At 42.8% G+C, this 72,089-nt stretch overlaps 1 protein-coding gene across 7 annotated transcripts; it reads right to left on the bottom strand.

Annotated features, from left to right (window-relative positions):
• Nucleotides 1-31,005: 31,005 nt before the first annotated feature.
• KLF3 (KLF transcription factor 3) lies at nt 31,006-68,037 on the bottom strand. Of its 7 annotated transcripts, none has more exons than XM_061192166.1 (7): nt 67,796-68,037; nt 67,042-67,368; nt 51,523-51,618; nt 43,073-43,562; nt 42,237-42,387; nt 37,155-37,315; nt 31,006-35,000 (listed from the first exon to the last, which is right to left on the bottom strand). In XM_061192166.1, the coding sequence occupies exons 3-7, from the start codon at nt 51,577-51,579 to the stop codon at nt 34,819-34,821; spliced, it is 1,041 nt and encodes a 346-aa protein (XP_061048149.1). In that variant the 5' UTR covers nt 51,580-51,618; nt 67,042-67,368; nt 67,796-68,037; the 3' UTR covers nt 31,006-34,818. The 7 variants fall into 7 exon arrangements, with proteins under 7 accessions (XP_061048149.1, XP_061048151.1, XP_061048147.1 ...); XM_061192168.1 differs by having other exon boundaries at nt 67,042-67,349; XM_061192164.1 differs by lacking the exon at nt 67,796-68,037 and adding an exon at nt 67,570-67,665.
• Between the last annotated feature and the right edge of the window lie 4,052 nt (nt 68,038-72,089).

Here is a 72,089-nt window from a genome sequence, read left to right as displayed (position 1 = left end):
TTTGCTTTTGCTTGTCTGTAAAGTTTTAATTTCTCCGTCGAATCTGAATGAGATCCTTGCTGGGTAGAGTAATCTTGGTTGTAGGTTTTTCCCTTTCATCACTTTAAATATGTCCTGCCACTCCCTTCTGACTTGCAGAGTTTCTGCTGAAAGATCAGCTGTTAACCTTATGGGGATTCCTTTGTATGTTATTTGTTGTTTTTCCCTTGTTGCTTTTAATATTTTTTCTTTGTATTTAATTTTTGATAGTTTGATTAATATGTGTCTTGGCATGTTTCTCCTTGGATTTACCCTGTATGAGACTCTCTGTACTTCCTGGACTTGATTAACTATTTCCTTTCCCATATTAGGGAAGTTTTCAACTGTAATCTCTTCAAATATTTTCTCAGTCCCTTTCTTTTTCTCTTCTTCTTCTGGGACCCCTGTAATTCAAATGTTGGTGCATTTAATCTTGTCCCAGAGGTCTCTGAGACTGTCCTCAATTCTTTTCATTCTTTTTTCTTTATTCTGCTTTGCAGTAGTTATTTCCACTATTTTATCTTCCAGGTCACTTATCCATTCTTCTGCCTCAGTTATTCTGCTATTGATTCATTCTGGAGTATTTTTAATTTCATGTGTTGTGTTGTTCATCATTGTTTGTTTGCTCTTTAGTTCTTCTAGGTCCTTGTTAAACGTTTCTTGTATTTTCTCCATTGCATTTCCAAGATTTTGGATCATCTTGACTATCGTTACTCTGAATTCTTTTTCAGGTAGATGGCTTATTTCCTCTTCATTTGTTTGGTCTGGTGGGTTTTTACTTTGCTCCTTCATCTGCTGCGTATTTCTCTGTCTTCTCATTTTGCTTAACTTACTGTATTTGGGGTCTCCATTTCACAGGCTGCAGCTTCATAGTTCCTGTTGTCTTTGGTGTCTGCCTGCCCCCAGTGGGTGAGGTTGGTTCAGTGGGTTGTGTAGGCTTTCTGGTGGAGGGGACTGGTGCCTGTGTTCTGGTGGATGAGGCTGGATCTTGTCTTTCTGGTGGGCAGGACCACGTCCGGTGGTGTGTTTTGGGGTGTCTGTGAACTTATTATGATTTTAGGCAGCCTCTCTGCTAATGGGTGGGGTTGTGTTCCTGTCTTGCTAGTTGATTGGCATGGGGTGTCCAGCACTGTAGCTTGCTGGTCGTTGAGTGGATCTGGGTCTTAGCGTTGAGACGGAGGTCTCTGGGAGAGCTCTCGTTGATTGATATTACGTGGGGCCTGGAGGTCTCTGGTGGTCCCATGTCCTGAACTCGGCTCTCCCACCTCAGAGGCTCAGGCCTGACACCCGGCTGGAGCACCAAGACCCTGTCAGCCTCATGGCTCAGAAGAAAAGGGAGGAAAAAAAGAGAGAAATAAAAAAAATAAATAAATAAAATAAAGTTATTAAAATAAAAAATTATTAAAAAAATAATAAAATTAAAAAGTAATAAAATAAAGAAGAGAGCAACAAAACCAATAAACAAATCCACCAATGATAACAAGCACTAAAAACTATACTAAGATAAACATAAAAATCAGAAACTTGTCTGTGATAGACAGCAAACCCCAATTCTACAGTTGCTCCCAAATCCACCTCCTCAATTTGGGATGATTCGTTGTCTATTCAGGTATTCCACAGACGCAGGGTACATTAAGTTGATGGTGGAGATTTAATCCGCTGCTCCTGAGGCTGCTGGGAGAGATTTCCCTTTCTCTTCTTTGTTCGCATAGCTCCTGGGGTTCAGCTTTGTATTTGGCCCCGCCTCTGGGTGTAGGTCGCCCTCTGGTGTCTGTTCTTTGCCCAGACAGGAGGGGGTTAAAGGAGCTGCTGATTAGGGGACTCTGTCTCACTCAGGCCTGGGGGAGGGAGGGGTACGGATGCGGGGCGAGCCTGCAGCGGCAGAGGCCGGTGTGACGTTGCACCAGCCTGAGGCGTGCCGTGTGTTCTCCTGGAGAAGTTGTCTCTGGATCACGGGACCCTGGCAGTGGCGGGCTGCACAGGCTCCCGGGAGGGGCGGTGTGGATAGTGACCTGTACTTGCACACAGGCTTCTTGGTGCTGCAGCAGCAGCCTTAGCATTTCATGCCCGTCTCTGGTGTCCACGCTGCCTGTCTCTGGAGCTTGTTTAGGCAGTGCTCTGAATCTCCTCTCTTCATGCACCCCAAAACAATGGTCTCTTGCCTCTTCGGCAGCTCCAGACCTTTTCCCGGACTCCCTCCCGGCTAGCCGTGGTGCACTAGCCCCCTTCAGGCTGTGTTCACGCAGCCAACCCCAGTCCTCTCCCTGGGGTCTGACCTCCGAAACTGGAGCCTTAGCTCCCAGCCTCCACCCGTCCCAGTGGGTGAGCAGACAAGCCTCTCGGGCTGGTGAGTACTGGTTGGCACCGATCCTCTGTGTGGGAATTTCTCTGCTTTGCCCTCTGCACCCCTGTTGCTGCACTCTCCTTCGTGGCTCCAAATCTTCCCCCCTGCCCACTCCCGTCTCCATCAGTGAAGGGGCTTCCTAGTGTGTGGAAACTTTTCCTCCTTCACAGCTCCCTCCCAGAGGTGCAGGTCCCGTCCCTATTCTTTTGTCTCTGTTTTTTCTTTTTACTTTTGCCCTACCCAGGTATGTGGGGAGTTTCTTGCCTTTTGGGAAGTCTGAGGTCTTCTGCCAGCATTCAGTAGGTGTTCTGTAGGAGTTGTTCCACATGTAGATTATTTTTGATGTATTTGTGGGGAGGAAGGTGATCTCCACGTCTTACTCCTCCCGTCATCTTGAAGGTCCTCCTGAATTATTTTCTGAATAATTTCAATCCCTCCATTTTCTCTGTTCTGTCTTCCTGGAACTCCTATTTTATTTGCATATTATATTCTGTTCTGGTCTTCAAATTTTTTTCTCTTCTATTTTCCATTTGTTACATTTCTTCTGCTTTCTGGGATATTTTCCAAACTTTATCTTCCAAACTTTCTGTTGTATTTTGCATATATGTTGTCATAATTTTAATTTCCAAGAGCTCAATTTTTGGTCTTTCAATGAACTCTTATATAACCTCTTAATTTCCTTCTCTTTTTTTTTCCCTCTGAGCATATTAATTATAGCTTTTTAAAGTCTTCTTCTGCTCCTTGTATTATTTTTCTTTCTACTGAGCTCTTTAAAAAACACTTTTGTTTTGATCTCGGTTTTCCTATTCGAAAGTTGTCTCAGATGTTCGGTCATCCTTAGCTTCCTTCTCCTGTTTAAGAGTGAGGGATTAAGAAACTGGTTGGAAGCTGTGGTGTGTGTGCGTGTGCACACATGTGCTATTGTGGGTTATAGGAAGCTTGCCAATGGGAATTTCCTGCAGGGTGATCTTCCTAGGCTGTTTCATTGGGAGACTCCCATTTGTTAGTTCTTTGAGTCTTTTCTCTCAGTCTAGTCGATTTCCCCAGAGAGGAAACTTTCAGTCTCTGATTTGGTTACCAGCATTCTGAGACTGGAGTGAAGGAAAGGGGATGGGGGTCCACACTTTAGGAAGTAGAACTCCACTTGATCCCCAATTTTCTGTATGGTGCCCTGCCCCCTGAATCTTAAAGTCTCTCTGGCTACTTTCTTTAGAGAGTCAGCCTATGGACTTCTGAGATTGGGGGTGGTGGGTCGACAGATCTTGTGGGAGTGGGAGGGTGTCTATGTGCTTCTTGTACAGACTTGTAACCAGTCTTCTGTTCTCAGCCTCACTTTCACCCTGGAGCCACCAACTCCTGACTCTTTCCAAGGTTCTGTGACTCAAATCAGCCTGCTTCCAGGCTGCCCCACTGTCAGCACCGGTTTCAGCTTCTTTTGATCAGCAGCTATGTCAGTAATCACTTGTCCATATGCTTTCAGCTTCCAAAATATTTCTTTTCTTTCTTTTCCCTTGGTTCTTGTGGGTTTATATCTTTTTTTTAGCCATTTAGCACTGCTATTTTGGTGGGACTGATGGGGTAGGGGTAAAACTGTAAATTATGTTTTCAATTTGCCTCATTTAACAGGATTTTTGAGTATTAGAATTCAAACAGTGTAATGGTAAAATATAAACTGAGCTGCATTAATTCCTGTTGGACTCAGTCTGAGTTTTAAAATTTCCTTAGGGTGCTAAATTTGGTTGTTCCTGTAGGATTTTACATTTCCATAGGTGTGCTATTTATGTTAAATGTTTATATCAGAAAAAAAAGAAAACCTGAGAATCTATAAACCGTCTCAAGGAATTAGGAAAAGAATAGCAAATCATAATCAAAGAAAGCATAGGAAGGAAATTGCAAAGATAAAATCACAGTGAACTAGGAAACAATGTACAATAGAGAAATTCGGTGAAGTCCAAGGTAAAAACTCTGTTGAGACTGATCATAAACAAAATAGAGAAGGCCTAAATTACCAATATTAGAAATGAAAAAGGAGACCTCACCTTAGATACTAAGTAGATCATATTATAAACAGTAATAAATTTAAAAATTGTAGATGAATTGGACAAATTCTTAGAAAAATATCCTGCCAAAATGGCCATGAGAAATCTGAATATAATTTTTTTTTTTTTTTTGGCCACACCATGGAGCTTGAGGGATCTTAGTTCCCTGACCAGGGATTGAACCTGTGCCCCTTGCAGTGGGAGCACAGAGTGCTAACCACTGGACCACCAGGGAATTCCCTGAATATAAATATTTTTAAAAATTGACTCTTTAAGTTAATCATTCTCACAAAGAAAACTTCAGGCTGAAATGTCTTCACCAGAGAATTTGACCAAGCCTTAAAATAAGAAACAAGATCAATTTTACACAGACTCTTCCAGGGAATAGAAAAAGAGGGAACAATTCCCAAGTTGTTTTAAAGGGCCAGCATATCCTTGGTACCAAAATATGACAAGGACATTAAAAGTAAGGAAAATTATAGGTCAATCCCACACATAGATGAAAATATCCAAAATAGGGCTTCCCTGGTGGCGCAGTGGTTGAGAATCTGCCTGCCAATGCAGGGGACATGGGTTCGAGCCCTGGTCTGGGAAGATCCCATATGCCGCGGAGCAACTGGGCCCGTGAGCCACAATTACTGAGCCTGCGCGTCTGGAGCCTGTACTCCACAACAAGAGAGGCCGCGATAGTGAGAGGCCCGTGCACCGCGATGAAGAGTGGCGCCCGCTTGCCACAACTAGAGAAAGCCCTCGCACAGAAACGAAGACCCAACACAGCCATAAATAAATAAATAAATTGATTAAAAAAAAAAAAAAAAGAAAATATCCAAAATAAAATATCAGTAAGCTGAATCCAGCCATGTATGTATAAAAAATATAAAAGCATTGTGACCAAGTTGATTTGTTAAAAGGGTTTATTCTGGAAATTCCAGGTTGATTTCTCTTTCAAAAATCAATATAATTCATCACCTCAGCAGAAGAAAGGCAACATTTGTGTCCAGGTGACTATTTTAGATGCTCTACGGTCAGCAGAGTTTTGGATAACTTGGTTGTTTTCTCTATAAGCCACTAATCAAACCAGAGGTGAAGAAATTCTGTTCAGAATCTAGTCAAGGCTGAGTTCATTGGGGTTGGGGAGGAGAAGAGGGCAAGCCGGGAAGTACCGAAACTGGACCCAGACCCGGACAATGAGGAAGCTGAGGGCAGGGATAGAGGTCACGGCATCTGGTAAATAAGACTCTCAATAGGGAACAAATTCCCCTCCCTTCCGATAAATGCAAAGGCTTCCTGAAGTGAGTATGTGTTCTGGTTTTCAAAATATGTCAGTACTTCTCAAGAAGTACCCAATGTTTAATAGCAAGCACCTCGTCCAACTTCCTGTTGATAACATCTCAGTTGGGGTTAGCCCAGTTCCATTTGTTCCCAAGTCAAAGATGATGGCCATCTCTGACATATTGACCTAAAGAGGCCAGGGCAGTAGGGGCTTGTAGGAAAGCAGGAGAGCCAACAGTTATTTTCTCCCTTCAATCATGCTAGACATTCCTGGGAGAGACCGACGTCTTGGGGTATGGCCCTATTTGAAGTCAGCTACACATGATGTTTTCTCAGATTCTTGGGTTATTCTCTTTTGTTTTACCTCCTTGTTGTTTCCAAGGTTGAAGCCATGATGTTTTGTTTGTTTTGAACTGTCATGGTCTTACTCTAGCCTCGTGGTTAAAAGCTGCTCCTGGAGACACACAGTTCTGGGTTCAGTATCAGCGATGAAACTGACCTGAGTACATTTGATCAGGCACGACCCTTGGTTTCTGTTATAGTCACAACAGGTTTGAAGTGAGGACAAGTGACTTCCTTCCTCACAACCTCGCTGACCAGGTTATAATTCTGCCCCATAGACAGATAGTTATTAAGCAAACATTTATTAACAAGTACAGAACCATTTCTGTAAACTGTTTTTTAGCCTGAAGGAAGCTGCAGCTTTCTGTCCCTTCATAGGTGCTTTATCTACCACCTCACATGATAAGGACATTCAAAGCAGACTCACCAAATATCCAGACACAGGGGTCTCTTCCCTTGAGAGCTGGCAGTGAATGGAGAGTGAGCCAGGATCCTCTGAATCCATGGCTGTACAATGGAACCAGTTAGAGTGAACCCTTAAGGGTGAAAGTTACAGATGTCAAGGGTCCATGTATTTCATTTGTGCAATTGTGGGGAGTATCTCTAAAATATTTTTGCTGAGCCACATGTTTTAAATATCTTTAATTGCTCCAATCAGAGCCCATTTCTAAAATCCATCATGCTAGTTAATAAGCCACTGTGATCACAAAGGAAAACCCATTTCTGACACCTGCTATGCTGATTGGCAACGCATTAGATGCTGATTGAGATACAAATAACAGAAGCAGGTATGGTAACCAGGAGCACAGGCTTCCTCATGAGAATGCTGCTGCCCACCCCTGGACTGCCAATTATTTATCAGAATAGACCCCCTGAATTGTTGCTTAACCAGAGCAATATATATATCACACTGTATATATGGAAGTACTTAAAACTAAAATGTAGACATTGAAACAACCGTCTCTGCCACATCCTAATTAATAACCTGGACAAGTTATTCAACATTTCCATGCCTTAGTTTTCTCCTTTGTCTATACCCATGGATTGTTGGGTCAATAAAATAACATATGTAAAGTACTTAGGATTGTGTCTGACACACAAAAAACAATGAATAAATGGAAGCCTGTATTATAAGCGGCATACTGCATGCCATGGTACAGCTTCCACTTGCATCACAGAAGGCCCTGGCTCTCTGTCCAAGTTGGGGTAGAAATTGAGAGATGAGACTGGCGTCCACCTAGGTGCACTGGATGCTATTGCATATCAGGGACTGGGCTGTTGAATTAAATACCAGGCCCTCTTATAAACCAGGAAATCGATTTTCCTCAGTATTTCCAGAGGTGACTTATAATAATCAAACTCATTAGAGACTGATGTGGAAGTCAAATTTCAACTTATAAATCATAATAAGAAATACAGCTACCAAGTACATTGGGATATTTGAGTTCCTGGCAGTAGGTGATGATCTTTAGTGTGGGTTCATTTTATACAATGGATGCATTCCTGAAGACTCTGTGTTATTCAAAACCCATGTAATTCAAAGCAAAATTTCCCACATTAATAACTTTAAAGTATGGAAGAGTATGTCCCCAGAGCACATAAATTGACACCCATTGACCTGTAACTTCCTTTAAATGGTGCTTTTCATTTCTGTAGATGATCTCTGATATTTCGCAGAAATGAGTCTGCCAAATTGCAAGCATATCATATCATAATGGCTGTTAGGTCTTCTTCAAAGGCTTTTTATGACATCTAAAGTCTGGAATAAATGCATTGCTTTTGGTGCCTTTCTGCATCACCACACTATAAATGCTCTGATGACATGGTCACAGGATATTTAAAAACATATAATAACTGCACAGTTGTCACCAAAATCACTTGATGAAGTTCTGAGCCACATGAATAGCAGCATAGTTCACAAGATACTGATGACAGGAAGAGAGAATTTCTGTTTTAGAACCAGAGTGTCAGTTTGTAATTCACTTGTCTGAACAGCTTTGAAATTGAGCAATTCTTGATTTTTAATTCTGGGGATTTGTGTGATTTCTCTCTCATTTTGAGCACAAAATGAGACCTTGTGAATGTCTTGTATCACAATTTCAAATACATGTAATTCAAATTCACTTAAAATGTAACTGTGCTGGATTGATGAACTGTTGCTTTTGGGGTCATTTTCTTTTCAAAGAGGGTATAGTAGAAAGATGTTGGCTTTGAAGCCACCAGACAGATCTGGGTCCAATTTAGTTTTTGTCACTTATTAGCGTGTGGGACTTAGTTTCCTCATCTGTAAAATTGGAATTATAAATGCCCGTCATATAGGGTGATTCTGAAGATGAATAGTAACATTTACCCTTTATTAGAGGACTTACTATAAGCTAATCAATTTATATATATATATATATATATATATATATATAAATAATTGCATTAATCTTACAGAAATTCCACAAAGTAGAAATTATTATTCCATTGAGAAAAAAAGCCTCATGGACGTTAAGTTACATGACCAAGGCCTAATACCTGATAAGCAGCGGAACTGGGATTCAAACTCAGGTCTGAACTGGCTTCACATCAAGAGACACTACACTTTCTTCTAGAAGTAATTGAAATAATATCTTTAAAATGACCAAGAACTGTACCTGACATAAAGTGGACAATAAATGGCAATTGCTGTTATCATTATGATAACCTCCTCCTTCATGTCCAAAACACACACACACACACACGTGCACACGTGTATGAAATAAAAAAGAATCTGTATCCTACATTGCTTCAACCTTCTTCTTTATTCGCTTTCCCACGCATGTATATAAATATATAATATGAAAGGAGAAATGGAACTCCTCAAGGCCTTTCCAGAGAGCTTGAGACAAAGAAAAATACTTATTGCGTTTCTTCCTGAAAGAGATAACTCTGGCAAAGTCATTAGTTTCTTAGGGCTGCCATAGCAAACAGCCATGCACTGGGTGACTTTAACAACAGACGTTTCTTATTTCATAGTTCTGGAGGCCTAGACGTCTGAGATCAAGGTGTCTGCAAGGCTCCTTCCGTGGGCTGCGAGGGCTACTCTGTTCCAAGCCTGTCTCCTAGCTTCTGGTGGTTTGCCGTCAATCTTGGGCGCTCCTCGGCTTGCAGAAGCATCACCCCGACCTCTGCCCCTTCTTCACAGGTGTCTTCCCTCTGTGCATGTCCAGATTTCCCCTTTTTATAAGGGCACCACCAGTCATATTGGATTAGGGCCTAATCTAATGACCTCATTTTAACTTGATTTCCTCTGTTAAAGGCCCTACTTACAAATAAGCTCACATTCTGAAGCGCTGGGAGTTAGGACTTCAGCGTATCTTTTGGGGGGGGACACAAGCCCATAATGGTGTGTGTAGGGTATGTATGTGTGCGTAAGAGAACGTGAACATGGCTAGCACTAGACAAAAAAAAAAGGTTTGCTGTTGATCCTATCTACCTTCTAGAATGTCTCCTGGCATTTTGGATGTATGAAGTCATGACTTTTTTTTTTTTTTGAAGTCATGACTCTTCGAGTTGCAAGTGACAGATTCAACTTGAACTAGATTAAGCAAAGAGAGAAAGTACTGGGTTATATACTGAAGCTACAGAAATGACGGGGAAGGAATGGCCTTAAGGATCCAGGGATTCTAAAGCTGTCAAAATCTCTCTGTCTCTGTCCTTTTCCGCATGCTGCCTTCATGCTTCCAGCTGCTCCGTGAGGCTGCAAGCATGATACCAGACCACCCACCCCTTCCCTTCTTACAGCCTTGTAGCTAGAGCCTTCTTAACTGGTTAGGGGAAGATGCCAATAGGCTCTCCTTGGATCACATGACCTTCCCTAAACCAACCCCTGATTCTTAGGGGATGAGGAAATATACTTGGGTGTACCTGGGCCATCTGCCCATCTCTAGCCATGGGTCTGGGGCTGCTAGAACTGGCAAGGTTGAAGTTGGAGGGGAGTATTTCCCCAAACGAGAGGATAAAACAATCAGGGCTTATCACAGAAGGGCTTTGGGCTTGTTTGCAGCTTGAGGTACGGCTGAAGGCTTGTCTTCCTGCAAGCTCTGCTGGGGGCTCACGTCCCCAGCAGAGGTCTGATGGGTGCTTTTGCTCTGTGCTGGAATCTCATGTTCCTGGTTGTAGGATATGAGTTGCGTCAGGGACTGCCCTGCTCTACCAAACTCATTTTCCTTTCTTCCAGGGCACAGAGCTGTTGTATGGTTTCCAGCCTTTCCTGCAGTTTCACAGTTGCTAAGTGTTGACAAAGTTCTGAATTCTAGCCAAAGGAATGTGCTTGGACGTGATGCGCGCCACTTCCACATCTGACCCACGTGACTGCCTACCCTCCACGTTCTTTCCCCTCCTGCCAGCCTGATGCAGATGGGCACAGCAGCTTGAGTCACATTGAAGTTGGTGGAACCACAACATGGAAGGAGCATAGGTTCCTGAATCCCTGCTTGGAGGAAAGACATCTGCTCCGCCGACTTTGATGCTACTTTGGACTTTAAACTTCTATTGTTAGAGCGATTACAAATTTCAGAGTTTGTTATAGCAGCGAGTGTTGTCCTAACCAACAGGTAGATTTCCTTCCCTTTCTTCACCTTTGCCTTCATCACCCCTGTTTTCCCAAATAGCTGCAGTGGATCCAGGACCAACAGAGCTGGGTGACTCCTGACTTTGCTACTTACCGGCAGGGTGACTTGAAGGAGGTCATCCATCTTCTCTGAGGTGCAGTTTTCTGACCTGTAGGATAATCATGTTTATCCAACACCTTGCAGGCCTGCAAGCCTTGTAATTACCCAGCCTCAAGGCCAAAGAGCCAGAGACATCAACAATTTATTGGATAGGGAATCTTACATATCCGAAGCAAAAGTCCTGGAGTGACACCCCACCGTGTACGGCAGACGGCAGGACATGACAACAGTCTTCATTACTGGGGGAAGTGAGAGTTTACCATTTATTTGGGGGATTGACGTCAGGTTGGCTCATCGGTTACCAGGGAAACCAGCAGCTGGGGGAGGGGGCAAGCATGTGGTCAGTTACTGATTCAGCCCTATGATTAAGAGGATTGGACAGTCATTGAGTAGGGTGTGTGTGTAGGTGAAGCAGGCACTGGTCCAGCAGGGGATGTACAGAGAGCAAGAGTGCAGCCATCTTGAGTGGTCTGACCATACACTACTTCACAAGGCTGACGAAAAGTTTGAACTATAGAGGGTATATGAAAATACTTAAATGCTGATTCTAGGTGTTGATAGTATTGTGTTTTATTTAAACTGCCGCAGGGTGACTTCATCCAAAATGACTTCCCGCCTGGCTCTGGCTGCATTGAAGACTACCTTGTCAGCTAGGAAATTCCTCAGCCTCAGAAGAAAGCCTTCCTGACTCAGAACACAAAGTTATGTACTTGGGCTGTGGTAAAATGCTGCTGTCATTGATCCTTCTTTCTACAGGGGGGCAAACCCCAGCAGATATTAAATCCCAGGCTCTGGCTCTGCCTCTCTGGACTTCTCACGTAGGAATCATTCTCAGTTCCAGACTCACAGACCTCTGCTTCTCTAATTTATTTTCTCATTCATTCGTTTGCCCATTCATGCATGTGTCCATCGGTTTGCTTATCCATTCATCCACACAACAAATATTTATTGCATGCCAACTCTGTGCTGGAGATACAGAATTGAGAAGGAAAGGCATGGATTTACTCCCATGAGAGTGATAAAGTTCTACAACCAGTACTGGGTGCTGCAGAGGCTCAGAGAAGGTGCTCGGTCCAGGTGCTGAGGTCAGGAAGGGCGTTCCACAAGTAGTGATGCCAAGCACAAGTTCTTCCAGGCAAAGGGATGGCAAAGCTCTTTCTACCACAACTACCAGCTACCCCTGAAATCAGGCTACTGGGGTCTTCCACTTGCTAGCCGCATCATTTAGATACCCTGTCACCACTACCACCACCGCCTCCCTTTCTAAGCCCTGCCCTGCCCAACTTCCAAACTCCTTAAGAATACAGTGCCCTGTGTAGCCCTATAACTATCAAAAATTCTTTCATGCCTCCCTCCCTCCCCACGACCACTAACATGGCACTCAAAGGGTCATCAGCATCTTTAAGGCATTCTGTATAAATGTATGTAGTATGTACAGTCTTAAAAATATTCACAATACATGTGTATATATGCAAATGCCTTAAAATGTAATATATAGGTATACATGTTTGCATACATACACATACACAATGCATATGTGTGTATGTGGATATACAAATATATAATCTGCAAATTTCTAAGAAAACTAATTGTTCAGTTGGGGCTGCCTGTTGCTACCTCAGACACTAAACTTTATTAAATTTCACCAAAAGCAGAAATAAAAGGCAGCCTACAGCTTGTTTTGCTATCTAGAGAAAGCCAGCAGACCCAACAAACTTTGGAAGCGCCTGGCTGATGCAAAAGTTACTCAACCGCTTCCTTTGAGAAAGCTTTACTATTGGAAGTGTGTTAACGATTTCTTCCCTTCCTTTGGTGTCTAGAATAATGTGTCCTGTGATACATGCCAAGGTTTGAATGACTAACAGCTGATAGTAATTGAGTATTTACTGAGGGGTGGGATGGGAGATGTATTTTGTATATATCATTATCTCCACCATACTCTCTGTGGTATCTCCCTGTTAATGACTCCTAAATTGTTAGAATTATTTATGGCCATGAGAGTGACCCCTAGAGCTGAGAGAGAGGGTGGAAGCATTTTCTTAGATTTTATGAACAATTACAATGAGAATAACAGTGATAGCATTTATAAGAGCAATAATCAACATATATTATAATTAACAATTATAATACTAATTTACACCTATTACTTCATTTACGTCTCAGTGTTTGAGCTACTACTTCATTTATTTCTTGCAACTGCTCTTTGAGGTAAGTTCTGGTAATATCATCCCGATTTTACAGATGAGGAAGATAAGGCACAGAGAGGTTTAATGATCTGCCCAAAGTCACACAGCAGTGGCAGAAACAGGGTTTGAACTCGGGCTGTCTAGCTCTAGAATCCATCCTCTTTACCACTAAGGCTTTCACTACTCTTATGCAATTTAGTCCTGGAAGGACAAGAAGAAGAGCCATCTAGCTGAGGCCCCAAAAGCCCCAGAAGAGCCCTGGCTCTGAACTCCAGGCCCCAGATTTCTGGCTTCCCTTTTCCAGCAGGGGGCGCCCATAGTCCACATTTTCTGGGTTCCTGCTAAAAGACTGATGCCTCAGTTATTGAGAACCACAACTCAAGACACTTTATCAGTAGAAGCCCTGATTTTAAATTTTGTCTATCACCCTTAAAGCAATGATCCAATACATGGAAATAATCAAGGGAATGATCCAGTACATTTCTTGGAGGACCTGCAATGGGCATGGATAACCACAAACCCAATAAACCTGCAGAAGCCCCAAGCAGATAAACCAGAAAGACATTAGAGGCACAGATTTCTCTTATCACACTCAGAAAACTAGCCCCAGCTCTCAGGGTGGCCTTGACCACATCAGTCCTCCCCCCAGGCTGTAAGTCAGGGGCCGTGCTGTGCTTGCTGCATTACCCCTTTGGAACTTGTGCCCAGGTGTTTTTTCTCTAGTGACCTTTGTCATATCCTTTGCAGGAAATTAGCTCAGAGGAGCAACCCCAGAAGGCCAAACTTCAACCTGCACCATAGACAGAAATGCCAGACCAGATTTGGCAGGACTTGTACGTTTCACAGTGCTGAGAGAATAACTTTGAGGGGTATGTCCCCCACCCAGACGCTCCCTCCACCTTTGCAATAGTCTGCAATAAAGATCGGGTGAGGGGCCTCACCTTAAAAGGGGGCTTCTCAGTCTAGGGGCAGTAACGGAGTTGATTGCCCTGGGGATGCAAGTTTCTCCAACATCTTACACATTCCCCAGCTGCCCCGAGGAGCCCTAGCAGTTTTCAGGGGACCCTCTTCAGCCTCTCCAAGTCATCCTTTTTCTGTGCATACTTTGGTATTAGAAATCTGATTCAAAATTGAATGAGAGGGAAAACAGAGAGAAATACCCCGAGGCCAGCCTCCAGGGAGATTGCCTGGGTTCAGATTCTAGATCTGCCTCATGTGGGCTGAGCAGGCCCCAGGCAGTTTATTTACCTTTTCTCTGCACCACAGTTTTCTCATTTGTGAAATGAAGATAATAAAATGCACCTCCTAGGATCGTTGAGCACCTCCAGTGAGTTCAGGCAGGTAAAGATTAAACACAGTGCTTGGTGCACAGGAAATACTGCCTCAATCTTAGCTGTTGTAATTAAACCTAGTCATGCAGGCAGCTCTTTCACGACTGCAAACCTTATTGGGACCAGGGCAGTTTTCTCTGCTCTGGTGACACTGGTAAACTTCCTGCCTTCCTCCGGGGACATGAGGCTTCCCCACCTCCTCCAAACTGCACACTCCCTCCTTCAAGGTAGTTAACTAGAGGCCACGCGGAAGTTTTCTCTCCTGGAATCGGGTTCCTCGTGACTAACTGGCTGCTGGGAGTGGAGTTCAGTTGAAGTTCAAGAAGGCCTCGGTTCTGACTTTTACTGCGTATTGATTTGTGGCACTTAGAAGCCAAAACGCTGCGGGCACAACAATGTGGCCCTTCTCAGGTGGCCCTGTTTACCCTCCGGGAGCAGGCAGGGTGTGGCCTGAATTTCTGAGCACAGCACAGGGTGTGGTGACAACGCTGGGTGTGGCTGCCCAGAACAGGCCTTGGAGAAAGCAGCTGGGAAACAAGTCCCGGAGACCCGGGTCTGAATGCGGAGGCCGCGGTGTTCCCGCTCTGTTGTGGAGCAGCTGTGGGAACTCGGGTTCTCTGCTCCTCAGACACGACTACAGCAATAATAACAGTATCCCTTTACTGAGTGCTTACTAGCCACACGAGGCACCCCGCAGCTCTCCCTTAATTAAGACCACGGGCTGTGTGTGAGTCCCAACATCACCACTACTAGCTGCACGACCCTAGAGACTTTACTTATCTTTCTCTTCCTCAACATCCTCACCTGTGAGAAGTGCGGTGGTTAAAGGTACCTTCCTCGAGGGCAGAGCTGGAGGCACCCATCTGACCCCATGGCCAAGGTGCTGGAGCCTGGAGAGCCCGAGAGGGGGAAGGCAGAATTAGATCATGTGATATCGGAGGAGGGGGATTTATCTTGGTGTCTTTAGGATGCTGGTTCCATGCGGGTATGCAAGGCTAAGAATCCAGGAAAGAATTGCCAGAGAAGGAATTAAAATAAGATTTGATATGAAAGTATCAACCTTGATCCTGAAATAAAATAAACCAACTGGCAACGGCAGACGCTGAGCAGCGTCCTGAGCATAGAAAACCAAAACCTGACTCACCGAAATCAGTGCGAACAAAGCTGAGATCAACCACATAAAATATTTTATGGCCCATAGAAGTCTTTCAATTAAGTAAGTAAAGTATGTGGGGGAAAAAACACCTTCCTTTTCAGGTTGTAGGAGGATGAAGTGGAAAGCCCTAGAATAGCTTCTGGCCCCAGGTAATGTTGAGCAAGCGTTAGCAATCACTAATGTAGATTTCACATGTCTGATTTCATGCCATCTCATAACAATCTTGTGAGGTAGGGCCTCTACCGAGGAGAGGCTCAGGGCAGGCTGAGAGAAGCAAGCAAAGCTGGGATTTGATCCCAGGATTATCTGACTCTGAATCCCAAACTCTGGGTCCAATATCACTGTGGCTTACTGCCTTTCATTTACCAACTCCACGTGAAGAAACACTGGTTGAGCGCCTTACCACGAGCCAAGATGTTGTGACCTTTTAAAATTCATTGACAGTTCCAACAACTCAATTCATAAGCGCACACAGAGCTCTTCCAACTGGGGACTGGGCTGGGTCCTGGATCCATCTCCGCGAGCAGAACGCTGGTCTTGCCCACAGGAGCTCACAGGACAAATAGTAAATGAAGAAGAGACCCTGAGTTGGCACCTCTACAGGTCTAATGACTCTGCTTGCAACTCCATTTGGACAATTTCTTGAGCTCCCTTACCTCTTTTGAGGGCCTTAACTAAACCATCAACTCTCACTTTGCTTGAAATTCCTATTTCTAGGTTGAGGTTTAAAGTGGACTGTTAAATGAAGAGAAAGAAAGAAACTGGGAGAGACATTGGTCATCTATTCCTCAGTCATCAGTGTATCCTTGAAAGACTAGAAGATTTGATAAGGGCTTGAAGAAAGGAAAGACCCCTGTAGGGTACACACCCCTCTTGACATGGGTCTCCACTAAGTAGTGGGCTTTGGGAAATTGCTTCCAGATTCTGGAAAAGAAGTCAGAAAAAAATGTCACCCACTGAGAAATTAGGAAGAAAGTCATTGATGAGATGGGCTGTCTGCAGGTGTTCCCCACCCCCAAGATGTGCTGCCCAGGAAGACTTGAAATACCAAGATCAAATCCATGCCTTAATGAAACATGGAATACTCTTTAGGCACTATGAGAAACAGTGGGCATTTGAAGATGAAGCAAACCCTGGCCCCTGCCCCCCAGGTGCCTCAGAACCTGGAGCTAAATGTAAACAAAGAAAGGTGTAACCTAATCAACTCAACTAATCTGTGCTTAAAGCTTTGATGTGACAATAAAAGTATGTGGCCAGCATGGTGTCCCAGAAAGGAAGCATTCAGGCCCACTCCCTTAGTGTTTATCCAGCCCCCTGGAGGGCCAAGGTTCCTATCAGGAGAGTTGTGAGCTACCTGGGCTAGAGAGAGCTTTGTAGGACTTTCCATACCTGGGTAAATTTGCTGCATTAATACTTACAGAGGCTTCCTCTGTGCCCAGAGCTGTTCTAAGCACTTGACATCTGATGGTCCACTTAATCCTCACAATAAACCTATGGAGTAGATGGACTGTCCCCCCAACAACTCCAAAATTTGATGCCTTGAGAGGTTAAGTAACTTATTGAAGGTGACTATCTCATACAGCTTGTTAGGTGGCAGGGAAGGGCCTTCTAGCACTGGGCCCCCTGCTCTTACCCACAGCACTAGCAGTTCTTCTGTAGGCACCAAAATAGCCTTCTCATGAGTGGTTTGGGTTCCTTGGTCACTTGATCCTGTGTGGGTAGCACACAAAACATGAAGGCCTCTCATTGTGATTTAATTATGTGGCATCAGATTTATACCCTAGTCTCATGTAAATATGGGCCCCATGCATTGGTCTCCCTGAGCGTGACAACCTCAAGGTGCTCAAAGAAAATAAAATTCCTTACCAAGGACCAAACCCAAAAGCAAATGGGTCAGTGTCCCATCAGAAAACAGATGATACGACGACACACAGCAGCAGAACCAGGGGTAGAACCCAGTTGCCTTGGCTTCAGTCATGGTTCTTTATCCTTGGAAAGGAAAAGAAAGGACTTAAAATGTACAGGAATCAAGTTCTGAGAATGTCTAAGCCAACTTAGAAATATCCTTTTAATGTGTCCCACGATTGAGGACTTAAATAGGTACCATGGAGTTTTTTGCCTATCAACATCCTCACTCATGGGGCATGGGTTCCCTCAGGGCTGGGACTTTGAGGCCCCCATAGAGGGGATGGAAGCCCAGGTCCCAGTGACAATGGGGGAGGTGGGGGGAGAAGGGGACCAAAGGAGGACAAGCCTTGTTTAGAATCTCCAGGTAAGTGTTGAGCAGAGAAGGTGGACTTGAGGAACCTACGGCACTTTGGAGAGATATTGAAATGGGTTGAGTTAAACAGAAAATGCCTGATAGGCCCCCAGAGAAGTTCTTTTTTTGTTTGCTTTTTAAAATAAATTAATTAATTTATTTTTTGCTGCGTTGGGTCTTCGTTGCTGCGCGCGGGCTTTCTCTAGTTGTGGCCAGCGGGGGCTACTCTTCATTGTGGTACGCGGGCTTCTCATTGCAGTGGCTTCTTTTGTTGTGGAGCACGGGCTCTAGGCATGCGGGCTTCAGTAGTTGTGGCACACAGGCTCAGTAGTTGTGGCTTGCGGGCTCTAGAGTGCAGGCTCAGTAGTTGTGGCGCATGGGCTTAGTTGCTCTGTGGCTTGTGGGATCTTCCTGGACCAGGGCTTTGAACCCGTGTCCCCTGCATTGGCAGGTGGATTCTTTACCACTGCACCACCAGGGAAGCCCCCCAGAGAAGTTCTTAAACTTTTCCTGTTAGAGCCTTAGGACTGTGTGTGGTTAGGGAGAGAAGGGCCTAGGGCCCTAGGGGTGTTGGTGTGGAAGTGGCCTGGGATTTTAGAAGGTTGATGGCAAGGCTCCCAACCCCTCCCATTTCCAAGCCCTCGAGGTATTAGAGCAAGATCCAGAGGATGCAGTTCTAGTTAGAAAGTAGCTTGGATTTGACCCTATTGACAACGTCTTATAAGAATAAGGCCTCCAGGTTTTGGGAAAAGGTGCCTCTGGAATCCAGGAAATCTGAAAGAGCCAGAAAACATTCATTGCTTTAATCCAATTCAATTCAACTCGGCTCAACTCAACTGAATTCAACATATTCAACTAAACATTTACTGTGTACCAGGCGCTGTGCTGGGAGCTAGGAATACAGCAGTGAACAAGATAGGCAAAACCTTCTCCTGCCTGCAAGAAGTTCATAATCTAAAGGTAGAGACAGATAAAAATACGATTAAATCCACATTTAATTACACATTGTAGCACACGCCACGAGACCCCTGTGGCAAAGAATAAAGGTGGAGAGCTGCTTTAAGACAGGGTCCTCCTCCTCTGAGCATTGACGCTTCCTCTGCAGCTCGTGGGATGAGGGGCCCCCAGGGAAAGCGGCTGCCGATTAGCGGCCCATCCCCCTGCGGTTCTCCCTCTCTAGAATCAGCCCTGCCAAAGACTAATTGCTTCATCCAGCCCTCTGATGCTGTCGAAGATTTTTTTTTTTTTTTTAATTGTATCTAGATTTTCCAGTTTTTCCTGGCAGAGGCTTTGGTCTGCTGTACACTACTCTATCCTAAATGGAAGTGGAAGTCACATGACTTTTACGTTCATGTCCTTTTTAACTATGCAAGTTGCACACAAATACATCTCTTTATAAAAAAGTTAATTTAAAACAACGGGAGTAGTTGGAGTAACTGTGATGGTTCTCTTGGCCCCTTTTCATGACTTTCTGCGTGCCAATAGGTGACTGTTATGGGTGAACCTTTCTTACCCTCCCTGATGTCTCTCCTCCATGTGACCTTATGACACTCCTGCCCTCTACCTTCCTCTCCTTTTCTGCTGTGGCTAGAAGAGGGAGGTGGCTTAGCCTAGTTGGTGGATTTGGGAGCAGTACTGAGCATGCTCACCTCAGGTTTTCCCCTCTCTTCCTCCTGGGAGTGAGCTGTCTGCAAGAGAATTCTCCTCTGCCCTAAGTATCGCCAGCTCATCCCCACCTCTCCCCCTCCCACAGTGTGGGAAGGCCATTCCAGTCCTCTGTTACCCTGATGGCGCAGGTAAGTTAGCCCAATCCTGGGCTTAGCTCATCTGGACCGCGCACCAAGCATGCTCTCTGGCTTAACCTTTATCAGTAAGAAAGGGAATATTTTGAACCACATCTGACATGCCTTTGGTGAGACGTGATTCTCATCCCAAATCTCAGCTGCAAGAGAGCGCAGGAAATGTAATTTTTAGTTTTCCAGGCTCTGTAGTACAGAAAGGCGCGTTAGGAAAATGTGGCATGGAATGCAGAGGGCCAGCTCCCCGTGTCCACCTTGAGTGTTGGTAGTTTGTGTGATAGCTTATCTCCCGTCTACACCCCAGGGCAGTTAGTATCTGAAGTCTTCTAATCAGAAACCCACAGTTGAGGTATGTGGCTCAGTATTAAAATTGTATCATCTACCTCTACGCACTGGTGTGAAATGAATTTTAGCAACAGAACCTGACAGTTGTTGCCTAGTCAAATTAGTTTAGATCAGTTTGCAACAGGTTCCTAGAAATTAGATATGTACATATTAAATTTTGATAAATACTCTCAGGTTACTTTCTAAAGGATCTTTACCCACTCTCCTATTAACAGTGGTGGAGAATGTCCTTTTCCCGTAACCTCAGCAACTCTGGGGTCTCTTTCTTCATTTCATTTGCATGTCCTCCTTATTTATTCTGAAAGTGCAAATAGTAATACAGTAAACTATAATAATTAAGAGCTATTGAGCGAAGTACTACGTTGCACTAATCACTTTGCAAACATGACGTCATTTGATTCTGAAACACTATCAGATAGATATGAGCTGCCTCTGTTTTACAGACCAGGCAACAGAAGCTCAGAGAGGTTTGAAAGCTTTCCAGTTGTTCAGAACGGTAAGGAACAAAGCAGGAATGTGAACAAAGGCGACCTGTTCCAAAGCCTGTGCATTTAGGAGCAGCAGAAGTGTCAAAAAAAAGAGCCAGATTTAATGACAAGGGTTACTATTGTTTTAAAAATAGTATTTAGTTGGTTTTTGATGATTCAAATGGTAGTTCAAGGTCATGGTTATAAATATCAAGTCTCTTACCCTCCAGTAGTACACAAATAAGGGCTTCTTTTTTTTAGAAGGAAAATCATCCTTAGGATTTAAGGAACTTTCTTCCTATGCACCCTAGGTGGCTTGCATTGATGTGATCACTCACCTCAACTATCTGTATGGGAGCTGAGTGGAGATTTTATAACAGGGAGGAGACCAAAGATTTCCAGTTTCGAAGTGGCCAGTCCAAAATTCCAATCAATAGATTCAGCTCCTTAGTGTTTGCCCTGGTAGCGGGAACTTAGAAGCAGATACAAGGGGTATGTGTGTGTGTGTGTGTGTGTGTGTGTGTATGTGTGTGTGTGTATGTGTGTGTTGTGCCTTATAAAAGTGTCTAAGTGTATAGAAAACAGACTTGTGGTTGTCAAGGTGGAGGGAGGGTGGGAGAGGGATGGACTGGGAGTTTGGGATTAACAGATGCAAACTATTATATAGAGACTGGATAAACAACAAGGTCCTACTCTATAGCACAGGGAACTATATGCAATATTGTGTAATGAACCATAATGAAAAAGAATATGAAAAAGTGTATATATGTATAACTGAATCACTTTACTGTACAGAAGAAACTAACACAACATTGTAAATCAACTATACTTCAGTAAATAAATTTTTAAAAATGAATAAATAAAAAGGGTCTAAATGGGAGAGTAAAAGGAGAAGTAGGGTATGTGCATTTGTGGCAGAAGGTCAGTGACAGCAATTTGGAGAAGCTGGCCCTGGTCCCCATTTCTTGGAAAACCAGGAGACTTTAAAAGATGAAGAGCAGTTTACAGGTTGCTGGGACCAGTCCCGGAGTAATTTTTTTTTTTTAGTTTATTTATTTATTTTGGCTGCATTGGGTCTTCATTGCTGCACGCGGGCTTTCTCTAGTTGCGGCGAGCGAGGGCTACTCTTCGTTTCGGTGCACGGGCTTCTCATTGCGGTGGCTTCTCTTGTTGCGGAGCACGGGGTCTAGGTGCGCCGGCTTCAGTAGTTGTGGCTCGCGGGCTCTAGAGTGCAGGCTCAGTAGTTGTGGCGCACGGGCTTAGTTGCTCCGCGGAATGTGGGATCTTCCCGGACCAGGACGGATTCTTAACCACTGCGCCACCAGGGAAGTCCCCCGGAGGGATTTTTTCATTTATTTAAGATAAGATAATGAGGGCTCAGTGGGTACTCTCTGTCCTCTCCCTCCTCCCATCTCCACGCCCACTTCAACCCACCCCACTTAGCTTCTAAAGACACCACTTCCCTTTCCACTCTCGGGTCAGAATCTACAGAGGTGAGGCCTTAGAGTCTGTATTCTCTAACCAGGTCTGCAGATGAGCTGGATTGTCAACGAGGCTTGCAGCCCAGTAGGGTCCCAGTTGGATTTGCTGTGAAGCTGATGAAGCTTCCAGGGCCTCACTTGCACGGGCCCTTCCAAGTCCTGGGAGGGAGCCGGTGTCCTGCTCCCTCGCCATTTGTTTTTTTTTGATATTTGCAGAAGTATGATGTTTCAACTGCAATTGGTCAAGACTCTTGTCTGCTTCCTTTGTGACTTCTGCTAAGGTTAGTGGGACTGGAGCAGCTTTGCACACTTTGTGGACTCTCTTAAAGGACTACTAACTGGGGAATTTCATTTTGTTTGGGCTTAGTAGGATGTATTCAAGTTTTCATGTTACTTCTGTGCTGTGTTATTGTCAGTGTGGGAATAACATCCAGGAATATTTTTATCACCCACTGGGCTGGCTCAACCTGGTGGCAATGTGAAGCTGCAGGGCCAGAGGCTGTATTGCAATAAGAGAAAATCCTGTGGCATCTGGCCCAGATGTGCCAGTGGAAGAGAAGCAAGGTTTGAAATGTACAGGGTCAGAAGCTAGCCCAGGGGAAATGCTCCCAGACATCAGGCATGTAAAATCATAAGCATGGGACTCAGTTCTCCTCCTCAATCCCTGGTCCAAACAAAAGTTCCTTCCTGTCAAGAATCTACTCAATAGTACAATGAATATCATTCAAAGTGAAGCATAACGTGTATTTTCTTTTTGATGGAATCACATGAAATAGACTTTTTCAGAATTTCTGTATTTATAGGGCACAAACCTGTAGCATTCCTACAAAAGTGAGTACATCTGTGTGTGAAGCCGCATGTTTTATACATCCAATGATTAATAATAAAAAAACAAATTTTAATCAACCATACCAGAGGAAAGACTGACTTGTCTTTCTATTCTCGCTCTATAAAAAAATTATGAAATTGTTGTCATAGAAAGAGGCTATGCAGCCAAAAAATGTAGAAAACAAGTGTTGTTGAAATGGTCAAGGGGGTTTGTGAAGAGGCAGTATATTGTTAGAGTTTCTGTAATGTTTAACATATCTATCAGCTTTTAAAATTTACAGTTTATTGGGATTTCTTTTCTCATTTGAAATAAATGTTCACAATCATAACTGATTTCATATTTTGTATTTGTGCTCATAGCTTTGTATTCTTTTTCTTAAAAGCCTCTTCCCTCTCAAATGGAGAAGCTTCAGATCCCACAAAACTATACCTACTCTTGAGTAAATTATGCTGCATTTCTGAGACTCATTTCCCATATGGCTGCCAGCCCATCTCTGCCAGCCCATCCGTCTCTTCCTCCCACCCCCTCCAATAAGGTTGTATTTCTCCCTGACTTTTTTGTCATTCTCATTTGCCAAGATAATCTCTTAAAAAAAACCATTTACAATTCTAGTATTTATTATCTATTTAGTTGCCAATGTAAAAATTCAATATCATGTTTCATCCATGTTATATCTAACCCTGGGTTTTTTTTTTCATTTTGTTTTTTTGGTTTTTTTTCTGTCTTTCATTTCAGCAGTTTGATTATGAAGTGTCTGGGTGGGGATTTCTTTGGGTTTATTGTTTGGGGGATTTAATCAGCTACTTGAATCTGGAGGGCTTTTTTTTTTGGTCTTTCAACAAATTGGGGGAGTTTTTACATTATCTCGTCAAATATTTCTTCAGCCCTGTACTTTCTTCTCTTTTGGGACTCCAATGACATGAATGTTAGATCTTTTGTTATTCCCCCACAGGTCCCCAAGGCAGTGTTCATTTCTTTCAATTGATTTTCTCTATATTGTTCAGACTGGATAATTTGTATTGATCTATCTTGAAGTTTACTGACTCTTTCCTCTGTGGTCTCTGTTATTGAGCTCATCCAGTGAGTGTTTTTATTTTGGATGTTTTATTTTTCAGTTCTAAATTTGCACTCGATTCTTTTTTTATATCTTCTATTTCTTTGCTGAGATTTTCAGTTTTCTGTTTGTTTCCAGAATGCCCATAATTGCTTTTAAGAGAATTTTTGTGAAACTTCCTTTGTCAACACTTCTGTCTGTTAGTATCTGTCGATTTCTTTTCTCATGCAAGATGAGGGTGCCCTGGCTCTTGCTATAACAAGTAATTTTGGATTATATTTTAGAAATTCTGTATATTATGTTATGAGACTCTGGTTCCTCTTTAAATCTTCTATTTTAGCAAGCAGTCAACCCATTTAGATTTAGAACACACATCCTGGCCCACTTTTGTGGGCTGTGGTTTAACTTTTAAACTTTTGCAGTACCTTTCTGGTCTGCCCCACTGTGTACTACTGAGAGGCCAGTCTGAAACCTGGGTGGTATTCCACATTATGGTTCAATTCTCAAAGCTTTTGATGTGTTGATTCTGGTCAGTTTACTGCTTGAGCCACTCAGAGATGAGCCTGGGACTTCATACTTTGATTAAAAGGTCTCTTTCTCCTGCTCCCTCCTCTCCATAATCCTCTCCCAACTCTCTAGTTGGAAGGGGGAGGGGATGCTGCCTCTTTGCTGCTTAGTGCTGGGTAGGCATTGTCAACAGGGCTCTACCCCACAGTCTCTCACCACCGTGCTTGGTGGCAGGAGACGAAGCGCTGCTTCGCCATGTGTTTATTTAATGCAGAATAGGGATAGTTTTCAGAGCTCCTCACCACAGCAGAAAGGGAAGGGGAGACTCTTTTTTGCTTGACATTCACTTTGTGCAGAGTGGGGATAATGATTGGCCTCTATCCCATAGACTCTGCAGCATGGTGGGCAATGGACAATGGGGGATGTTGCATCTTTTAAGGTATTTGTCTGGACTAAGACATTTATATTCAAAAACGTTCTATCCTGTAGAGTCATCCTCTTGGTCCTTTTTTGAGAGAGTTGTTTTTTGTTATTTTTTTTTGTTTGTACCTGGTAGTGGTTCCAGGTTGTGGGCTGCTCTAGCTCCCAGGATATATGACAGGAAATCAGATAAACAAAAAACTACCTCAAGGAACTTACTGCTGGGTTGTCCTTCAAGTTCTACGTTCTCCAGCTGGTCTATCATCTTTTTGTCACCTTTCAGAGTCTACTTATAGTTGCTTTTTTTTTTTTTTAATTTTGTTTATTTATTTATTTTTGGCTGCGTTGGGTCTTCATTGCTGTGCGAGGGCTTTTCTCTAGTTGCGGCGAGCAGGGGCTACTCTTTATTGCAGTGCGTGGGCTTCTCATTGCATTGGCTTCTCTTGTTGCAGAGCACAGGCTCTAGGCTCGTGGACTTCAGTAGTTGTGGCATGTGGGCTCAGTAGTTGTGGCTCACAGGCTCTAGAGCACAGGCTCAGTAGTTGTGGCACGTGGGCTTAGTTGCTCCGCGGCATGTGGGATCTTCCCGGACCAGGGCTCGAACCCGTGTCCCCTGCATTGGTAGGCGGATTCTTAACCACTGCACCACCAGGGAAGCCCTATAGTTGCTTTTATTTATTTTTTTTTAACATCTTTATTGGAGTATAATTGCTTTACAATGTTGTGTTAGTTTCTGCTGTATAACAAAATGAATCAGCTATACGTATACATATATCCCCATATCTCCTCCCTCTTGCGTCTCCCTCCCTCCCACCCTCCCTATCCCACCCCTCTAGGTGGTCACAAAGCACTGAGCTGATCTCCCTGTGCTATGCAGCTGCTTCCCACTAGCTATCTATTTTATATTTGGTAGCGTATAGATGTCCATGCCACTCTCTCACTTCGTCCCAGCTTACCCTTCCCCCTCACTGTGTCCTCTTTTATGTTTTACTCTAGAGTTTTCTGTTATAATCAGCAGGAGGAATAGAGTGGAATGCACTTATTCATATCTTGACTGGAACCAGAGGCCCTTTTCTTAGGGCTTTGATTAATCCCATTATGTCTGTAAATGTACTTATTTTATAGTTTCTTTCTGACAATTCCACCATATGACTTTCTTCTGTTGTGTCTTTTGCAGTGACTGCTGACTCTTGCTTATAGTGTTTGTTAGTTTGGCTTGTGAACTTAAATCAAAGTAGGGCTTTCTCTGTGTTATGGGGTAAGAGCGTGTTCTTCCAGAAGTGTTTTACGTTTGCTCATGTCCAAGGATTTATGTAAAAGATTTCAGTTTCAGCTACTGTAATCAAAATTGTGTGATATTGGTGAAAGGATGGACACATAGATGAATGAAACACAAAGTCTAGAAATTGACCCATGCATATATGGTTAGTTGACTTTTTTGACAAAGATGCAAAGGCAATTTAATGGAGAAAAAATAATCTTAAAAAATGATGCTGGAACAATTGGACATGTATATTAAAAAACTAACCTTGACTCATACATTATATACAAAAATTAACCCCAAATGGACCATAGACCTAAATGGAAAACCTGAAGCTATAAAACCTCTAGAAGAAAAAATAGGAAAAAAATCTTTGTGACCTTGGGTTAGGCAAAAATTTCTTAGGATACAAAATGTATGATCTATAAAAGAAAAAAAATTGATAAATTAAACTTTATCAAAATAAACACATCAGCTTTCAGAAGGTACTGTTAAGAGAATGAAAAGACAAGCCACAAACTAGGAGAAAATATTAGCAAAATAGGACTTACATCCAGAATATATAGTGACTTCTTAAAACTCAATAATAAGAAATCAAACAACCAAATAAAAAGTGGACAAAAGACTTGCACAGAAAGTCTTACTCTACCAAAGATATATGGATGGCAAATAAGCACATGAAAAGAGGCTCATCATAAGTCATGAGGGAAATACAAATTAAAAGCACAGTGAGATACCGTTTGACCTATTAGGATGCATAAAGCAAAACACTTGGCAATACCAAGTGCTGGCAATGTTGTGGAGTACCTTGGAACTCTCATACATTGCTGGTGGAAATGCAAAAATGGTACAGTGACTCTGGAAAACAGCTTGGCAGTTTGTTAGAGAACTAAACATTTACTGATCACACAACCTAGCAACCCTAAGCATTTGTGCAAGAGAAATGAACACTTATGCTAACATAAAAAACCTTTGGTGAATATTTGTAGCAGCTTTATTCATAATTGCCTCAAATTGGAAACAATCCAAATATCCTTCACCTGACGAATGTATAAGCATATTGTGGAACATCCATATTAAATAATTTAAAGGAATAAACTAATGATACATATAACAACATGGATGAATCTCAAATACACAATGCCGAGTGATAGAAGCCAAACTCAAAAAGCTACATCCATTTTGAAAAAGGCAAAATTATAGGGAAACAAAGTAGGCCTGGAGGAGGATGTTGACTACAAAGGGGCATGAGGGAGTTTTAGGGAGGATGGAATTTTCTATGTCTTGATTATAGTGACTACATGACTGTATGTGCTTGTCAAAACTCATTGAAATGTACACTAAAAAGAATAACTTTATGTAAATTATACTTCAATACACGGGGCACTTTAAAAAAAAGACATCAAGCCTCATTTATGGAAATCAGCAAAATTTCCTCTTCCTTTACCCCTTGGAAAGTTCTGGCTATGCAATCATTGAAGAATTAGTAGTATTTTTTTTAGTTAAGAAATGAGTGAGTGGAGCCTGGGATGGTGGGGGAGGGCATCCCAGAAGATGGCTCCATATGAGCAAAGGCAAGCACATGTGGGTTGCATTTTGAGAGGAGGCACCAACACGGCCTGGAGGTCACCCAGATCAGAAAACGACTCATATAATAGTTAAGAAAGCAGGCTTTGGAGTTAGCTTGAATTTGAAACTGGCTCTTCCACTGCCTATCTTTGTGACCTGGGTAAATTACTTAAACTGACTGTGCTCGATTTCCCTCTGTAAAAAGGTAATGACAATAATTACATGCCGTACAGTCTTGAGAGGTAAACTAATTAATACTCACAAAGTACTTAGAATAGTACCGCACATACAGTAAATGCTTAATTAATGTTAGTTGTTATTACCCATTTGTTCCTTCAACATACCTTCCCTTAGTACTGATTTGTGCCTGGCCCTGGGGATTGGACATTGGACATCTGGAAGAGAATCATCTTTGGATGATCTGAAATTTAGTGAGGGAAGGAGACAGGCAAATTGAAAATGCAGAGTGATAAGTGCAAATAATTGAGGGAAACACAAGGGTTATGGAGGCACAGAAAAAAATTAGGGAGAGAATATCACTATAGAAACTGTGAGTGGAATTCACCCAAGGAAATCCTAAAGAAAAGGTTACTTTTGAGTCGGGTTTTGAAAGGTGAGTAGGAGTTTGTTGAGTATCTCCCCGAATACCTTGTGCAACTATCAAAGTCATAGAGTCTGGAGAGTGTTTGAAGGTTCTTAGGGGAAAAGAAAAAGAAAAATTTTATGATAATAGATGAGGCTTTAAAGGGAATAGGGCTGAATTTAGAAGAACCAATTCAGGTGCAATGAGGGCCATGGAAGGATTTTAAACAGCTGGACAATGACATGATCAGATCTTTGTTTTGGAAGGATGGTCCTGGTGGCTGGTGTGGAGGAGGATGATTGAAGTGAGAGAGTGAGGGGACTTCTGTGATAGTTCCAGAGGCCTGAGCTGGGGCAGCAGATGGCAATGCACATGAGAGGACAAATTCAGGAGAAGTTTCAGAGGTGGTCCCTTTGATATGAAGGGGTCAGAAAGATGTTAGTCCCCAAGTTAAGACTAGAACTCAGATTCACCTATTCTTTCAACCACTATCTAATGATGTATTCATTGTTTGTGTGGTGCTGAGGGCACAGATGTGAAGAAGTCCCATCCCAGCCCGTGGGGTTTCTCATTCTGGTGGGGAAGAGAGTCTTGGACAAATAATTAGAGTGTAATGAGTGATCTCAAGGAGGCATGGTCAAGTGTGTAGAGCAAGAAGTAGGGGCTGAGGATGCTGGTTTGAATGTGTGGTGGGATTTTAGTTTCATTGAGGGATTGCATGAGTATAGCTGTGAAGGTGTGCAACTTACAGGGAAGCAGTTGGCCTTTGTAGCAGGAGATGAAATCTAGAGCAGATCTGTAAGCCTTGAAGGTCCTCAAAGCCCTCCTCTGCCACATAGAATTCTTTAGAAGCCAATTCCTTGGGCTTTTGGAGTTCCTGAGTGTGATGGTTAATTTAATGTCAACTTGACTGGGCTGTAGAGTGCCTAGATTAAACAGTATTTTGGTGCGTGTCTGTGAGGGTGTTTCTGGATGAGATTAGCATTTGAATCTGTGCACTCAGTAGATTGTCTCCCCAGTGTGGGTGGGCATCATTCAATTCACCGAGGGCCTGCATCAAACAAAGAGGTGTAGGAAGGAGGAATCTGCCCCTTTTGCTTCCTGTCTTCATGACCTGGGACATTGGTCTTCTCCTGCTCTTGGACTGGGCTTTATACCATTGGCTCCCCTGGTTATCAGGCTTTTGGACTAGAATTACATCATTGGTTTTCCTGGGTCTCCTAGCTTGTAAATAGCAGATCATGGGACTTCTCAGCCTCCCTAATCATGTGAGTTGATTCCATATTAAAAATCTCTTATCTATATCATCTATATCTGTATCTATATATCCTATTCGTTCTGTTTCTCTGGAGAACCCTAATACACTGAGTCTTGAGAAGGAAGAAACACTGAATGTATTCAGTGTAAAAGAGAGATACAGTCTAGGAACCTGCAGATCCAGTTTCTGTCTTCTATCCTTAACCCAGACCACTCAGGACACCCACAGGGAATGCCAAACCAGGAACAGAACAAACAGAAGCGCTCAAAGCAATAAATATGTCTAAAGTTGGTCAGAACCGCCCCCCACCAAAGTAGTAAGTTTAAAGAGAATTCTAATTACGGCATGTCATTTTCACTTGGGGGGTCATTCTCTCTATATACAGTCTCATTCCAGCCACCATGACTGTGATCAGCTCAGATAATAGGAAATGGTAACAGGATCAGTTTACACGTCTTAAAATAAATGTACCCTTGAAGGGCAATTCATTATTGTCTTGTACATACTCACAGGTCACTCTGGTCTGTAATAGTTCAACTTAGACACCTATAGGTATGTGTTTTCACTACCATCTCAACCCATCCCTGAAAGCCACTTCTTTCCTTGAAGGCATACTAGACTTGATAACTTGCCCCCAGCAAGGCTCCTAATCCCTTCTTTGACCTGACAGCATTTAAAATATTGGGCAATGACTATGTATTTTGTGTGTGTGTGCTGAACATCTTAATTTGTTCAACCATTCCTCATTTAGTTTCTCATAAAATCTATATTTATCACCATTCTGATCACTCACTCAGGCAGAATCCAGCTTTAAGAAAGTATTTCCTTAGAAGGCTGGGTCTCATTTTGAAATCAGCAAGTATCATCCCACCCATATATGAAATATAGTGGGAGAATTACAGCCAATTATTTGGACTAATCCAAGGTGATATTCCATTAGGATGTCATAGTCACATATAATACCTTTTGAGCTTGCAGTCAACGATCACAGTATAAAAGCAGAGAGGTTCCCTGGAGACGGCTGATGGAGAGTGCGCAGAAGGCTGAATTCAGCCTCCTCCCCATCCTCCCTCCCCTGTCCAACCTGTGAAGTTGAGTCACGTGACAAGCGCCAGTCAGACATTATTTCATGTTATGCTAAGATGAAGTCTGGCTGGAGGAAGCTGCTGAGAGACCTAAAAAGCCAGTATCTTAGCTTCAATTACATTTAGGTGGAGCAAGGGAGTAGACATTTTGTCTTAAACAAGAACTCTAAATGCCCACCAGAAACTACTTGTTCCTGTGATGCTAAGGACACAGCAGTGTCCATGGAAACGGCTTACTGAAGGCTTGAAAAATCATGTTTTTATTTACCTTATTTACCAGAATTAGTTACCTTAATTCCTGATTCCCCACTGCCCAAGCTATGAATCCTGATCTTTTATTTAAAAATTTAAAGTACTACACACAAGGAACTGAAAATTCTTTTTGGAAGCAGGTAGGGTCATAAACAATAAAATATTCCAAGAATGCTCTAGGTGAATTTGTAGGTTTATGCTGGGTTGTCTACAAGTTTATGGTTTGTACTTAGAAAACTTCTTATCAGAAAACCAGGGACACAGCTTTAGGGCTGAGTTAACTCATATAGTGCATTTTCCAGTTAGATCTGTTTTTCTTTCCTTCCATTAATGATTGCCTATCAAAGGGTGATTTACTTTGAAATTTCTAAGTAAGGGCCTCTTACATGTTACTTTGCTAAGTTTTGTTCCTAGTGATCACTGCATACATAGTAATCACATGATCACATGTAATATTCTGATGGTTTTATTAACAAGTATATAATACATATATTGCATACTGTATATATGAGGACTGTACAGTACAAATTTATGTTCACAGTTTGACATGACAAAATGTCATTACTGAATTCCCATTGGACTACCGAGTAGAAACAGAGAAAGAACATTAAACATTCACATCTTTAGTAAGAAAGATTACCAAAATGTTTCAGTATTTGCAAGTATACTAATGCATGCTAAAAACCTTTACCCATTCAGTCTTATTAGCTTATAAAATATATTACACTTTATTAAAAATTTCTGCATAGTTTATACAAGTATTAAAGTACTGTAAATGTAATAATCCTGCTATACTTGCAGGTATGGTTTAAGAGATGCTAAGCAGAAAGATTATTTTGACCCTCTAACACTAAGTACATAACAGCAAAAAAAAAAAAAAAAAAAAAAAAGTGCTAGTATTTGTAAAACATAATATTGTTGTAGCCCTCGTTTAATGCATGTAAAATGGCTTTGTAAATGTATTATTTAAGTGAATTTGCAATCATTTAGAACTTGTTAACCTTGACCAACAAGAGAATAAAGGCCACTCTGAGCAACTTCATGTATGACAGCAATTCCTTCAAGATGACTGTATATTTTCAAACCAATCAAATTATTTTAAAACCTTAGACCTTTGAGATTGTCTTTAAAACAATCTAATCAGGAATGATGTGTAGATATACAGTATCAGCAATATAGTTTTTCAAATTCCACATTAGTGCAACACTGATAGTGCAGATGGGTGTTTAATAAAATATACACATTCATATATAGTTCCCCTGTAAATCTGTTCTCAGGCTCTTGAAACTTCTGATATTTAGCATTTCCTTAGTTGAACATAGCTATGCTGCTAACACATTCTCAAAACCAGGCGATTTAGAATGTTAATGCCCATTTGCGATGTAGATTCACACTTTAGAACTCTAAAATATGATGGTTACGGATTTAATTTTTCTGACTTCTCCCCCAAGATGACACTTGGATAATAATGAAAGAAATTCTATAATAAACAGAATTTATACAACACTAACTTCATGTTTACAAATCATTCTCATCAATTTAAAATATTGCAATTAAAATCACCACTGATAGTAACATGGCATATCATTAAAACCACACATTCAAGGGTACCTTATCTTGTATTGGAGGTCTTCCACAATAACAGCTAAAAATTACTAAGAGACTAAATTTCTCAACTATCATAGTAAAATACAAATATATATAAAAAAGGAAAATTTGGTTTAGAGCCAATTGGTAACTAAAGTATACAGACCAGCATGAGAACAGCGTAATAGCTTCCTGGGTTGCTTTTCTTTCAGAGTTGAAATGTATCTTTGTTAATGAACTGTTAGCATAATCTAAGCAAGCTGAATAGTAATGTAATAGTCTTTGCAGGGTCTTGCTTGCTTTTCTGAAAAAAAATGTCAGTATGCCATAGCATACACATCAAATTTCACGAGAACCCACGAAGCTTTCTATCAGCTGGACTTGAAGACTCACAGCTAATTATTCAAAGATCAATTCTATCCTTTCTTGCCCCCTTTCCCACCTTCAAGATGGGTTAGAACACAAACTGGTTATCTCCATTAAAACAAAAATGTTCTTTGCACTCCAACTTAATTCTTCTGTGTGTTGTGGAAGAACCATTTCAAGCAATAAACATTTTGGCATGAATGTGACTAAGCATCTACAATACAGACAATACCTACTTTTCCAAGAGCCATTTTTTTTTATCCCTCAATTCATGTCATAGTTGCAAAAAAAAAAAAAAAAAAAGCCTCATAAGGATGTTTTAATATTCTAAACAAATTTTGCAGTGCTTAAAAAAAAAAAAGAAAAACCAAGTGCCACAATAACAAATTACTTTGCATTTCTCAACTACATCTCCTTTCAGTTGGATCCGAGGGCTTACGAGCGGGATCTCTTAGGTGTGCAGTCCCTACAACTAACTTTTATTAACACGGCGCCATCAAAGTAAGCTCCCCACACAATTCGCAGGCCTCCAGAATCACTCACGCACTGTCTTAAAAACAACTGAACAGTGTATTCCTCCCAGTTAAGGTTGTGTTGGATCCTGAGTTGTGGCTGGGATGAATCTTCAGGATTCCATTCTTCTCTCTGCTCCTCCATCCTTTATCGAGGGATGAAGGTGCATTTGCTCAAATGCACCCACACTACACCACCGTCGCCCACTTTCTTCAAATTTAGGACCAATGGCATTTCTACGCATAAATTATTTTTACTGGCATTTACACTATGGTGCTCAAAAGCCTGCTTTTGAAAAACTTCCCCTAAATAATGGTGCTATTAATCTTCAACATAAACACGAGTCATTTTCAGTTTGTTCTTCTGACAGGATACTTGATAGTGATAGGAGATTGCCAGCTCCAACAGTAAACATTTGGGAATTTGAGCTACATTTATGAATCCCTGAACTGTGGTTTTCTAGATTTTTCAGAAATCTGTCCCCCAAGAAAGGTATGTGTGCTTCACAACTATTTATATTTACAAATAGTGTCACTCAGGTCTTAAATTGAAGGAATCTACTAAAGCATTAGCAGATGCTTATTTATGATATGTGTCATGAACACAGATGACAGCCAGTTTGGCACCTTACAGCTCACACAGAAAAGTCTCCATATGAAGCCTCCGTGATTAATTTGATAGGGGAATACAATTACCACTCAACGTTTCCCTGTTTGCAAAAAAGCTGTTAAGCAGGTGGGGTAAAAGGAGGCCATTAAAGAAGACCATTCATACCCTTGCCCAAAAGATTTTTTCCCATTACTGAGCAAATATTTTTGTGGCATCCCTATCAATGCTTGGTAATCCACATTAAGGACACTGTAGAAACAGAGACAGGTGCATGCAGAACCCCATCAGTATCTGGCTTTGCAGTAGGGTTCCGCACAGCTGAATGTGCATAGAGACTGAAGCTCTGGGAATGTACTGCCCAGCGAACCAAATGATGAATTGTCACCGAAAAGCCCTAGGCGAGCAGGAATGGCTGGCTTCCTCCTTTGCCCGCCTTGCTCTGCCCCTGCTGATGCCCCTTTGCTCCGACTCCACGCTAGCAAGTACAGCATGCACCCCCTCAACTGATAGACATCATCCACCTAAATCAGCAGCTCTGGCTCACCTCCCAGTGGTGGCAAAGACCTCCTTAGTAGCTGCAGGCACAAAGGAGGGTAAAGGACGTACATTTAGATGAAGCGATAAATCCAAATTGACAAGCCAGATCTGTGAAGGACAATGGAAGAGGTGACTGTACTAGTCTGAAAGCCTGTTGCATGTCTAGCTCATCTGTGAAAGGTTCCACCCTTCTTTTTGCTGTGGAGCACCAAACTCGATCACAGAGCACAGAGGTCTGGATGCCTCTGGCAAGGACTAGCAGGCTGGATACTGTATTTCTAATACATTTACTTTGACATTCTTTTGAGGATTACATGGAGAAACAATTGGTTATGTTAGTTTACATGTTCCCTTGTTTTCATTACATTAAACGTTATCTCTAAGAAGGGTTTGCTTAGCATCCCCGGGAAAAAAAAAAGAAAAAAAAAAAAGTGTTCACATTCTTTAGGTCTGACCCGTGGTAAGGAGAGGGAGGATTAGAGAATATTTACTACTGACCATATGGAAGTTTGAATGATATAAATTCAGAGATTCAGACCAGCTGAATCAAAATTAAAATGTACATGTAAAAAGATGAGTTAGATAATGGGAGGGAGGACAGAGAGAGAGCTGGGAGAGTGGGAGCCACGCTGAGGCGGGAGATAGAGGCATTCAAACGAGCATGTGGCGTTTCCTATGGAGGGCAAGGTGGTCGGAGCGGGAGAAGCTGCGGTCACAGTCTGGACACTGGAAGGGTTTGATTCCAGTATGTTTTCGGAAATGTCTCGTGAGTTCATCAGACCGAGCAAATTTCCATGTGCATCCTTCCCATGTACATTTGTAGGGTTTTTCTCCTGCAGAAAGGTGGGGAAAAAAGAGCTTATTTTTTCTAAGAGCAAAATGATATTAATAATTAAAGACAGTAAATATTTCTGAGCTAAAGCTCTTGACAAACATTATTTCCAAGATAGGACCATACATTTGTCCCTTGAACCACTAGGCGACAAATAAGAAACACAGATTGTCTTAATATGAAATTGGCTTTCTGCCCAAAAAAGGGGGTGAGGGGGATTTTAAGAGTTCTTAAAGCATATTTATGGCACTGAAATCCACTCTGAGGGGCTATCAAATAATTTTGGTTTTGCCCTCAATGGAGGCGATGAATAAGTTTTTAATACCCGGTGATCCGTATTTGTTGACCTCCAAGTCGTAAACCTACTTAGGAGCTTAGCTACACGCAGCGCTATCCATTCAAAGAGAAGTCCAAACTGAAAGTTTGTGGGATTTTCTTATTCTTTTCAATAGTTTTCTAAAAATGTGAAGTCCCTAAGTCCCTAGCAACAAGTATTTATCAGGGATTTCAACATTTTATTTTTTGTTTAGTCAAGAACAACAACGCCTAAGTATAATGCTTTAATTCAGATGTACGGAAAATATAGTAAACTCCTCCCCACCCTGTCAGAAGTCAGGTTTCTACAACCCTCTCCTGTGTGACGATAACTTACAGGGGAGAAAAAGAAGACCTTTGCGGGAAAGTCACGAGGACAGCAGTATGAAGGCCTTTACAAATAAAAAGGCAGTTAACGGTAATTTTACATGTTTTAATCAGTAATATTGGGTAATGGGCATGACAGATTCATTCCCATTTACTATCTCTTGTTTTCTAGAAACCTTAAAGGATTGTAATTCCTTGGCATTTCAATGACATATTCAGAATTTATACTCTCTGCTTTGTTGCACAGAATATACATGCTAAGAGTTATTTTTCGTACATCTGAATTGTTACCCAAGTATCCAATGTCTTTTTACTCTTAGGCTGGCCTTTGGTAACATCCACCCCTCAGGTCCCGTTCGTGCCCTGAGGAGGCTTTCATGAGTCTATCTGGCACTGCCCATTGGGTGGTCCTCTAACCGCAAGGCTGTCACCCTCAGCTCTCTCCATGGCAACACCGTGAGGAAGCCAAAGAACACTGTGTCCAGCTAGATCCCCTCGGCTTCCTTTGCCTCCTTCCCAGGATGCACGGAAGAACTTCACTTCCACTCTGCCAGACACTTTACTTCCTCTCCTCTTCCAAACCCCGGATTCTTCTCTTTGTAAATGTTCCTAACAAGAATGACTCACAAAACTCCAAATATTCTACATTCTGAGTTAAGGAAATGTACAGAGAGGGAAATTGCTGTTACCCTAGAATTTCACATCCAAGAGTATGAGGTCAGCTCAGATGAGGCTTTCCATAAACATTAATCACCAATACCAACTGCAATTAATCAGGTTTGTTTAAAACATTTTTGTACGAATTCCTTAAGATGTTTTGCTACAAAATGTTCATGAGCACAGGGGACAATTTTATGTTTTCCTCACCTATTTAACAATTTTTATAAGATCTGTCTGTACGCTCTATATGCAACGCCTGGCAAACTGGAAAATATCCTACAACAAATATGGCAGGCAATCGCCTGTAAGTTCCCTCAGTTTTAGAAGACGGTAATTACCCAAATTTCTTCACTTTTCTTTCCTTCGATGACTGTCTTCCGTTTGAATTCCATTTCTATAAACTGCTGCATTTACTTGTTCTGTATAAAGAACTTTTTTTTTCTTTTTTTGCCATCGTGAATTTGATAATGTACAACATTTATTAAGTGACAGCCTATATGAAGGCCACATCTTTGATAAAACAGGCCCATGGTTAAGGGCACTTTCCCCCTCTGTTCCCAGTGGAGGTTTCATGCCCTTCTCTCTCTCTTACTACAGAGACCACAGAACTGCAAGTGGTTGCAAGGGGCCTTGAATAGATAACCCTGAATCTACTCTATTATAAAAACAAATCATTATCGAAAACTTCATTTTTCACAACTGACAAGAGACATCTGTAGCTGACTATGGTAACTTTCAAGATGCCTGAAAAAATTTCATTACAATAATCTCTGAAAGCTAGAACATTTGTCTTAACATTCCATGCTAGTACTTCTTAAGAAGAAAGATGAAGCGAGTCTTGTATTTCTAATACCTGTATGTGTTCTTCTGTGTGCTTTCAAGTGAGAGCTTTTAGTGTATACTTTGTTGCATCCATCATAATCACATCTGTGTATCCGCCGCTTCCGCTGGGTGTCTGGAGATTCCACAGGTAAAGGTCTCTTCCCGGGCTGCACGATGACTGAAGGGTGATTCCTAGGAAAGCCAATGCCAAATGCAAAATGGTGAGTGAAAGGCTCTTCCTTTCCTTCAGGGTACCAAAAGCATTAACAACACTGGGCAAAAACAAACCAACAAAAAACCCAACAAAATAAACAAAAAGAAATTAGCAGATCAACCCAAGAAGCACTGCTATATTCATTCAACAAACATGGAGTGAGCACCTACCATGAGCCAGGCACTGTGCTTGGCACCGGGACACAAAGATGAATAAAAACAGGGTTCCTGCCCTGGAGGAGCTCACACTCTAGGGGGAGACAGACATGTAGATAAGTAATGACAGTAAGAAGGGTTAGGGGCTACACTAGAGGGAGGTGCAAAGTGCTAGGAGAGTCTCTTTCCCTTAATAGCAATTTGCTTTTTTGTAGAATTCTGTGGTACTAGGCTGAACGCTGTACTATGTTTTCTCACATTTATTATTCTTTAGGGGAAAATGTAAGAAGTCAAACTCCTAAGTCTCAGGCAACCACGTTGTAGGATGTATCTACATTTGATCCTTTACATAACTGGCATTTAGTTTGAGTCTCTTAAAGAGGCTCAATTTACATTTGATTTTTATCTCTGCCCCCCCCCCCCCAAAAAAAAGTTGGCACTACTGTCTTCACAAACTCAAACCTTTACTGTCACTATTATTCCTCCTTGAGAGAGAACTTCAGGCAGTGCTAGTGGTCAGGCGAGGAAGCCCCTCACTCAGGACTTAAGACCCAGGCTCCAGGTGCAGCACTGGCTCCCTCACTGGCTGCCCGCCATCCTCCCTACCTTCCTGGCTCCTCACCCAGACTCCCCTTCCTGCGCCTGCACACCTTTCCAGGGGGGAGGGGGGATTGAAATCAAATCAGGTTACACATCATTACTATGAACTTTCTCTTTTTCAGAAAGGAAGTTGGTGGAGAGAAATGGCAGGTGGGGAGAGCTAGGAAAAATCTGTAGTTTTTTCAGGCTTCCCCTGCTGACTGATGTAATCAACAAGTTCTACTCCATCCATTTGCTCTCCTAATAACAAATTACTTGATACATTACAAGCTTATGTATCAACAGTTGGCCTCTAACTGCAGTGAAAGACTTCTTTGTCTTTTAAATTTGAATCTAAAGTTCTTAAAATATTCCAAATAACATGTGAATGTTTTATACAAGAGTGTATGGGGGAAAAAAGATTGGTGAAAAGAATTTGATGAGGGTAAACAATCTTGTGAGATAAAGAATAATAAAATTTAGACATAAAAATCAAGAGAGTCACTGAATGAAACTTGTTTTTTATCTTGGTAAAAATGTAAATACATGTCCCTTATCAACAACTTTTTCAAGCACCCAAAGAAGTGACTAGGAAGAGAATAAAAAGGTGCATTTTATCTTGAGTGACTTCACTAATTTCTCACTTATGATTAGCAAAAAAAACTGTCAGTTTTGAGTATCACTTTACCTTCCTACCCTGATGCTTTAGAGGGATGATATGAAAGAATAAAGTTTAGATACATGGAAAAGTGAACATGAACTATTGGGGGGGGAGAATAAGAACTTCAATTATATAAATGTACAAACAAATAGCAGAGAAAATGGAGAAGTGAGAGAGTTTTTATAAAGCTCAATTATTAAGACCCTTTAATAAAAAGAAAACAGTTTATCAGTTTATTTTAAACTTTCAACATTCATGCCATTGACTGAAAATTTTCATCTTCATTAAGAGAACTTCAGGAAGTAAAATGCTGAGGGGAAAAAAAATGAACAGTTAAATATATCTCATTTGCCTCTGGGACCCTGGGAGAGAATCCCAGATAACATTAGAAGTCTCTCCCAGTTATTCGATTTTATGGGTTGGGATTCTAATGGTTTCTGTGCAGTAGTTATGACTGCTGCTTCAGTTGCTCATTTTGTGAAAATGTTACCCTAAAAAGAGGTACCCTAAAAGGCTGGGCGCTCCAGCTCTGCCCTGATAGTCCCTATAACCCTCGACAAGGTATTCATGCTCTCTGTGCCTCAGTTTCTTCTCTGTAAAAGGGGATGATAATAATGCGATCTCAGAAGGCTGTTGTGAGTAATGCACACAAAACACTTAAGAACAACACCTGTTCCAGATGCAAATCTGCTAAACAGTAGCTGCTACTATTTCAAGGTGCAGAAACGCATTAGCAAACTTTGCCCCTACAGTTGTTTAATTTCATGAGGAGTTTTTTTGGGATGTCCTAACACTAGATCAGGAAATCTCTACTCCACCCAACATCTCCCTTGGAAGGCAGCATCACTCTGAGAGGGGTCAGCAGTCTATCTCTGAAGAGCCGGATATTGGTACAGGCTGAGGCTCAGGATCTTGGCATCTCACTCACTCTTCTTGGTCTCCTCACTGCTCATTTTTAAGGAGGTTGTTTGGGATCATTATAATCAAGAAGTTAGAATACCTAGTAAATATCAGAGACCTGGTCATTCTTTTGAGTTAAGCTGATCCCTCTTATGTTTGCTACAGTTTCATGTACACAACTCAGTGGGGAAATCTGATCCTCAAACTTTTTGTTCTAAATAAATTTCCACACATGTAAATAACAAAAGAAATCTGATATACATTTGAGTGCCTTTAAAAATAATCCTAAAGCTATAACTTTATGATCAAACAAATGGATTTCAAAGCTGTATTTTAAAGTCCGCCCCTGTAAAGGAAGGGTTTCCTAAGGTAAATATTATTGGGGCTGCCTCATGGACATGGTACCAGGTGCTTGGTTTCCAGTGATTCTTTCCTGGCTAGCTGGTTTCCTATGCGGGCTGCTACTGGGCACACTCCAAGACATTACTTAATCACATCTGTGAGAGAACTGCTTGAAGGGTACATGTCCCAGTTGTGGCTAATCGGTTCAATTTTCTGAGAGGCAAAATGCATTCTTAGGTCAGCATTAGACTAAGCACATTACTCATTAATCATTAAAAGCCACTGAGCTTGAGATCATCCAAAGAACGTTACTTAAAATAAGCAAGAAAAGAGAAAAGGTGTTTTCTTTCCAGCAGCATTCAGAGCACAGAATATTGCCTTCAAATATTCTTCCGTAATGTGTTACACTGTAATTTATAATAACCTAGACTTTGGAATAACCCCCTTTCAGTCAATGGATCCCTCGCTATGTGCGCAGTTGGCTTTATAGCATCTTTTTCATCATCTGTGCAGGAACAATTACAGGTACGAGCCATGTTGCCAGTTACCTCACCAAAGACATCTGACATCCTAAAAAAAAGGTAATTCAGCCTACAAGATGTGTCCATTTTGGTTAGTCTATTTTTCCTTTCCCTTAGTGCAGCAGCAGATGCAATCAGCTAGATAAGGCCTAAAAATAGCAGGAAGACCACTCATCTGGAAGCAGGAGATCAGCCCGGGCCCCCTCTGCTGTTAATGGTGTGATTACAGGCAAGTTATTTATGTCTTGTCTCATCAGTTGTTTGCTCTGACTCCCACCTGCTTGTTTTCGGAGAATGAAATAACTCCTTTGAAAACACTTGGAAAAGTTCCTTTCTGGGGGTAAGGAGGCACTATGCAATTGTGAAGGGCAATAATGTACAAGACCATCAGACAGTCTGCCTGCTGACGTGGCTGTGGAAGAAGATTCATTCTCTTCTTCATCTATCAAGGAGTAGATGACAACCCCCCACCCCCCCCCAAGAAAAAAATGGACGGATTTGATGCAAATGACAATTGATATATGAGCTATTATGAAGGCGCCTACTTGGGGTTGAATGTGGATACAACCAGAATATATGTTAAGTTCCAGAAAATAGCTGTTCTAAAACCAGAGGATTCATATTCTGCTACAGAATTCATTACGTAAGGGAGAAGAGTGCAGAAGATAAAGCAGAAAGGTGGGCAGAAATGCTGGAGAAAAGGTTATATGGGGAGGAAGGTGATAGAAGGGAGCCTGAGGAGACAATAACTGTTGTACTTCCTTTGTACTAGGAAGCTGGCCATTAAATCCAGTGTTGTAAGGACCATAACACAAGAAAAATAATTACAACCAATAATGAAAATAAAGAGGAAGCCAGGGCAACGAGATTAAGTGACTAGGCCTAGGTCATACATATGGTGGCGAGCAGAGCTGGGATCCAAGATGTTGGATCCGAAGGCCACGTTTGTACCTACTGCAGACACAGCCTCCAGTGTAATCACTGGTAGAAGTCAAGGGCATCTATAGTGGCAAATCCCAGTAATGATGTTATTTAGCCTGTGTGTGACACCATCACATGACAACAAGTTAAACCACCGTTCAGGTGCCTGGATGCTGACCAGTAGTGTAAACTTCCTACTGGATGGCGGTTCTAAAGCAGACTGAACATTCTAGGGCAGTCACAATTAGAAAGACCGGAGACGAAACAGTTCTTTCAACGCCAAGCTTCTCTAAGCAACATGGTCAGCTTTCTGTTGCCACGGGACTGGTTTTGGAGTATCTTTCTTGGATTTGTGGTTGGCCCGGAAAATTCTGACTAAAGCCATTCCCCACCACAGAAACACTATACTTTATGAGAACTGACAATGGGAAGGACGATATGTGATCCCATGAAGCATTTCCAGGATCCAACCTTAAGTGGAATATCTAGAACACCAAATTCAATCCATGTTGGGCTAAAGATGATGGGAGAACTATATACACATAGTCTGGAAGGACGGAAAAAAACAAGATAAAAATGATTTCTGGGGTAAAGTGGCAAAATCACGTGTGACCAATTCACTGAGAACGTGACGTAACGCGTGTAACAGAGCACATAGTTTTTGGAGAGATTCTCCCTTCTGGCCCAGGGGCTGCCCCGAACGACAAGGCAGTCCCGGCTGGCAATCCACACCACATCCTGAGCGGGAAGCTCCAGCTTCCATTCCAGTTCCGAGATGCACGCCGCTACGTAAATGCCAGGCAGACCTCAATATACTTACTCTTGTAACAGTGCTTGCGGGGGGGACACTGAGTTCATTAAAGGGGGTGACATTTCTTCAGGATAATAATCTGTCCTCTGTGGTTCGATCCCAGGTTCTATTTTAATTTTTTTCTGTAATAGAGGCTTCTCATATGATTCAATTACAGGGACTACAAAATAAAAATAGAAAAGTTACTCTATGTACCATTTACCGATTTCAGCCTTTAAAAGCTTATTGCACGGCTTCTAGCTACCACACTGATGTGTCTCTATTTGCCTTTGGCAAAATGACAGCAGAAATGAATCGGTGGGCGCTTCTTGTTCCTCCTAACGATTACTTTGTCAGCAAGCACCGTATGGAGGAAGCTGGACTTTTAAGACATCAGCCCCCAAAGGATTTCTTCCTTATGACGTTTGGTTATCTCCTTGCTACCCCAGCCTTCTGCCTCTGACCAGTCAGTAAACAAGGTGGCTTTTAATAGCCATTAGTTATCACATGGCCTAAAGGTATTTCTTAAATGCCTTTTTGCACCTAGAACCATGTTGGTATTCAATAAAGCAAAATATAAAGTCAAGATTCTTATTATCCCCAGGTTGACAAGTATATAGTGAAACTAATCATTTCATGGCATTTAACAGACAGCCTGATTCTTGGGAGATCTTCCAGTGTCAACACTTAAAAAAAAAAAAAAAGTAAATGCCTTACGCAGACTCTGAGTCGAATATTTCCTCTGCAGAGTTCGACAGCTCTTGGCCCCTTGCTTCCTTTGCCCCCTCACCCAGACTATCTGGTGAAGACCCGTTAAGTCCGGACTAAGCAGGGCGGCAGCAGTGTGGGCGAGTGGCGGAATTTACCTTGCATGCTACTACTGGAATTTTCCATCTCGTCCGACAAGGAGACCATGAGCGGCTGCTGGAGGTGGCTGGTGTACATGAAGGGGACGGGCTGCACGACAACAGGCTGGATGACGGGCAGGATGCCGGGGCTCCGGATGCCGTGGCGGGAGAGGGCCGCAGCCATCACAGGCGGCATGGACAGCGGCACGCTGAAGGGCTGCACGCCGGGCGGCGGCGGCGGCGAGTACTTCTTCCCGGGTGGGCTGGACGAGGGCAGGCTCAGCCCCGGCGAGGCCCTCCGGTGCAAGGACTGGAACTTCAGGGAGGAGGGGGAGTTCCCGGCAGAGGGCGGCGAGCTCCGCTTGTTCACGGTGAGGTCCACCGGCTCCATCTGCATCCCGTGCGACAGGCCTTCTGGGGTCTGGAAGAACTTATCAGATAACGGTGTGGAGTAGATGACGCCATACTTGTTGGGCTTCATCGACTCCATGTAATTGGACGGGTATGACTATTGGAAAAGAAAGACGGAAACGTGTCAACAGCCAAGTAAGCGTGCTTGCTTGAAACACGAATTAAGATGAAAATATACAACAAGGCACCTTCAATCACATGGACTTTAATAAGTGGTTTGGGTTTAGATACATGCTTGACCCTAAAACAATGCTATGAGAGAGCTGGTCTAATAAACGTAAGTACTAAAGTTAATGTGGTAACTGTGTCACACGAAAAATCTCACATTTAACTCTACGATTATGGCCATGTCCAATGTTAAGGCTGAGGATGACACCTGGAAAAATTCTAAAATAGGTTATGAAACAGAAGGCTTATGGGCCTTTATCATTAGGCGTTGGCGTTGAGGTTCACCAAGAATCAGCCAAGCCAACTAACCTTGTTGATTTTCTGATGGGGTTTCTTATTTGGCAGGAAATACTCTCCCTGGCTTTAGTGCCCTCCAGCTCAGCAGAAAGACACTGAACGTTTCTCATACGCTGTGTATAACAGGGACAAGCGGAGCTGCATGGTAGTGCCTTAGGATGGTCTTCAGCCACTGACACATCCATGCTACGAGTCCTGGCCTTAGCACTAAAAGTCCTACATCCTAGGAAACGCCTCAATCTCAGGCACACCAGGATGGCCAGTCACCCTACACACCTATACACGGAAGGCCACCCATACGAGGGTGATTATGTTCTTGGCTCCAACTTGTGCGATAGACTTATTCACAGTCTGAATGAAACTGTAGAAGATGACTTAATCTCCAAATTTGTGGATGACACTGAACTGTAAGAACGAGCTAATGTAACAGGACTTAAATAAAGACACGTGATGCTGGAAGGGACCTGCACACGAGCCGAGGCCCTGCCTTCTCTCCTTTCCACCTTGCTACCCCCCTCATCAAAAGAGGCTGCAGGACAACCTAACAATATACTGGAGGAGACACCAATGGTTTTCCTCCCAAATCTAAGATCTGTTCCACAACTGACCTAATTTATCTTCAAGTACATTTCTCTCTTATAATATCAAGGTAAAAGCTTTAAATATAAATCAATCATAATTGCACACTATGGGTACTGTCCTTGGCCATGGAATTCACTAAAATTACTTCTATTCCTGAACTAAAATTAAAAAATAGAAAACTTTGTCGTAGAATGCTTTAAAAAAAAATTAAACTCAACATAAGTCATTTTCTTTACTTGTAGGCATTTTAGGGAAACTGAAATTTTTAGTGGTAACATGTCAAGTCTGCCTGCAGAAAATTACTTGTATTTGAATGTTTTACAGTAAAAGTGAAAAGTAACATACTGTGCCTCTCTTCCAGCTCTAAAATCCGAAGTGTTTGTGATTCTGAGGCAACACTAGCTCGTGATGCAACTGAGAAAACCCACCAATGGGGCCTTATAATGAAACAGCTTAAATGCACTATTAATTTCTGAGCCTCCCCAGCCCCGCCAATGGCCACTAATGTGAGTTATAAATAACTGTGGAATAGCAGTGTTTTTGACTGGGATTACCACTGAGATCACACCCTTTTCCTCTCTGGGCCTCACTGGGTAAATCTCCACCTGACTATGCATCAGAATCAGCTGTGCTGCTTTAAAATTCCAGATGCCTGATTCCTTCTCTGGGCCAACTGAGCATCAGAATATTGGAAAGTAAGGGGACAGGCAAGTACCTATCTTAATCTGGTTTTGATGTCAGTTTCTAATCGTTAAGATGCACTTTGTTCTTTTGTCCTTTCTTTCTTTACCTGTATCCTCATTCGTAAACTACATAACCACATGGAACAGTGATTCCTGCAGTCTGGTGTACATCTCTCTGATAGACACAGAGCTTTAGAATAGTTATGTATTTATTTAAGTGCATTAAGAAAAAACTATGTTTCTCAGTAGTAGTGATAAAAAGTTCCCTTTTAAAATAACTTTTACAGTAGTGATACAAAGTTCCCTTTTAAAATAACTTTATTATGTTAAAAAGCAATTCTATCTCTAGGGCAAGAAAAATTACTAAATAAATATTAGGAGTGCAGGAGCCATGAGGATATGGCAAAATCTGTCAAGGTGGTATTGGATACCCACCTTCCAGGAGGTTGTGAGGTTAAGATTAAAATTGGACTCAGTGAGATACCTATGTGATGAACTTAACACACACCGTGGTCCTGGGAGTCCCTTGTCTTCCTTCCTTGTACAAGAGGTGTGCACTGCAGTGGGCTTTGATGCTCCCTATTAGGGCTTCTCAAACTTTACTGAGCACACAAATTCACCTGGGAATCTTGTTAAAAGGCAGGTTCTGAATTACTGGGGAGTGACCTAAGGTGCCACAGACCACCCTTGGAACAGCTCGGCTCTAAATGACAGAGATACAGAATAAAAATACTAATTTTTATTATTAAAATGGTATAGTGTTTAAATGCAATTTAAAGGCGGGGGCGGGGAGAATTTTCACTAATAATACTGCTTAAAAACAAGGACACGAGGATATAAAATCAGGAAACATGAATTTGTAAAAATATACAAATTGTTTTTAAAAATAGCTTTAAAAAAAATAGCTTTGAATTACATGTTAAGGATCAAATGAGGTAAAGACTGTTTCTACCTTTCTTTAGAACTAGACACACACAGGTGTAACACAAGGTGAGAGGCCCAAAATATACAGTAATATTAATATGAAATAGATTTCAATTTAAATATTGAAATAGGCAAAAGCAAAAGAGGCACAAGGTTTGCTAACAAAAAATTACAAACTTTGTACAATGAGGGTTTAAGGAAGTAATTAACTATAGGAGGAAAAAAAGATTTCTCCTGGTTCTAAAATTTAACCATCTTGATATAATTTTCTAAAGGGCAAAAGTTATGGTATGAGAAACAAAAACTCCAGGAAATGGGAGGCAGTATTCATTGTTTCTACTCACGGAATTGTAGCTTCTCCCTAATTTTCAGCCCTAGTCTTCAAAGACCTCCCTATGACCTAGATTTTAATGCCAACTTACTGGCAGCTACATAGGAAGCAAAATGAGGACATACTTTTATTGCTGTCATTGTTGCATTTTTCTATCTGTGGGGTGAGTTTAAGGAAAGCAGGAATTTAGAACCTGGGAGATTTGCAAATTTAATAACAGTCTCAGGTTTCTCAAGCCATAAAGAAAGAAACATCCACACATAGAGCTAAGTTTTATAAACATTGTGCACAGTTCTGCAGAGAGCTTGCCCTCCTGTGAATGCCCCCTGCCAGCTATACTGGACATGTGGTTTTTGTAAGGCTCTAGGGCTAAAAGCAGGGGGACTGTTGGGACCTGGGCACACGACTGAGTACACACTATTAACAACTTCCAGTCCGACTGCCTCGCCTAAGGGTGAAGAAATGTGGTTCTTCAAACTGTCTCACTAGCAAATTTCATAGCAATGTTTACCAGAACCTTCTATGAGACGTGTTTACTTTATTTGGGTGGAGCACATAAGCCACTGCAATCAGCCTGCAACAATCTGGTTCTCCACAGTGTAAGGACTGATACAGGGCTTGCTTGGGGTGTGTGCCTTGGGTGGATACACCCTGGTAACAGTTGCTTCTTCTCTGTTCCAGACCATTCCTGTCTTCTAACAAAGCAATGCAGATAAGTGTGGCTACACCAGCGAAATCCAAATCAGAGGCAAGTACTGATGAAGCAGAAAGAGGGCCTCCGGCCACTGCCAGGCATCCACTGCCTCGTATGCACACTGCTTACTCAAGGAGCCTTGTTTGCGGGAACAGAGCAGCCTGCAGATAAGACTCACGCAAGGCTCCCCCACTCCTGACCCCCACTAGCGGTGGCAATGGGTTTACTTTTCCAGAAGATCTGTTGTTAAGAAAAGTTCTCTCCCTCTGTTGTAACACGCATTCAAGTGTTCACACCTCCGCGCTGTGGGTTATTTCTTTGCTGGAGGCTTCCTGTCACTGGATTGGGAGATGAGGGTCCAGCCCGGGTGCTCAAAGAACACCGGATGAATGAATGATGTGAATCAACATGCTCTCGGAGCAAGGTTTTACTGCTGACAAGGCTCAGGATAACACCAATTCTTTGATTCTCAAAAACATGATTTTTTTAAGTGTGGTGAGGAAAAAGGCACAGGGTTTGGATAATTTTCCAGTGCTATCACTTCATATGAAAGTGAGAATTAATAGTTTCTCATTTTATTGGAAATAGTTTTGGTGAGTTTTCCACTACAAGATGGTTTAAGTGGATGGAGTGACTGCATGAAACGTGGATGAGTCTCTGTTTCACTGTTCATTAATATGAAAAAAAAGTGCCATCCATTACAGGGCAATGGCAAGTCAAAGGAATCTTCATACCAAGGGTGGGCTTCCAAGTGCAGGAAGGCGTGGTGCATTTATAAACAAACTCGCTGGAAACAGCAAATGTCATGCCCCTCTATGCAAACCAAAGCAGAAAGCTCTCTTTCTACCAGGCTCAGAAAAGTCATGAAAAGTTTCTGTTAGAACACAGCAGAGGGACTACTGATTTCTAAGTACTTCTCAATCTGTAAGGCGTCCGTTAGATGATAATTTTCATTAAAGAAAAAGAAAAAAATACACGTTCTTCAAAAGTAATCTTCCTGTAGGAAAAGAATATGAGGGAATACTTTTAAAAATTCTTTCTCACTTCCTGAATTAAGTTCTAATTTTCAAACTTCTTTGGCAGTATCGGTAAAAACAACTCCTTTATGTGCGTATTTTATATACACCTGCCATTTCACATTTTACAAATCAATAATCTCCAATTTCACAAATAAGAAAAAATTGGAGGCTCAGGGAGCTGCTGATGGTTTTGCCAGCATCGCACTGATAGTAAGTGACAGAGCTCCATGGCACAGAGGCGGGTGTACTCTGCTCCCCTTTCTTGCAAATCTTAACAGGATCGACAATCCAAAGTCTAATGTGCCTCAAGGCACAAGGTTTAGTGGGAAGTATGAAGGCTTATACTTCAGCAAGAGAAAAATGACATTTCCTCACTTTCTCTAAACTATAGCAAAATACCAAATAGGCAGATGGCTTCTGCTCTTCTCACTTTTTAAGAAAAAGGGGTGGGGGAGGGGAATAAGCCACTATAAAATATTTTTATTCATATGTGGAATTAAAACAAAAAGAATCTTACACATGTCTACGGCTTAATGTTTAGAACACTGACTTGAATAAACAAAGACCTCAACCTTCAGGTCAAAGGCAGAATTAAAAAGGAAAAAGGAAAAAAGGAACAATAAATCAGGTTTCATATACTCCACCTATGAAGGCAGGAAAGATAAAATCTGAAGATTTAAGAGTGGAAACAAAAGCTTTTAATGTTGTTATGTAAAATAATCACAATGCCCTACTCCCCAAATGTTTTAGTTAACTGAGGTTTTGCTGAATTAAGAAAAGGAAACTTTATTGTAAGGACTGAAACTATCTTTTGGTGAGACAATGTAATTAAATCCTATAAGCATCTGTAGAAGTTGAAAACTAGAGCGTGAAGGAGAAAAAGACCATTAATTGCAAAAATACTTCTACATATTTTAACTCCATATATTAATGTAAGTTCCAGCATTACAAGTATAACCGTTACTTCAAATTAATCTTATTTCCATTTTTTCAGCAAAGTGTATGTATTTCCTTGCACTTAACTGTATTGTGCCAACTTCATTTTAGCTTTAAATTAGGCTCTTGTGACACATTCTCATGCCTGATTACAAAATGCATCACTGATGGTCCTGCATCATTTATCAAATTAATCATACTCTTCAGTACTAAAAACCTATTCATATTTCAAGGATATAATTAATGGGGAAATTTTATACCTTAATATTCCTCCAATATGATCATGTAGTAGTTGGGGGAAGGGGTTGATGACAAAACGAGTAACATTAGAAGTCAATTTAGTTTTTTGATTAAAATAATTCTTATTGCTCTGTTATTATCATATTCAGACACGCAGTTATCCAGTTATCATGCAGGAAGGTGAATGTTATTTCCTGACTTAACTTTTCACTGTACACAGTGGTAAACACTTCACTGGCACAGTAATCTCCATGGCAACTCAGTTCCAAGGGCCTCGGAGTGACCCCTGTGTCTTGTATAAACAGTTTTGGCAGGAATCTCCACAGCCAGTGCATAAGGATGATCTAATTTTTGCAAGCGTGTCATTACCAACCTTCAGATACACAACTCAGGCCAAGTTTTTCCCCTTGTGAGTATTTTCCAAGCCCATGGAAGAAAAGAGCAGGACAGAATTGGGAGCGTGGCCTTGTTATACTCACTAAACCAGATCTCCTCAAGTCTCAACCACTCCCTGCTTTGCAGTCGGACACCTTTCTGTTGTCACCCATGTCCCACCTCCATAGCACTGGTGTTGCACCTCTATAAACACCTGGACTAATTACTTGTTCCCTGGTGGCCGAGAAGCATGTAGAGGGGCCTGGCTCACAGGAGGGGCTAGCTTAGCACTAAGGTGTTGAAAAACACAGTGAACATAATTTCCTCCCAGTCACAGACTCTTCCGAGTGATACGAAATTCCATCCTCAGGGTCAAGTTCATTCTTTCCCTAGCTTCTCCCCAGTCACAGCTCCATATGGCTGCTAGACTTTTAAGCTAATCACTTTATTCTTAATATATTTTTACATGCAAAAGGACCAAGGAGTTCCCCCCTCCCCCAGTTTTCATCTTTTTAATCAGCTCCTTGAAGGACATCCTAAACACTACATGAGATAAAATGGAGTACTTTTTTTCTTCCAGTATTAAAAAAAAAGACATTCACAAACATGTTTAAGAAACTCTTCTATATAGCCTGGGTGGTGATCTCAAGTGAAAAACACCTCTAAGTAAACGCATTCTTTTTTTTTAACATCTTTATTGGAGTATAATTGCTTTACAATGGTGTGTTAGTTGCTGCTGTATAACAAAGTGAATCAGCTATACATATATCCCCATATCTCCTCCCTCTTGCGTCTCCCTCCCATCCTCCCTATCCCACCCCTCTAGGTGGTCACAAAGCACCGAGCTGATCTCCCTCTGCTATGTGGCTGCTTCCCACTAGCTAGCTATTTTACATTTGGTAGTGTATATATGTCCATGCCATTCTCTCACTTCATCCCAGCTTACCTTCCCCCTCCCCATGTCCTCAAGTCCATTCTCTATGTCTGTCTTTATTCCTGTCCTGCCCCTAGGTTCTTCAGAACCATTTTTTTTTTTTTAGATTCCATATATATGTGTTAGCATACGGTATTTGTTTTTCTCTTTCTGATTTACTTCACTCTGTATGACAGACTCTAGGTCCATCCACCTCACTACAAATAACTCAATTTCGTTTCTTTTTATGGCTGAGTAATATTCCATTTGTGTATATGTGCCACATCTTCTTTATCCATTCATCTGTCGATGGACACTTAGGTTGCTTCCATGTCCTGGCTATTGTAAATAGAGCTGCAATGAACGTTGCGGTACATGACTCTTTTTGAATTATGGGTAAACTCGTTCTTGATGCAGATTTCTTGTAGGTACATTTGGAAACTGCTTCTTAATCATGATAAACATTGCATACCGGTTTTTTTTTTTAATGTCCCTAAATACACATTAATTTTTAAAAATTAATCTGGCCAAACTTATTTTTGCCAAAACCAATAATCCTGAGAACTCAAACTAAAAAACTGGTAACTGAGGGGGTTTTGTAAAACTACTTCTATTGTGAGCAGATGCTCCTGTGGCCCAAGTTCTGCGTTGATCACATCTTGGGGGCAGGTGGGGGTTTGGGGCACAGGGCTTAAGGAAACATGGATCCCATTTATTAAATGGGGCACAGTTGCTAGGAGGGTGTTTACCTCACTTACTACCAGGGGCTTTCAGAAAAGTTTGCCTATCAAATGCCTGTCAAGTAACGAGTGGCTTTAAGGACTAACACAACACACAGTAGAGTTATTACCACTTGGAATAAGGAAGAAGAGGTGTTCGGTTTTGGAAAACTTACCACCGAGACAGGATCCATGGCCTCTTGCTTGACAGGGACTGGGTCAAACATGAGCATTCTTTCAATTATGCTTTCTAGGGTGCTCTGGTGTTTCGCCTAGAAAACAAAACAAAGTGTCTCTCTAAGTCCCAAGGTTACTTTCAATATAAACCAGTAAAAAAAATATATATATAATATTCCTCACCACCACCCCCCTTCTCTGCTCCTTCCTCTCCCCTGCCCCCGGAATGGCTGGAATTTGTTTCCCTTACCTATGAAAGATGCCATTTTATATAGTTAAAACCAGACTCCATGGTCATAACCGGGTGAGAGCCAACGGGCATTTCTAACTCAAATACATAAACCCTGATGTTTCTGGAACAATAGGTACAGCCTCTTCTGAGCAGCCACGCTTGTTCAAGATTACTGTGCAGCTCAACAGAAGTTAACATTATATATGAATGTTATACACCTTTCCTTTCCCCCTTGTGTTTGTTACAGAAAAATCAGGAAAAAACAAGGCAGGCAAAAAGACAACTTAGAACCAACCATCGTGAATATCTTTGTCTTTATCCCTCCAAACTCTCTTTTTAAATGGATTGTAATATGCATACTACATAGTACCCATAATTTCACTTAACAGTTTACTGGGAAAATGTTTCTTTTTCAGTAAGTATGGTTCCATACCATCAAGTTCAGTGTGCCACCGTGTGAACCAATCAGATTTTTGCGGCTTGCGGGATCTTAGTTCCCCGACCAGGGATGAAACCCAGGCCCCCTGTAGAGGAAGCACAGAGTCTTAACCACTGGACCGCCAGAGAAGTCCCCCATCAGATTTTTAAAAATTCCTTTCATTGAGCACCTAAATTGCTTCTAAATTTTCACCATTACAGATAGCAATGAGCACTTTCATACTTACATGCTCCTGCGCATCCTTAAATTTTAGGGTAAATTTTATGAAGGGGAATTCTTGAGTGAGAAGCATGTACTTTTACCAAAGCATTTGCTGTATCATCCAGCAAAGATACTCTATAATTTCCATCAGTAAAATATAACCTGTTTCCCAAAATTTATACCAGCAAGGTGTATGATCATTTAAAAAAAATTAAAACTTTGCTAATTTGTTAATATCAAAATGACAAACGATTTTGATTCTCTATTGATTTAATTATTGAAGCTGAGTCTTTTTCATCTTTATTTACCATTTACATTTCTTCTTTTACAAGTTGATTTTTTTTTTGGTGGGGGGCCGCGCCGCACTGCACGCAGGATCTTAGTTCCCTGACCAGGGATCGAACCTGCACCCCCTGCCGTGGAAGCGCAGAGTCCTAACCACTGGACCACCAGGGGATTCCCTACATTTCTTCTTTTGAGAAATGCTTATATTCAGGTCTTGAGTTGCCGGTCCCTGCTTATGGTTTTCTAAGTACTTTTTTTATATGAAGACTATTACCTTGTATTTACTCCAATTTCTCCTCATAAGGAAATATGCCAATCTTTAGCCTAATGTAAAGAAAACGTCCATCTTGATTCTGTTGGATCTTTCTCTTCCTCTTTTGTTATGCTTGTGTTATCCCTTTCCTCCTGTGTTCTACACTGTCCACTTCTAGCACTAAAATACATCAAATCAATTGCTTCCTCACAAGACAAAATATTCAGTCTGCTGAACATTTAACTGCATTTCATACGTTATAGAATGACTGCCCACATATTACCCAGATCATCAACAACTTTCTTCAGGCACCTCCTACCCAAATTTGGTTAGAAGTGAGGTCTTTATACATTACTTTGGTTTGGGTGGGAACGTAAACAAGTTCTAGATTGAGTTCTACCAGAAAAAGGTATAGAAATCCCTGGTTTAGATTACTTCCTGTATTTCAGTATTTAATCACCCCATCCCCACTTCCACGATAGCAATTCTGTAGCCAGTGGTGTCCGTGCTCTACGGGTTAAACTAAGATATCGTCACACACAATTATAAAAGTAATACTGTGTAGTTCTTGTGCTTCACTGCTTTGCTGAAGAAAGACTGTCCTGGGTCTTGTGACAACACGTGAATATCATCATTAACTCAACATAAGGCCCTGACTTCAAAATTATATTTTCCTACATCACAGGACGTATTATAATCTGTGAACACAATTTGATACCAGGCTGCTCAAATCAATGGTGCTACCACCCTCTTCTGTATCCCAGCAAGAACAAACCCCACAGCCAGTGAAAAATGGATGATTTCATAATGAAGGATGAAAACCCCTTTTGTGTCTTGGGATCTATTATTAACCAGTTCCCAGGGTAGCAGCTGTACAGATGGATATGGTTCTAGGAATTGCTGTCCAGGGCCCTACAGCGGACCGTAAACAAAAGACGTGAGGTAGCCTCCTTATATCAATGAGGTCAGATAATTCAGCAGCCTCGACCCACAGCTGGTCATCCTCCCCCAAGCCTTTTAAATTTAATTTACTCTTACAGATTCATCCACTCCACTAGACAGTATCTTGCTGCAAATCCTTCTAAACAAAAGTACTCACATTCTCAGGAGTGTAAGGAAACAGTCCTGATCTGTAGACTCAAGCAGGAGATCTGCACCTGACCCCTGACATGAGGGAGAGAAGGAGGGAGACCCTTTTTCACATGTAAAATGCAGAGGACACCTCCTTTGCCTACTTCCTAAAATACTTACCTTCAAGGTTTTGGAAAAAACCAAATGAGATTAAAACAAAACAAAACAAAAAAACTCTTTTTGCCCTCTTAAGTCGTTTATATCACTGAATATGCACACAATTTTTGGATCTATATACTGTACAAACAGCACTAAATTTGTTGGTTCCGATTTCGGAAATGCCAGGTACTTGTCTCTTTGTTAACATACCTAGCCTTAGAGGTCGATCCCCTCCACCCTTAAAAAACTCAGACTAAATTCAGTTTCAAAGGTAATAGCTGCCTACATCCTGTATGAGATCTTACATAGGGCCTTGTCACTTACTTGACTGCTGTACCATCGCAATAGCTTCCTAGCATCTCCACACCTCGCCTTACCTGGAATCCTTTCCTACGTGCAGGAGCAGCACGGTGGCATTAAGATGATGGGCTCTGTAGCTCATTTTGGTCCAAATTTTAACCCCATCATTTAGCTCATAAAGCCTTTAATAACTTTTTCAAATGCCTATAGCAATAAGTACTGAACCCATTTAGAAATGAATTACACATTAACCTGCTATAGCTTGGGTCATTTTAAGACATTATTTAAATTACTTTCATTCTTTAATTTTTATGTTTTATCTAAATGTAGGGAAATTAGTGCTTTGAAAGACTTATAAGAGAAAAAATCGTCTAACATAAAGCATCCCTTCTAACAAAACCTGATTCATTTTTATTAAAAAAAATTTAAATGTATGTTTATTTGTTCAGAACTGTACCTAAAAGAGTAACTCAATCACTGATGAAGGGATATTTCTCATACACAAGTATTAGAATTAATTAATAAATGAAGAAGCAAGATACAATTGAGAATACCTCATTTTGAAACTCCTAACTAAATAATGCATCACCGGACAATAAAAAGTCTGTGCAAAATACAAATATCACTATGAACAGAACCCAACTCACTGTCCACTCACATGCTTAACAGCACTTTGCTCTCAATTTGGTAGCTTCTAAAATGACTGATTATACTTTTAGTGATAGTCACAGGATATGGAACGAGGAGGTCATGTGGTGAAAAAAAAAAAAAGAAAAAGAAAAAGACACACCCTAACCCTTAACAAGAGCATCTTGGGAGGGGTGGGGCAGCTTTATACACACCTGTGTGCCCATTTTTAAATTTATTAATTCTATAATTAAAACTTTTAATAAAAATAAGACGGAAGCTAAGCTAGAAAGAAACCAAATTTAGGAAGGGAATCAAACACATTAACACAAATCAGGCTTTTGTTTGTTTATTGCAGAAAACGTCTAGACTCTGTACCTACTGTTTCTATCTCTGAACAGACCACTTTTTGCCACGAGCATTGACCTTGTCTTTGGGTTCTGATCTAGAATCAGAAAAGAGTGACTACAGTGTCTCCAAAGGGCCTTCCATATAACTGGGAAGTAACTCCCGCACTGGAGGAACTGGGGTTCCTAAACTTAGTGGCTTTTGTTAACGCGTGGGCGACTCAGTGCTCTGGGGCTATTACCATCATGTTAAAAGAATGCTAAGTGGACTTCCCTGGTGGCGCAGTGGTTAAGAATCCGCCTGCCAATGCAGGGGACTCGGGTTCGAGCCCTGGTCTGGGAAGATCCCACATACCGCAGAGCAACTAAGCCCATGCGCCACAACTACTGAGCCTGCACTCTAGAGCCCGTGAGCCACAACTACTGAGCCTGTGTGCCACAACTACTGAAGCCCGCGTACCTAGAGCCCACGTTCCGCAACAAGAGAAGCCACTGCAATGAGAAGCCCGTGCACCTCAACAAAAACCCAACGCCTCCAATAAATAAATAAATAAATAAATTTATAAAAAAAAAAAAAAAAGAATGCTAAGTAAACTACAAATGCTGTAGAAAAACTATTACTTCACAACCCTGACAGCAGTCCCAAGTAGAACCATTAGGTGGCGCACTAAAACAAGTATAAAGACTAGGACGGGGTGGTAAATTGAGTTTGCCAACATCAAGGTCTTTAAACGCAGTGGGTTTCAACTAGGCTCAGGAATTCTTATCGCAGAGATGAGAAGGCCCCCAAAAGTGGTTCTGTTTTTTCTTACAACTATTTCCCAAACATTAACACATTTACATCTCAGTTGTGTGTAACTAGCTTAGGAAACATACATTCTAAACTAGCAATCCCAGGATAACACAACTACATTTACAAGAGGAAAAAAATGGCAAAACCGGTTTAAAAAAACTTCTAAGTTATCAAGGTGCCTAAAAGCAAAAATATAGGAACATCACCATTGCCAAAATAATTTTCCATCACTGGAACAAATGTCATCTTCCCCCAACTGTGTTATTTTGCTGGGAAGGGCCAATACAACTGAATTTTCCTCCAAAAGGAAGAAACAGATTTCCCTTCACACTCTCTCTACTTATACTTCTGACTTTTCAGATGTCAAAAGGCGGCTCAGAATTTTGCCAAAATGCACAACCGCAAGTTTATGTCTTAAAAAGCTTTGGTGAATCATTTACATGAAGTTTCACAAGCAATATAGTTTTGTCTCCTTTTCAGCCCTCCAAGAGGCCTACTCGACAATTGCTTTATGAGGGTACAAATAAGCCGCAGAGCTTAGAAATACAGACAGGCCTTAATGTAAGAGGAGGTTATGTTGCCAGCCTCCTTTGAAAGTAGCTTGTCTTGAAGCTACAGCACATTTTATTACAGAAACAACCTTATAAATAACTGCCCCTTCCTTAGAAGCATGACACAGAGAGAGACAGGTGTGAGGCGGGGGACGGAGGGGGGTCTGGAGAGAGAATGTGTGCATCTCAAGTCAGTTTCTTGGTGATATATCAGGATTTGCTTCTGACATTGTCCCTTCTCATCTCCTGTTTAATGCACTCAAAGGGTTCCTGTATTCTTCTCCCCCAGCCCCGCCTGACCCTAAGGCTCCAGATTACCTGCCTCCCTCAAAGCTAATCTGTTTCCTAGCCGACCTCAGCCAGGTGTAAGGAGAAAAACAGGATGGTCAAACCAACACACCGTCTGTAAGCGCCCCTTTCAATTCTCCCAAGTGTTTGGATGTTAAAGGAGGGAAGCATGTTGCCTTCCCTCACCCCTTACTCCCCAAAGGAACTTCAGGGAAAAAATTAAGAAAAGAGTTAAAACAAACAAACAAAAAATGTGTGTGTGTGTAATTCTTGGTCAGGAGGAGGACCAGGGCAGGCAGGCAACATCCCTGTAGCTAAACTTCCTTTCCAAAGAAATTTTCTTTCTTTACTTTTGTACCCAAACTCTTCCAAGAGCTCCCAGGAGTTGAATATTTAAAGGCAGCTGCTCTGGCCAGAAATACAAGAGGCCAGACAACAGATGTAAGCAGACATTTCTAAGTCAGAGCCTCCTTTCAGGACAGCCAAATGCTGGCACCTACCTGGAAAGGCGTCTCGTTTTCATGTCACTCGGTGATCTGTCTCCTAGATCAGTCTTCTATTGCTGGTGCGAAAGGAAAAACTCCATGGAACACTTCTGAATCTTTGCCCCTCATAAATTAGTTATTTTACATGAAAATGTTTTGTAAATGGGGAAGAAGTTAATTACTTAGTTTCAGATTAACTGTAATGACCCATGAGCAAACAATCCTCCCTCTCCCCTCTCAGCTAACAAGCCACCCAACTTTACTTTCCTGCATCCGCCCATCTGCTCCACCCTATGGAGAGTTGCCAAGGCAGTCCGACTTGTCCAAACAGGACATGGCTTCAGATAAGATTCTGCCCACACCCTGTACTTCGGAAAGACCAAGTGAAGCAATTGCCTTTGCATGTAAATAAGGACAGGTGCAAAGGTAACAACCAAGCAACCTCCCTACACATTTCCAGCTGGGGCCCAGCAGAGCAGGGGTGGGGGAGGGGAAACCCAAGCCCATACCCTTTAGTAAACTCTCAAGTTCAATGCCACCTAGTTAGTGGCCTACAACATCTTTCTTAAAGAAATTTTAGCGAACACTCATCATTTTCCCTACTGAGGTTACATACTCGGTTTCGTCCTTCACGCTCTTGGACAATTTTGTATTTTAGTTTTAAGGGCGAGCAACCTCAACTCAATTGAAAAGCACCTCTAATGTGTACTCCTGCTGTGTACACGTCTTACAAGATCTGCCTCAGCCCTCAGTCTTCTTCCGTGAAGTGTTATATAATCAGACCCAGAAGGGCTGCGTGAGGCCACTGCCTCAGTCTGCCTCTCCGCTGGGTGCCCTATCACTGGAGACCCACCCTACTCCACCCTAAGGGGCCTCCACCCATGGGGCCCCGCCCTGCCGTGGGGGGGGCCCTGGGAGGGACCAATTGGCTCAGGTCAGCTGCCAGTTCCTGGAAATTCCAGCCTGAGCAGCGATGGCTGGAACCTTGCAAATAACCAGAAAGAAGTGGTGGTATTTCCCCCAGCTCCTGAGGATGCTCCATTAAACGTTTATTTCAGAGCCACAGAACCTCTGGATGTGGAAATGAGCTAATACCGCCCTCTCCCTTCAAAAGTAAACAAACAAAAAAGCATTTTGCACCAGTGCTATGTAAGAGAATTCAACCCGTCCCAAACGGAAACCCTCCTCCTCCTTGCTCCCCTCCCCGATTTGCCTTATCTTCTCATCACTCACCATGGAAACCTAGAGGTCATCTTTTAAGCCTTCCTCCCCAACTTTTCTCTCCACATCTACCGCTGCCACCAGGGGGCCAGGCCCTCAGGACCTCAAGACTGTGTTACTGGGGTCTCACCTCCACTAGTCCATCCCAGGATGGAGAATCCATCCTGACCCCCTGCCACCTACATTTCTCAAAGCCCTCTTCTCAGCTGGTCTTTCCCAAGCTCCCAAACCTTCCTCCGACGGAACCCCCAGGGCTTGCAGAGTCAGTTCAAGCACCAGGCTCGGCGTCCCCTCTCCTACCAGCTGCCCCTGCCCTACCAGGCGCCCTCCACGCTGGCTGCCCTGTCCCCCGCCTCCCCACCCCGCCTTTGTTCATTTTCGGCCCTGACGCTGGGCAACCAGGGTGGAATGCCCGTCCCCTTCCGGCTTATCTAAATCCTCCTAATTCTTCAAAGACCAGCTCAAGGCCCTCCCGACTGGGCGCAGCCAGCTGATTGCTCCCTGACCAATCTGAGGCCACCTCTTCTTACCTAGATAGGCTGGGCCTTTCTACTTTACAAATGGTCTGCCCAGGACCACCACCCGGACTGGGAGCACCTGAGGACAGGAGTGCTTTACCCTCCTTAGAGGGGCTCCCTCCCTGTTCCCCAAAGGAGATCAGGAACGTCCACTAAGTCAAGTTTTTTGCCAGGCAGAAAGGAGTGAATATAAAAGCACTGAGCTGGTATGAGGAGTCCCACAGTCACTTCCCTTTCCCTTCGAATGCACTTGAAATCTCCCTTACATAAACAAACAAACAAACAAACAAAACAAAACCTCCCTTAAATAAGTAATAGGAGTAAGGGGACCTAACCTAAAGGAAACCTATTAAACCAAACTTCCTCAAAAAAAAGGTATGCTCCTAACCTTAACCTTGCCTGTTCCGGGTCCTCCAGAGACCTTATCAGCATCGTCCTCCTAGTTTTTTTTTATTACCCACCCAGAGATCTTCTAAACAAGTCTAGTGTCAAGGTCTCTACTCTTTTTTAAAACCTAAAATAGGGGAAAAAAAAAAAAAAAAAAAGACAGCAAGAGAGAAGAGAAAGAAGCGACTTCAAGGTGTGTGTGTGTGTGTGTGTAACAAACACTAGGTTTGTTATGTTTTAAGCCTCTTCTATTGACCAAGGAAAGCCAGAGGCTCAGTGATGTCACAGGTTTCCTACTGGCACTCTCTGGGTGCTGTTCTTTACATGGACTGTGTCATTTCATTCCTATGAGGTAGGGAGGTACTACCTTCCCATTTTACTGATAACACCGAAACAGAGAGGTAAATTAATCTGCCCAAGATCACACAGCTGGTAAAGTGGTAGAGCTGGGATTCGAACCCAAAGTAGTCAGACTTCAAGGCTGGTGGTGGACTTGGCACTCCACCCTGTTGTCTCCCTGGCAGGGGACAACACACATCAAGAGTGGGATGGAGAGTTCTGCAGACAGGTCTGTCATTCGGGGATCTGGAACCAGGGGCAGTGTATTTACAGCAGTGGTGACTTCAACTCCTTCCCACTGGTCCCTGATGCCTTCCCTGTCTCAGTACATGCCTGGACGCAACATCAAAAGACACATTCTGAAGGCCCCAAAGTAGCCGATTATTCTTCCTAGCCGGTGCATCCATAAAACTGTTCAGAAAAAACTGGCAGCTTCACCCAAGTAAATACGGAAATCCTCATAATAACTGTACAAAGGTGGAAGGGTCAGGTCCTCGTCCCCATTTTAGAAATGAGGAAATAGAGGAACAGAGGTGAAAAGACTCGCCCAAATTCACAGAGCTGGCTGGAGCTGCAGCCAAGAAGCGAAGTGTGTCCGCTGCAGACCCACGGCTCTTTCTGTTCTGCTCCACTCCGTGCTGTGGGACTCACTCTGAAGCAGAATCATCTTATATACAGTTGGGGCACTCCCCTGGGGCCAGGGGCGTGGGGCGTGTGCGCCACACTGGCCCATGGAAGGCAGTGCCATGGGGAGGTTCCAGCGGACAATTACGATTTCCAAGTGACTCTTCAGGTTAGATCACTCTGGACCTACTCCATTTTGTGGCATAACTGAGAAAAATGACTGCAGTCTCAGATTAGCTCTAATGAGTAGGTGCTCAATAAATACTTGTGAGATGAATAAATAAATGGATGTCAAACTACGCTTCTTACACGTTAGGATAAAATGAAGGGCAAGGGTCTCAGAGTGACTGTACACCAGGGGTCACACAAGGAAAATTTGCCCAGGGGCCAGTGCAGCTAGCCTTAAAATCATCTTCTAAAACCTGAAACGCAACGTAAATGTGAAAACTTTACTCAGGAGGCTTGGGAGACAAAACACCCTTATCTGGAGAACTAAGTGGAACAGGAACTTGAACTTCCTAATGTTAGCGGTTTGGGGGTGCAAAGCTTTGGAAGGTACCAGGGTGTAAAGTGCAAGAACAAATAGAAGAGTGGATTTCAGTGATTAGACTCAGAGAACAGTAGTTAGGAGAATGAAGAGCATATGGGACAAAGGAGAAAAACCCCACACTGGATCATAGGTCGCTCTCCAGGGTAGAAGGCGCTGACCTCAGTGTCTGCTGGACCTCTTCTGTCTAGATTTGACCAAACTCCACTGATCTGGGTTGAGACTAGCTCTAGGCCATCCCTGGAGAGCCCCAGGCCTTCTAGAGATTGGCAACCATCTTAAGCATGTCCCAGGTTAAGCTGGGCTCCTTCAGGGTCCTCTTGGAAGGGGGCTGTCTCAGGAAGCACCCCCTTCCGGGAAGAGGGTAAGAGCTAGACCCAGGGTTACACGCAATGCATGGGCTGAAGGGACACTTAGCTTACTACATTCAGTCTCCAGCTCCCCTTAATAATGAGATGGGGGAAGTGATAATGTATTCGGCCTGCCAACACAAAGGAATGAGTTTCCAATAGCTCTAGGAACCTGCTTTGCTAGAGAAAGAAACTTACTATTAAATACTCTGACCAATAGAGACAAAATATGCTGATAATTTTTTCTAATGTGCCATTAAACTATGGTGACATTCCAGAAAAAAGCACAGAGCCAGTTAAAAGGATATACATAGAGACATACATATATGTGTGTGTGTGTGTGTGTGTATATATATGTGTGTGTGTGCGTGTATATGTGTATATATGCATATACATACATATATTTGCTGTGGGAAAAAACAGTCCTAGTTCTGGTTCAGAAACTGTGTCTATAGCATTGTGTCTCTTATTACTACCAAATTTCAAGGAAGGAGAATTGAGGGGGGGAAAGCAGGGCTACCTTCCTTAGACAATGCCCTCTCTTATCAGGGCAGACTGCTGTCTGGTTTCCTGTCTCGATCTCTGGCATTACTGCTTCAGATGAGAAACGGGGTCTAAGAAAGGGACAGATCAGGCTTGAAAATGAGAATGCTAAAAGCTAAAACCATCATAATCCTTCCCTTCCAACTCACTCCATCATGAGTTTTGGCTGGAATACTACATATTAGCAAACCAGATAACAATTGTTTTATGTCTCTAGGATTTTTTTTTTTTTTAAGCTATAACCAATGATAACTGAAGCACTTCAGAAAGAAACCCAATTTCCACAATAATGTAATTCCTGATACTTAAAGGATGAGGTTGCCTGTATTTATTTTTCTTAAACACAACTGGGTGTGAAAAGAGAGAGTAAGAACCACTTAAGAAAGCTGTTCATTTTATAGCAGAAATGTTGATTTGGACAAATTAAGAAGGCAAGTATCTAAAAAGGGGGGGATGGAGATAAATGATTTACATGGTTTAGAGATGAAACTATTGTGTTCACCTCCCTCACTTTTTTGGTAATTATAATAACTATCAGACTGGTACAATTTTTCCCAACTGTTTAGCTTACATTTAAAAGCTTGCAGAATTTTTCCTGACAGATTAGATCCTAATCATCTCTATTAACCACCTCCCTCTCCCCACAAATAGGGAGGAAAGGATGATTTGGGGTAAGCCAAATAAAGACTCAGTCTACCAAATCTAGTTGAATTGTTCACAACTTTGGAACTAAAACAAAAAAACTTACTTCAATTTGGGTTACTTATGAATTTAGTTTAAAGGCGTCTTGTCCTACAAGCGGCTTAGTATTTCAAGTTTGCTTCCTCCAAAGAAGAAAGGAAAAATCTTATTGAAACTTTCCAAACTCCCATCTTTTTTCATGGAAGGTTGTCAATATCCTACTATTTGACCCTAGTAGCTTTCTTAATAGCATATTGTGTATTTCTCTTTTATCCATCAAAGAAAAACGTGATGGGAAGAGATATTAAAACCAAAGCATTATTATTATTATTACCGATTTGGGGAAGAATAGGTAGGGCCTGATGTGTTTCCTCAGCAACTCTTTCCATTAATTCCATTAGAGAACACTGTAGATAATTCCTTTAGATTTTAGAGAAAATCCCCAAATAAGACATTTAAGGGAAAAACTTGTCATAAGTTTTCTTTTCCAACTTTTTTTAAAAAACTTCATTTCTGGAGAACCAAGAGAAAAATAGTTTGTTAAAGTAGGTTTTAAATGGTTAACCCAGAAATTTGCTAACTCACAACTGACAGAATATACCAAAAAAAAGGGAGGGGGGAGGGGATTATGAGAAAGTTGTTACTGTAAAACAATAAAAACAAGAGCATTCTCCTTCTGTCTTCAAAATATAACGTTAAAAATTTCCAAATAAGTTCATTAAATGAACTTATTCCAGTTCTCCTTTTCTTTGAGCTTTTTATTCTTAGAACAGTTTGGAAATCAGATGTAGCATACAGTAAAATCTTTGTCCTTAAAAAGAAATAATCCTGTAGTACTCTCAATACATCTTATGTTTTGCTTCAATAGAAGATTTCTCCCTTAAAACATAAGCAAGACTTCCAAGTCAGTCCAAGCTGCCAAGGCTGCTTGAGTTCTCCATCCCATGAAGCCTCCTGGGCCTTGAGTGTCCTGTGTTAAATGCAAGGGTGAGCCACATCCTTCAGATCATGCTAGATCTTCTAAACTGTAAGGTGGTAACCCCATCCAAAATTGACAGCTTCAGGGCAAAATGCCTATCTCAAAACAAGAATGAAAAACAAACAAAACAACCTCCTTTAGATTTCTAGCCAACATGCACACACATTTCTTAAAATCACAAGTTGGCAATGATAAACTAAAAAAGGTAAAAGTATTTATTCACCCATATAAACACATGGGAGCAAAGGGTATATGTGAAAAGGTTAACTGACTTCTCATTATGACATAACACAGGCATCTTAGGCAATCATAAGTGTGTAGAGACATGATAACTCCCTGGGTGGGGATAGGGAGTTTAGGGGCAGGGACCATGGCCTGGTCTGGGCTACTGATCTACCAGAAAACAGCCTGAAACAGGAAAGAGCACACATATGCCACTTGGAATGTATGACGCAAACCCCAGCCTTGAAACAAAGAACAGGAAACAGCTCTGCTGGCTGTGCTGGAGAGAAAGCACAGAGAAACATTTAGCCGGCCCTCCCTGACCCTATATTCATGAGCAGCTGGAGTTTTTTAAGACAACAACAGGGGGGTGGAGGTGTTTGTTCTATGGGTGTGAATAATAACACCAGCTTTATACAGGGGACCTGCCCTATTTACAAATAGGAGCTTCCACATACAGTAAACACCGTAAGTGAACATGTGATTTTATCATATTCAAGCAGCAGAAAGCTTCCTAATTAACACCAGCCTCCCTACCAATTTCTTTTGTCTCTTTCTCCCCCATCCTAATGGCTGGTCTCTAGCCACGATCAAATTCTGGGTTAGGGTAATAGGGTAATGATCACTGTTCAGCCTCAGAGCATCAAGAGGAAAATGAGACAGCACAGCTGCTGAGAATTCAGTTGACACTGGGGTCACCCCACATAACCGAAGTGGGACCAACTGTAAGTGTCCCTGAGCCACAGAACTAAATTCTAAGATGAAGAGTGTGGGACATCTAGAGTCACCCCAAATTTTCAGTTTTTCAACTGCATAGTTGCAAAGATACTTCCACACAGCTGCACATCTGTTCTACATGTACACACATCTATAAAAATCCACCTTTTGAGAATGTGATTCTGTTCCTGGTATTTCATTTAATCCAAAATTGTTATACAATCTGCAGAATAGAGTATCAATTTGTATAAGATGTCCTAAAATGTCTATTTTTCCTTTAGGTATTTTTAAGGTAGCAAAATCCACTCACTAGTCCTTTTCTGATTTTTCTCTTTATTTTGTTAGCCAGTACTGTTTAACTCAGGTTTCTATTAGCAGAGGTTTAAGAATCTGTGTGTAGACATAACTACAGGTAAAAAAAAAAAAAAAGAAAGAAAAAAAGGCATCACTGTGTCCATAGCAACCAGAAGATTGGGTTTTAATTTAGAAACTTTGCAGTGAAAAAAACAATAGCTCTCTCCAAAGCTATGTTGTCATGTTTTACATCTGACAAGGTTCTGTGGTCTAAGTAGTTACTTTTGTTATTCTCATGTTAGGATTTTCATACTTGCATTCTTCATGCAGGCAGAATGCTCCTTACAGTCTATCTTCACTGACCTCACCCATAGTACATTAGGCTGCTTCCTTCTAACAGTTCTGCAGCAAACCCCACTGACTGTAGAAATTGAGATATCAGCTTCTCTAGGGAGCTAAATGAAATTAATCAAACATCCCATTTCAGGTTCTGTTAACAGAATAAGGTCAACTCCCATACTCCATGTTTCAAGTCAGAAGAAACTCATCCACTCTTTTAAAGATACTACTAACTCACAAAATTTTGAAGATGTCAGGGTTATCAAATTGCTTTTTCCCTAGAAGCAAGTCTTCTCTTGGGCTGGGCAGATTATCATCCAGATGGATTTCTCTTTTAAAAATGCTCCTCAGATTCATATATAAAGCACTCAGAAAAGGACAGCACAAAATTGTTCTGTGGAATAACCTATAGTGAACAACTGCCCTATTCCCCACTTGATTTTGCTTAATAATTACAGATACTAAATCTAAATGAAGTCAGAGTACTACTTCATACTTTTCTCCATATACCAGATTCTTGTGAGAATATAAATACATTTAAAGTGTCTTGGATGACATCAATGGAAAAATACATTCTGAGTAAAAAAAAATTCAGTGTAAAATGTTTATTTTAGTGAAATACAAGAAGGTGAGCAATTACCAATTTCCGTTTAACCTGACTTAAAAAAAAAAAAAGTCCCATTCACACGTTCTTCATCTAGTATTATTGTATATTGCTGTAAAATTTAAAGCAGCGCAGAGTGTTCTCTCTTTTATCTGTCAAAGAAGTAGCTATGACAATTCCAGGTATTGTCTGCCATCTCCAAAAAAGCCACTCGGAAAGGCAGGTCCCAAGGGTGCGGGTCCAGGGATCCGTCCCCCGGTCCCCACCCGGCTCGGGTCCCTAACACTGCGGGCAGTTGCCTAAGGCGTTCTCCGCCTCCAGCCACGCTGCAATCCTTGCTCCAAACACTGCGGCAGGTTCTCCTTGCACCGGAGGAGGACTCTCCAAACCCGGCCAGCTCTTTCTCCTGCCCTCGGGAATCCAGACGCCCTGGCAGCTCCTGGGCTCCAGCACCGAGACTGGGATGTTTGCCTCCACTCCCAATCGCCCCAAGTTTCTTCCCAGAAGGCCCGCGAAGCTGCTCCAAGTTTGCTCTGCCGGCGGGTGAGCGGCAGCACGCCCCGTCCGAGGAGGGGGGCTGCTAGGGGCGCAGGCGGAGGGCGGGGAGGGGGAGGGGGAGAGCGCGGGGGGGTGGGGGACCAGGAGGGGGAGGAGCAGGAGCGCGCGGCCTCTGCGCTACCTTTCTCCAAACAACGTTGCCACACGCGGAGGGAACTGAGATTTCTGGGGCTTTGGAGGGAATCGCGGGCGGGCGGGCGAGCGGCTGTCGGGGGACCACACAGGTGAGCCCCCGCCCGCGCCCTATCTGGGGCCGCGGCGGGCGCCGCCAGCCTCGCTCCCCGCACCCGCCGATCCGCACGGTGGCTCTCCCCAATCCCACACTTTCCACCGCTGAACCCGGGGGCCCCCTCCTCCTCGCCTCCTCCTCCACCCCAACCCCCGGCTGCCAGGAGCTGTTGCACTTTCCCAAGCCCAGGAGCGCCCCAACCTCCGCGCTGCACCCCCAACCCATTCACTGCGCGCCCCCCCTTGGGGAAAAAAAAAAAAAGGAAACCGGACGAGCCGAAAAGGGGGGCAGCGGGAGTCGGGGCGAGAAGGAAAGGTGAGGGAGAGGCGACTTACTTTTCGAGGCGCGGTGCTGAACGCTGCAGGCGAGAAATAAAGGCCCGGATCCGGGCTGCCTGGAAACCCGCGGATGCAGTGGTGTCAGCGCTCCAGTCCCGGCGGCGTTGGCGGTGGCGGCCGCAGGGGACGGGGACGGGCGCGCGTGCGGCGGGCGCGGCTCGGCTCGGCTCGGCGGGCGCTCGCGCTGCGCTCCAGCTCGGGCCCCGGCTCCGCGCGGCTCCGCTCCTGGCTCTCCTCTGGCTCCTGGCACCAACTCCGGGCAGTCACATGACACCGGCGCCGCTCGCTCTGCGAGCCTCCCAGGGCTGGCGGGGTAAGTAGAGGCTGGGACACGGGGTGGGAGGGTCAGGGAGGGGAGAGGGAGCCGCCGCGGCCGCCCGGGCTGGGCCGGTCCCCACCCACTTGGGTGGAGGCAGCCGCCGGAGGGGTCGGCCGAGTCACTAGCGCAAACACGCACCCCGCCCTGCGCCCTTCCCCCGCCACCCTCGCCTCCCGCGCCGCCTCCGCCCCGCCCCGCCCAGTCACCCGGGGACGGCCTGACAGACACTCATTATTCCCCGGAGCCGGGCGCCGCCCCGCCCGCCCAACCTGTCCCGCGAGGCGCGGTGCGGCCGCGGGGCTGGGCGTGCGCGGCGCGGCCTCCGCCCTCCGCCCGGCCCCGCGCCCCCGCCCTGGAGCCCCCGCCCCGGAGTCTCCTCCCCGCAGCCCTCCGCCCTCCGCCCGGGAGCCCGCGGCCCCGCCCTGCCCGGACCCGCCGCCGCGCCGCCGCCCGAGCCCGGGGGGAAGGAAGGGCGGCGCTGGCCGCTCCAGGCGTCACAGCGCTGCAGCCCGCTGCGCCGCTTCCAAAACACACAGCCGGGCTCGCGGGCGAGCCGAGGCGGGGGACCCGGGACGGTCGGGGCCATCAATCAGCCAGCTCCGGCGGGAAGGGCGGCCCCGGGGCGTGGCGGGAAGGGCTGGGCCCCGCGCCCAGCGCCCAGCGTGGCCCCTCCTGGGCCCAGCGCAGACAACTCTCTTAAAGAAAAAGCAGAAAAAGGCACCGCTGGTGAAGCAGCGGGTGGACCCGGGCGGATTCGGGAGAGAAAAAGCGGCGAGGAAAGGGAGGGCAGTTAGGGTGACTTCAACCCTAAAATGGTCCGGAGTTTCCAAGGTCGTTAGCCATCCTCTGGCACGCTTTCTTTGTGCCCGGGGGCGCCGGGGCCCCCTTGTCGCCCGCTCCACGGGGGTGCGGCCCGGCAGGGTGGTGCCCCCGCCTCCCGGGACTTTTCTTTGAAGGCCGGGAGACCCTCGAACAAACTTCCCACGGCCGGGCCTGCAGCTGGAGCGTAACGGCGACGGGCGCAGCGGCATTTGCTCAGCCAGGCCTGTCGGAAAACTTGGCAAAGTTCGGTCCAGATCCTCCCGCCCAGAGGGAGAACTCGGGGCGAGCTGAGGGCTCGGAGCGGCGACCTTTCCTTTCGTGTCGCCTCTCTGGGACCGAGCGCGAGCGTCCTCGGGGGACTTCACAGGAGCCGGGAGGCGGAAACTCGCTTTCTGTCCCAGCCAGGCCCCTGGGAGGACTTTGGAGAGCTTGGTACCCAAGTTGAATGCTTTTCGAGTTTCTTTTTCAACAGTACTAATGTAATAAAGAATGCAATAAAGAGAACAAAGGACAAATTGGTTCAATTGTTTTAGTCCTGTGTACTGTTTTAAAATGCCCCAGCTGCAGTCTATGGCTTGTTATTGCTTCAAGATGTTTTAAAGTCCCTTTAAGTTCACCATTCTCACTTTGATGCTTCATCCAGGCATGGTACTACTTAAAACGTAGAGATAGAGTATATTCGGAGCCTCAGCATGTAACTACACAATATTATAATATTAGTACTGGGAAACCTCAAATAGTGAAATTGCTTGTTGTAAAAAAAAAAATGCATATACATAAAAGACACCGTGGAAAACACCCAGAATGGACACCGGTTTATGTGCCATCATACTGTCCCATAAGGTTAATCTTTAAAATGTAAAGGGACGAGGTTTTTGTTTGTTTGTTTTAGTGAATAAAGACAAATGCAAGGAAAAAAGTTGGATTCGGGTCAATAACTAATTGCAACCCATTGATCACTGACACCGTTAAATTTCTGATTAGACGACTTAGATTTGTATTAGCTGAGAAAAAACAACAACATATTAGTGATGACTGGTGAAATTGTTTTGCATTTCCGTGCTTGGCTTATAGTGGGGTCTCAAAAAATACAGGCTTCACTCAGGGGACACAGAGTGATGAAAACCTGAAGAGAAGATTGAAGTAGGTCTATCTGAAAAAAGTGTTATTCAAGATAAGTAGGGAGGGGCTTTGATATGAAAGATGCGGGAGGGAGGAGAAAAGTCATAAAAAAGATTAATTAATGAACACAACTGTGTTCAGTGCCCTGTGGGAGGCAGCTCAACATAACTTGTCCAAAAATGAATCCATCCAGTGAAGGACACCACCATCCCTCCAGGTGCCCCAACCAGAACTGCCTGAAGTCATCCTTAACTCCTCCCCCTCCCTCGCTGGTCACAGCCCTGTGGTTCACTGAATCCCTGACCTCCTCAATCACCACCCACTCCTTGGCCACCACCCTGGCCCAGACTATTGCCACAGTGTCTTGTTGGTCATCCCGTTTGCAGCGTGGCTGAAGTGTGGGTAAGGGATTGGAGCAAAGGATTAAGAATGCCTTTTTCTAAAATGCAAACCTAAACATGTCAAACCCTTCAATGGCTTCTCTCCGGATAAAGTCCAAGAGTTTAGCCCCAATGTTGACCTGGCCTTCACCTATCATTATAAACTCATCTCTCCCTGTTCTCCCCTCCCACTCTTTTCTCCAGCAACAATGAGCTTCTTTCCTTTGCTTTCCTCCAACTCTCTGTCCCCACCTCCGGCCCTTTGCACACGCTCATTTTTCTAGATGGACTAGCCTCCTTGGCTTTCTCCCCCACTCCTGACCTCCACTCTCATTTCCCTAAATTCTATTCATCCTTTAAATATTGATTTAAATGACATCTTCAATGAAATTTATCTTTTCTTACTACCATCCCTCACCCCACCTTTGGACGAGTGGAGGTGCTCCTTCTTGGTACCCTGATAGCACCCAGGCTTCACCTCTTCTAGCACTTTTTATTCTTGTAATTGACTCTTTACCTCTCCATGTCACTGAAATAGAAACTGTGAGGGCACGGACCTTGTCTTTTTAGCAAAATTGTATCCTTATGGCTCAGATGTTCAATGAATATTTGTAAAATGAGTAAGTGTGAACTATGAATTGAGAAGAAGTCATTCAGATTAAAAAGATGAGAGGGGGCTTCAGGGTGGCAAGTGGCCATGAACTGTACCTTTGAAATAGTGAGGGAGAGGGAAGAGGGAGTTCCCCTCACTGTTTTTAAGGAGATGGTACAAAGTGGTGTCTAGGTCTTCTTTTTATTCCTAATACTAGTACAGTGCCTGGCACAAGCTTAGGTACTGGATAAATCCATATATCCTGGGTAGATGAAATATCTCAAGCTTGGTCCTTCCAGTAGCTGCTTCACTGTTGCTCTTTGAGGACAGCAGGCCAGGCTGGTTTAGGTTTGGGGCAGCATGTGCTCAGGGAAGGGTACCCCTCCCTGGCGCCAGCATCATTCCTCCCAACCAATCATTGCAGTCATTTTTGCTGGTGACAGAGTAGATATGTGACCTGGTTCTGGCCAGTGGGACCTGTAGGGAAGTGTGCTGGGGCTTATGGGAAATGTTTCTTCCTGATGAAAGGAAACTCTTGCAAGGATAAACCCCCAGACCTGCTTTGGAAGTTATGTGGGAGTGTGATGCTTGAAGCTATGGCAGCCATCTTGTAGTCATGAGGGGAAAGCAAGGTTTCAGATTTCCATACAGATAGCTCTTTTTTCAACATTAGTTTTCAGATCAAATATTACGTCTTTAGGAATGACCACACAATCTAAAATATCCCTCCCTTCCTCATTCAATGTCTAGTTGTCCTTGCTTTTTTTTTTTTTTTAACCTTTTTTCCCCATTAGAACCTGGGCTCCATGAGAGCAAGGACACTGTCTTCTTCACTCCTTTTTGAATTATGGCTTTCTCCGGGTATATGCCCAGGAGTGGGATTGCTGGCTCATAGGATAGTTCCATTTTTAGTTTTCGAAGGAACCTCCATACTGTTCTCCATAGTGGCTCCACCAATTTACATTCCCACCAATAGTGTAGGAGGGTTCCCTTTTCTCTGCACCCTCTTGTCTTCTTCACTCCTGTTTCCCAAACTCCTGGAACAGTGTCTGGCAAATATAAGTTGTTCCAAAAATATTTGTTGAATAATGGATGACAACTAAACAATAACACTATGTTGAGATTGATTCAGAGCCTAGTGGATACAAGCCACTATAAACCTCCACTTTCTCTTTCAGGGATTATATCACAGTTAGTTCCGTTTCAGGCAATCTCTTTCTGATACACAGACACATATTCTTGAGATTCTTTCTTCCTCCTCCACTCTCTTTCAGAGCTTTTCCATTCTTTCCCCAGGAAAGTTTCTCCTCCTTCTGTGATGATGGACTGAGTTACAAAGGCAGAAAAGTGTCACGTGCTTGTGAAATTATGATCAACACAGACACATCTACCCTAAAGGAAAACGTATGTTTTTTTTTCTCCTTTCTTTTTCTTCCAGCTTTATTGAGATGTTATTGATCTATAACATATGTAATTTTAAGGTATACAATATGATGATTAGATACATATATATATTGCAAAATGATAACCACAATAAAGTTAGTTAACACCTCCATCCCCTCACATGATTACTTTTTTTTTTTCTGGTGGTAATAAAATTTAAGATCTACTCTTAACAACTTCTTTCAAGTATAGAATACAATTTGTTTATTATATACACGATGCTGTACATTAGATTCCCAGACCTTATTCATCTTCTAGCTGCAAGTTTGTATCCTTTGACCAGCTTCTCCCCATTTCCCTCACCTCCCAGTTTCAGGCAACCACCATTCTACTGTTTCTATGAGTTTGGCTTTTTCAGATTTCACAT

This window comes from Eubalaena glacialis, chromosome 5 (assembly GCF_028564815.1).
Source record: "Eubalaena glacialis isolate mEubGla1 chromosome 5, mEubGla1.1.hap2.+ XY, whole genome shotgun sequence".
In the NCBI taxonomy this organism is placed as follows: Eukaryota; Metazoa; Chordata; class Mammalia; order Artiodactyla; family Balaenidae; genus Eubalaena; species Eubalaena glacialis.
This window is presented reverse-complemented; position numbering and strand designations above follow the sequence as displayed.

Bases quoted from the DNA above. Each gene is read 5' to 3' on its own strand.
- KLF3 (XM_061192163.1), bottom strand. The intron at 43,563-51,522 runs GTAAGTTTTCCA...CTTTTCCAATAG, and splicing joins CCATGGATCCTGTCTCGGTG to TCATACCCGTCCAATTACAT. The intron at 35,001-37,154 runs GTATTAGAAATA...ACCTTTCTGCAG, and splicing joins ACACAGAAGAACACATACAG to GAGAAAAACCCTACAAATGT.